The sequence below is a fragment of the Hermetia illucens genome, chromosome 1 (genome assembly GCF_905115235.1).
Source record: "Hermetia illucens chromosome 1, iHerIll2.2.curated.20191125, whole genome shotgun sequence".
In the NCBI taxonomy this organism is placed as follows: Eukaryota; Metazoa; Arthropoda; class Insecta; order Diptera; family Stratiomyidae; genus Hermetia; species Hermetia illucens.
In genome coordinates this window covers 77797431-77858378 of record NC_051849.1, presented here as the reverse complement: position 1 = coordinate 77858378, position 60948 = coordinate 77797431, and the positions used below count along the sequence as shown (strand labels likewise).

The 60948-nt window shown below is 41.7% G+C and overlaps 2 protein-coding genes across 2 annotated transcripts; both read right to left on the bottom strand.

Annotated features, from left to right (window-relative positions):
• Positions 1 to 526: 526 nt before the first annotated feature.
• On the bottom strand, positions 527 to 10622 carry LOC119646372 (cilia- and flagella-associated protein 61-like). Its single transcript, XM_038046808.1, has 10 exons — positions 10509 to 10622; positions 10238 to 10445; positions 9923 to 10179; positions 9660 to 9857; positions 5147 to 5340; positions 1843 to 2199; positions 1621 to 1790; positions 1180 to 1539; positions 873 to 1130; positions 527 to 792 (listed from the first exon to the last, which is right to left on the bottom strand). The coding sequence occupies exons 1-10, from the start codon at positions 10598 to 10600 to the stop codon at positions 625 to 627; spliced, it is 2262 nt and encodes a 753-aa protein (XP_037902736.1). The 5' UTR covers positions 10601 to 10622; the 3' UTR covers positions 527 to 624.
• A 163-nt stretch (positions 10623 to 10785) lies between these two features.
• On the bottom strand, positions 10786 to 36931 carry LOC119653529 (cilia- and flagella-associated protein 61-like). Its single transcript, XM_038058242.1, has 10 exons — positions 36810 to 36931; positions 36476 to 36748; positions 36262 to 36422; positions 27681 to 27822; positions 27466 to 27598; positions 19690 to 19829; positions 19540 to 19621; positions 19408 to 19484; positions 19180 to 19277; positions 10786 to 11057 (listed from the first exon to the last, which is right to left on the bottom strand). Exons 1-10 carry the CDS (start codon positions 36896 to 36898, stop codon positions 10786 to 10788), a joined length of 1467 nt encoding a protein of 488 aa, XP_037914170.1. The 5' UTR covers positions 36899 to 36931.
• Positions 36932 to 60948: the final 24017 nt, after the last annotated feature.

The window sequence follows — 60948 nt, the reverse complement described above, 5'->3', positions numbered from 1 at the left end:
AAAAAACGGATTTCTTTTCAGAGCCCATTCACTGAAGACATATTGTAAACCTATGTCGCTCAGTTGTTGAGTGAATTTTGGAAGCTATTGGGCTAAGATCGTTACGAAAAATACGTCAGGTTCTTGAACAGGAACACCACGTTGTCCAGATCAGCGTCCATTCGATCCACGTCTTCGCGTACGCCCTCCGCTACCGTCGCTAAATTTTCTTCAGTGCGTGCGAGATGTATTCTAAAGGGTTGAGTATCATCCAGTAATGTAAAGTGGGTTTCCAAATTGGATGGCATTGATAATAGTGGTTTTGGAAGCTCGATGATGCGCACCATAAGTACCTCTAAAGGACAAAAATCACTTTGCACTGAACACTGGTTTTCGCAATACAGTTCAATAATTTGGAGACGTTGCGGTGTTAGTCGACATATCATGATTTGCAACACGAATCGCGTGGAATCTTTTCCAAAGAAATCCTAATCTTAAATACAAGAGACCGAGATATTTTTAAAATGTATTCTAATGACCAGGGACATAAGTTACAAACATGATTTGAACAAATTTATTGTATATGTTCTTAACAAACTCAAACCACATCTTCAACACCAACAGAAAATAAACTGAAAAAATATATCAATTTTGCAAATTGCCATATTCTTTTGCAAGTATTTCCGGAGTCGCATACATAAATAGAGTTTCCTTGTATTCATTTATAAAATTTAATAGATTTCGTTGGATACGCACAGCGAATTCATCACTTTGATAATAATTTATAAGGGCCTCACGCGTTTTGCTAGAAAGCTATAATAATTGGAGTGAATGAATTGTAGGTTCCTAATTTCTTTACAGCAAATATTGTTCAAAAAATATAAAATATTTACCTCACGTTTGTGGCCCATTGTTTCTAGTTGTAAGTACTCCGTCAACCAATTCGTGTTCCCATCTAAATTATATCGGTATATGCGCTCATTTATCTCCTGAAGCTTCCCAAAACGGTCATGATGTAGGATATGACTCCAACGGCCACTGAAGAATTCAAAGAAGTCCGTGATTTCTCCATTGAGGTATTTGCACTTCATGTTGTTCAAAAGTTTCTCATGCATCCCGTACATGCGAATCATATTTTGTACCTTGAAAGGCTGGAACGCAGGATAGTGGCAAAATATATCATGATAGAGAAAATTATACCTTCCTAGATAAGCAAACTATGGTTTTCACAAATCCATGTTTATCGATATAAATCCGGCAATAGTCTCGTTCCGCCGAAAGTTGCTCCTCGACAATATTCCATTTTGAAGCGAGTCTATCATCCAGGATCGCAGATCCACCAGTAATAAGATCCATTCCATACTGATCTAGAGATCTTTCTAGGAAATTGGGCAGTTGGAAGCCTGGCCGTCGAATATGCATGTAGTAATAGTTCCCAGGAAGTATTATGGACTCAACGATCGGAAAAGAATAATGCGGCACAATCCATTTGAAGGGTGGTTCTTGTTGGTTAGCCTCGGCACCCCTTCTTGAATAGTTCTCAACAAGTCTGAGAGCAAGCTGTGTTTTGTTCAATTACAACTTATCAATACTTATTCTGGTTTGAAAGATATTATATTAAATGCAATTCAAATTGTAAACCTGCATTCCTATTTCTTTGGAATTATAGTAAATGTGGCGATAGCGATCTGCGTATAATATTCTCCTATATTTCGTCAGCGGACCTGCTGCGTAGATATTGGGATCATTAGTTCTGTTGTTGGCATCGATCACGATTCTTCCATCGAATACCAAACCAGATCGGTTGAGAGCTGGAAACGTATCTTATGGATTAATGCATTGAGATTTCTTCCTGCTATCTACCTCTAACTGTGATCCTGTTCACAACCTTACGATTGTACGAAATAAATAGGGCACAGGGCAATTTGATACATTCAAATCGTGATTCAAATGTTATGTCCTTTATCACATTTGCTTCCTTATCAATTTTCCACATAACAAACTTGAAGTTTCTGTAAACGTTAACATTAGCCTTGCTAAGTTCGCGGTACACAACGGATTCAACAAAATCATCGTCGAACGTTTGTATATTGTGTCCTTCGTGTGTTTCTAGCGGTTGAACAATCAGGTAAATGTCTTTGCCTTTTACTCCTGCATTTAAAAGATAGTTAACTCCAGCAAATGTTTTCGGTAAGCATCCATAAACGATGATCTTGTATCCTGCAAATTGAATAGGAATATAAATGTTCTTGTTCCCATTATATATTTCATTAATAAGATGCCATAGATCGTTTTGAAATGAAGTTTCATGTTAAGGTGAGGTATTTGCGGATTGAGGGAGTTCTAGGTTCGCATTCAGTTAATGTGGAACCGAACCAGTTGGGAAGAAACTTTTTTCCACGTTTGTGGTCCACGGACACTCTTTTTGAGCTAAATAAAGTCACGTTTTTGAATTTCCTGCACCACGGCACTATCGCCTAATTCTTCCAGAAAATTGGAAGAGAAAACTTCAGCCGCAAATGAGGGGTTACTACGCTACCGGTTAAATGTTGCCTGCCAGAACTTTTTCTTTCGTCTCTACCAGGAAAAGTGGAATTAAGGAAAATTTGTTAAGTGAATGGAACTGGTCTAACACCCGTGTAAGAAAAGTATCGATTCTGAAGGCATGAAGGGTCCCAGCGGGTGAAGCTTGAATAAGGATATGCTCATTGTTGCTCCTCTAGATTCAGATTCAGAGAAATTGGACATAAAGAGGACAACTTGGTAACCCATGTGCGACTTACACTGGATACAGTGGACTCCTTACTTTGTGTCGGTTTTTTTACTACACTTATGTTCAAAATATAAGGATAAGTCAAATTAATTTTGCTGTATGCCAAACCTTCTTATATTTACAGCAAGGAATGCTGGCAAAACGCAGAACTGCCCTTATATCTTTCTGGTACAAGCGTTGTATTGGATTAGTAAAATGAACAGGATGGATGAAAAAATAACAAGACCGAGAGCTTGCCTCCTGGCATCAAATTTGTTAAAAGCAACTATGCAGAGGCAGTTCTGCATCCAATTCGGTTCACTTGTGGTGTGGAACTTTAAGGAACTGCGGAGCTAAGTCAGTACAGGCTCTTCTGGAAATACACCATCCAGGAGAACAGAAGTGGGAGGCGGAGAAGTGGTGGTTCCGCAAATCTTTTCACAAAAAAGTGTTTCAACTATCTTTTGACTACTACAAAGCACCTAGCATGGATGTCATCTATCCCCCGACCCTAGAAGAGGTTGTAGCTAATTCTAAGAAATATTTTTCAAGCATGTCTTGCTCAGCTCGGAAGAAGGTTAGGGAAGTCTTCATACCGAAACCTTGAAAACATGAACATGTTTATCAACTTGGAAAGTCCTTTGAATCTGAAAGTCCGTTGGTGGACATTGAAGGAGGCTTTAGCTGAGTCTCATTCCAAAACTTTGTGATGCTGTTAGAGATCATGGTGTCAAAAATAAATAATTAAATGGATCCACGCTGAATTACATGCGATCCTAAAATCAGCAAAACCGGGTGATTGACGAGCAATTGAAGGGCGGACGCATCGCAATCTGCGCGGATAGCCAACCAGCATTGAGGTCGTTGAGAACCCTTTGATCAAGTCGAAAATCTTTCAGGAACTAATAGAGCTCTATATGATAGAGCTTCTCTGGGACCTGATTACTGTCGTGTAGAGGCAAATGAAATCTCGGATGGTTTAATAAAAGGGGTTTGATTTCCCCCGTGGTGGATCGAAATCGGTATTTAGAGTGTTAGTAGTATTAGTGAAAATCTGTTAAACAGGACACAGCGACACACAGCGTTAGACGACATCTGCTTCAACTCGCCCTGCTTAAAGTGTGATCTATCCACTGCCATTTCCGCCCTCTATTCGCTACATCTACCGGTAATTTAGCTTTTCGTAGACTTAAGCCTTGACTTGAGATTTTCTCAGGTCAGATTACACCAATGATACCGCGGAGACAGGAGATATCGAAAGCTTGCAGCTTTCGAGTTACTGTGGGGGTAAATTTCCATGCGTTGCTTCTATATAATAACAACAGAGAGAATGTTGGGGCGAAAAAAAAAAATAATTTGATGCTGGCGTTGAGGTGTCTGTGCTCACAAATTTTAAACAAAACAGCAAAGGGGCATTTAGCGTTGTTAATACGCTGGGTGACATCAAGCTCGGTATCATCGTCGGTAAAAACAACGCTACTATTATACCCAAATCGATCAACACTTTCGATGTTGTCTCCGCCAAAGCAGATAGGAAGAGTGAGGTGACGCTTCTAGCGCTTCTTGTGCCCGAAGATTTATATGAGGAAAGTTTGCGCACCTGATATTATTCTCGATGATTGCTTATTTGCTACTCTCGCACGACTAAGGTTGCATAACTTTCAAGCAGAGTTCTGACTGACATTGATCCTCGCTCTCGGGAACTGAATATATGGACTTCGAAAGTATTTAATACTTGAAAAAATTTTGTTCATCAAATTTATTATTTACTACGACATTTAATCAGTCAAGGGACCCAAAAGCGGGAGAGAGGAGGGAATAAGAGGTCAAAGCAAAGCGAAATGAAGCAAATAATGGTATTCTCCATCAATAAGTAACATTTTGGATGTCATAGACGACAGACAGGCATGCAAACAGTAGCCCCGAAATAAAAAGCAACAGCGATGGGATCGTTCAACATGCATGCTAATTCCTGCCATCCGAAAGATTGGGGAGATTGTCTAATTCATGTATTCATCGAAGAGGCTGTAGTTAACGATTGATCAAGTGTATGGCTTAATTCAGGCTCGCTATTCCTAAGATCTCAATAAAAGGGAGATTTCATACAGGCTAAGGTCCTTTGCTGATTGTCTCCTTTACTGGCTCTTGTCAGTAGACTCATATAATTTCTTAGATTAGCGTTCGGTGTCCTTTTTGGTCCCTACTCACGAAATAATATAGAAAAATTCTATCCAGTCCAACCACTGTGTCCCCTGCACTGCTTAATCTTTCTCCGTTTGTCCTTTATTGCTTTTTCTTCCGGCTCTACTCATAGTTCATCGAAGTCTAATGATATGCAAGGAATAATCCTCACCAACAAACAATTCTTGCAAAAGACATGTTCTCTTATTTAATTAGATACGTCAGTGAACTTACCAGAATTTTTGATGAGGCTTCTGATTCGGTAGTTTACCATTTTGCCATGTAATGATTTATTTATTAAAACTAGATTATATGGAGTCTTCTCACTGTACACTTCAACTGGAACATCGAATTGAACCCCACAGAACAAGAATAGCTTATCATATGGCACACGTTCTTTGCTATCTAGAATAACGTATTTGTTCTTTCTGGAATGAGATGTGAACAGAGATCAGAGTTTTAGTGTTAATAGGAAATTAAATGACAGTGGGAGTTTACTGCTCCATTCGCTTTATTCTTTTAAGCTATTTTTGGATATTTAGAACTGTTGGATTTAGTTTAAGAGCCAAATTCAAATGAACAAATATAAAAGTGTTCTGAATTAGTTTTGAATGTTACTATCGTTTTGAGTTCGGAATGTATGTATGCCTACAACACTGTGAATCTGCATAGGCATCTATTTAGTTTTATTGACAACTGGAGGTACCATGACTTTCCTCTACTGTGCAAGCTACGTAAAGCAATGATTTCAACATTCGTCCATCGCAGGAGGAGCCGACAAGTGAATCAAAGAAAGCACTGTCAAGGGTCAGCAACAAAAAGACCCGTTCAATTTCGTCCGCTGGTGGAAAAAGGACTAATTGCTGTCAAAATATCTGTACCTTAAAGCCTAAAAAGTAAGGTCTTGACGGCAACCAGAGGGGAAATGGGATCTTCATTTTAATGATGTCCACTGGGGACCATGCCAAAATTTTCAAGCTCATCATGGACCAAGGGCTGGGCCCCACAAGGACCCCTTTATCCTTTTGGACTCAGTCCATAATTATCCGTGATTTCTAGAGGGAACTGATCTTGAAGAAATTATGGAATTACGGAAATCACCTATGAGCGCCAACTTTAAAAGTTCACTATGTTGCAAATTGTGTGACCAGAAAAGATAAGACCTTCCACAGACCGCTCTTTATCAAATCTCAATCTAGGCTCTTTATAAGCTCTCCCAGGTTGAATGAAATTTATAGGGTAATCAACGAAAAGGTGAAATCAGTAAAACAAGTGCAGTGTTACAGCTGCCACAACTTCGGGTACATTGTCCAAAATTGCTCGATAATGCATAGATGCATTAAGTGCACAAAGAGCTATACGCATGAGGAATGCTCAAGACTCATAGCGGAAGTTTCGCATTTCTGCAACTGCGGCTAATCTGGGTATCCTGCAAGCTGAGGCGAGTGCCCAGCTAATATTAAAATAGAGGGGAATCTTCAGCCAAGCGAATATTCACAAGGCTTCATCAACCTAGGAGTGCCACACGCGCAACCCAATAGGAAGTTTCTCCCCAAAGCAGGGGCCCAACCGGACCCCAAGGAGCCAATCCATAACTTCCGGGAATCGGTTGAAGATTTCGCTTCTGCGCAATGACAAGCAACAATTTGCTATAATTACATTTATCCTTAACTTGTGGGGTTAAGTATTATCGTATTTAACTCTGGATGCTTGATCGCACGCCTAACATGGTACCGCCGAATGGTTAGTCGATACTGCAAAGGCAAATATTTACTACATTTTGAAAACTCACGTTAAAAACAAGCATAATGTAAAGCGTGAGAGAACCAATAGGTCTGTGAACTGGAAAAGTACAGGGAGCAACCGCACCAGGCGCGCAAGTTTTATCAACGAGTCGGCAGGGGGCTCGATGTTCATCCTGCCGAGACAAAGAGGGACATCTGATTTCCGACAGAATGGGCATATTGGAGTGGTGGGTTGAGTACTTTAATGAACTACTGAACAACCAGAACATCGGCGAGTTGGAGGTCCCGCCAACTGAGGACGACGGATAAATACTGCCACGACCAAGTATAGAAGAAACTGTCCGTGCAATTCATCAGCTTAAAAATCATAAGTCGCCAGGAGCCGATGGAATTACAGCCGAATTGGTTAAATATGGAGGCGACCAGTTACACCAAGTGGTTCATCAACTTGTGCTCAAGGTGTGGGACAGCGACGACTGGCAGAGAGGCATTATCTGTCTCATACATAAAAGGGAGATATCACACAGTGCAGCAATTATAGAGGCGTCACGTTGCTGAGTACCATCTATAAGATATTCTGCGCTATCTTGCTAGCGCGGATAGCCCTATTTGCTCAGAACATCATTGGCCCATACCAAAGAGGCTTCACTCCAGGCAAATCAGCAACAGATTAGCTTTTCTCTCTGCGGCAAGCGATGGAAAAACTGTTGGAATATGGACACAAGTTCCACCATCTTTTCATCGACTTTAAAGTCGCCTATGATAGCATAGCCAGGCTAAAACTGTACAACGAAGTTGGTAAAACTGGCTAGGCTGACCGTGACCAATGTCCGAGGCCAGATAAAAGCAGCAGGATAACTTTCAAGACCATTAGACATCATCAACGGTCTACGACAAGGGGATGCCCTATTATGCGTCCTCTTGACCCTGGCCCTCGAGAAAGCGATCCCTGATGCTGAGGTAAATGCAAGAGGTACGATCCTCTTTAAGTCCACTCAACTACTGGCCTATGCTGACGATATCGACATCATGGGAAGAACCACCCAAAACGTACAAACTGCCTTCATCCAGATCGAGCAGTGACGTGAGATTTTGAGCTGCACATCAATGAAGGCAAGACAAAGTATATGGTGGCAACGTCAGCACCCAAAACAAACCAACCAACAACATCAAACCGCACTGGTCAAACGGGAAGAATAAAGATTGGAGACTACAACTTTGAGACCGTTGATAATTTCTCCTATCGAGGGTCGAAAATCACAACCGATAACAGCTACGATGATGAAATCCGCGCAAGGCTGTTGTCAGCCAACAAAGCCTATTTCAACTTACAAAAACTGTTCCGCTCGAAACGTCCACCACAGGGCCAAAGCTCTTACTGTACAAGACAATGATCTTGCCAGTCCTCATGTATTCCTCGGAAACTTTCTTAGCAAGAAAAATTGCGAACTCTTGGCCGCGTTCGAGAGAAGAATCCTCCGAAGAATTTTTGGTCGCCTACATGAGGATGGACGATTCCGTAGCCGTAGCCATGATTGACCCGTCTGCGGTCCGAAGAGACCATTTATGGACCATGCTTATTTTTTGGTGATTACGACAGAGTATGTCTTGCCAAGGAATTTCTAGATGGACGCATGACCTTATTATTTTCCGCCTTTCCACGCTCATATGATATCGAGTCTATATCCGCCGTTGGCTGCTTTCCGTTTCCCCTACCACCTCGAATTGGGATAGATTTAGGATAGCTTTGAGTGTCGCAGTCGACGTAGTACTCATTGGTTCAGTAATACCTAGGCAACCGAGCCTAAGCTGCACCAGACGATGCATGCATAGATAAAAGTGGGTTTTATTGTGGATGTATAAATCCAATGAATCCGTTGCAGTGAAAGTTTCTATGTTTTACCTATCGCAGTTCTACAGCACAAGAACAATCTTCAGGATTTCTGACATTGTCCCTGGATAGGGCGCTTCCCCGTTAGCTTGGAGTCTAGATGTACTCCTAAATACTTGACTGTTTGTACCAGTTGCATTTTCACCTCTGCTTCCTAGTGAACATAACTAGTTCAGTCTTCCTAGCTTTCACTGTGAGTCCATTGCGGAAACACCAACTGTGGATTTTATGTAGACTTTCATTCAAGTGGTCACATACTGTGTCCGCAAATTTACCCGTAGTTATTACGGCTAGATCGTCCGCAAATGCTTGCGCGAAGATCAGCTTGTCCTCCAGGAGCCATAGCAAGGTATCCATTTCTAGGAGCCATAACAGAGAGGTTTGCCCCAACTTCAGCATGTGAAGGATCCCACTGATTAACAGCGGATCGAATCCATGCTGCCTTGCCGGGGCACAAATTGCCGCGAATGAGGTATAATTGACGGCACTTTCTATGCCCATGAATGCGCCTAAGGCGTATTCTTTTCGGGCATCGCCTTTTCAGTTTTTGCCAGGAGGTCATGGAGTGCTGTTGCCTAGCGAAACCGTCTGTGGTGACTGGATACTTTCAAAGAATTACTAGGGAGGAACTATATACAAGATATTAGCAACGTTGATACCATTTCGAGCGAAAACACGGAAATTAAATTAAAACTTGGCGCAGTTTCTCACGAGACACGGCGGTTATAGGAAATGTTTGCATCACTTCGGGTTGGATTCTCCTGAATTCGGCGCTATTCCAGGGGAATCCATTATGTTCTAATGTACGAAGGTTATGACGGAGAGATGAAGGTTGGGCGACCCTCCCACATTGTAGAGGAGATGCTGCGATCAGAGGCTAGCAGGATTTGAGTAGACGTCTTAATAGCGACGATCTGAACGTAGAATTGGAATGAGCCCAAAAGACGCGTCGAACGCGTGACCTAAAGGTGTTAGTGTACACCAGAGCCCTCCTCGTGAAGTAAAACTCCACGGTGGCCCAGCAGAAGCGAATCTCACAAAGAATTGCAACCTGAATCAGTAGCGTCTTTCTACAAATTGAAGGATAATATTGTTCCACATACACACTTACCTATCTATTCTTGACATATAGCCAGGAACAAAATTGACCCATGCCCTCATTTCTAATTGCCTCAAATAATCGGATGGAAAGAGTCGATCCGGAGAAGAAAGTTTTGCGTAATTTGAAACATAAGTCATATTTGCCTCTAAGATTCCTGCCGGGCAGATGCATGTTAGGTTTGTGAAGCGAAGATGTTGCGACTCTGATCTGGTAAGATGGGAAAACAATTTATATATACTTTGTTTCAAAGGAATTTTACATACGCAGAATACCTGTAGATCAATGTTTCTAAAAACGCTTTACTGGTCAACCCAAATCCGATAACAACCAGCCTTGCATCGATCTGCTTCCTCTTGAATGCGCATAGTCTAAGGTTTGTATAATAAATTGCTGACGTTCCTGTTTCAGCAAACGCTTTCGGGTCTGGTTCAATGTCATCAAATGTCTCGATATCTGGTAAGACAAGGATTCGTCGAGGTTTTATTGGGAACATCGTTGGCAGAAGGGAATTGTAGAAATCTACATATTTCTGTAAAGAGGCTTATTATATTGTTTTGAGCAGAAATAGGCTGTTTCTTGCAAGTTACGCTTTCACTCCTGATACTGTAATGGACGGATGTGTAGCTTGTAATACGGAATATTTCTTTAAAAATGAACGTTGCACACGATACAAATAAAGGGCTTATGTAAGAATAAATTATCTGGCCATAACTAGCTGGTGAGGAGGCTATATCGAAATTTTCATAAGCATCTAAGCTATAGTTTCTCCGCATATGGTCGACAGTTGTTGCAGGCCTACAGGGAAGATGGTCATTAGAAGGGAATAAGCTTCGGCACAGTTACCAGCACTGTACTCACTTTAGAATGATTATCCCCACAATTGTACCTTCACTCCGCACCATCAAAATATCATATACACATATCGGATTCGAAAGAAAGTCAGTACACATATCTAGAATTTGGCTGGCTGGAGCGATTTGACTTTCTCCCCCGTAACATATCAAATTATAAATGTCAGCTAAGCTACTTTTGTTTATATATGAAACGGACAGAACGCCAGATAAATTATTTTTATGAATTAAGTAAAGATTATCTGGAAAAGAGCACTCTGATCGCGGAATAACTTTCTGAAATTTTATAAGCTATTATTTGGAGGTAAATTAAGTGTGTTTTCTACCGTGAAATAATTCAAGAATGACGGCAAATATGCTGTAGTTGGGATCGTCAGGAGACAGTAGTCACGATCTCGGTATGTATCGAATGCAGCTTTTAGTAAGTCGATAGCACTTCGCTCATCTACTTCCGCTGATATTCCAAATAATTCAATAGCCATAACATTTGGATCTGTTTGCGGAAGCTTTACTTGTCTCGTGAATTCTTGGTAGTATGCGTCTCGATCTGCAAGGGCTGAAAAATGGTAAAAAATTCCATGAGATTAGAAATTTAGCTAGCTTTTTTGAATTATTAATATGAGGGAGAAACAGTGTGAAAACTCCGGGATTTTGTTAGAATCATTATAATTGAATGATTTCTAGAATGTGCGCAGATTTCTCGACTACAATGTAAGGGCCCCAAGAATGCTTGCTAACTTAAACGAAAATTTCGGCTAGATAAGCTGGAAATAGTGAGCTTAAAGTAAGTAAGATGATAGGACTCTTGACAGTAATCCTCTCTGTTTTTCGGCAATATGTTCCTTTACTCTCGAAAACAAGTGGTATTTAAGGCAAGTCCGGTATCAGGCTATTGGTGGCCACTAAAGCAAGGCGCGCTCCCTTGACCGGGGAGTCGGTTTCTGACTGCCAGACAATGACGTGCCAGGTTTAGGAGAATCACAATTGTGTAGTGCACTGAAAATTTAGGATTTATTGGAAAATGATGCTTTCTATGACGAGCTACATACAGCTTAAAAGACGCTTCGTACAGGAGATTTTTTTTTGTTTTTTGGGTAGGAAAGTGAAGTGCATGTGCGTACAAAGTGTCGGACTTCTGCCTCAAACAGAGTACCGACTAAAACAGCCCCCTGTTGCGTCTAGGACACCGTTAGAACCCGAAACCCGTTAGATACGTTACCTCAGTCCAGGCCTATTCAGTGTAGGAGCACAAATTTGTGGTCGAGGGAACTTCAGTTACCCTGACATCTCTCCTATCCATCTCAATCTTTTTTGTCTTAGAAATGCCTTGAGTGTAGCGTGTCACTCTATTCCACGCCTTTTCGCTCTGCAGCTTGCTCTCAATTATGCTACTCAGAGATGCTCGACAACCTTCCATCGAATGGCGATGGCGGTGACACTCCCACCTTCTGCAGACATTATCCACCAGATCCTTGCAATAAATGCAGTTGGACGACAGTGATTTCCCGATTGGGAGCAGGTAAGACTGAAAATACTCGTGTCTGATGTCTTACTGCCGTCAACCTCACCGTGCTTTCGATTGAACCAGGAAAGCGTGTCTTTGATGAGATACGCGGGTAATCTAAACTTCGATTCTCTTTCCCACTATTGCTACAATGCCCAGAAACGGCGGGGACCTCTTTTCACAAGCGAAGGCTTCTGTATTTCCCTCGCATTTTTTGAGGTCGTCAGCAGCATCGACAGGCATTGGAATAACTCCTGCTATCACTCTGAGACGGTACGATGGGCGCATGCAACATGTTAGGCTAGGCCTTAATAGTACATCTCCTTACTGAGGGAGTCAGCATATATTTCGAAACCGTAAAGAACAATGGATTGAACCGCACTCATCAGCAAACGATAAGATCAGGTTTACCACACAGAATTTAAGGCATTTCTTACGTCTAGGGTCACAAGGAGCACTACTCGCCGATAGTGGCGACTGTGTGCCAGTTTTACCGCTTGGACCGCGTCATCAGCGTGTTTCCTACCTATTGATTCCGTGGCACAGTTCTTTTTTTTCTCTCTCATTTTGAGGATTTAAGGGATACCTGATCTTGGGCTCTTGCGCGCTAAGCAATTACTCGAAGTTTGAGGCAGCTCTTTCGTTGTCTTCAAATTTCAACCGTCCACTAGTATACATGGTTGAGTTTCCTTTTGGCTGCCAATGCGTTGCAAGCTGCGGTGAGTGGACTAGCGATTCAGTTGGAATTGGGAGGAGCCGTTTGTTACTTCAAAGGAAGTGTACTGATGATCATTCGCGTGAAATCTTCCAGTAGCCTCCATCATTCAATGCTGATACTAAGGATTCCGTCGCAAAGGTTATAAAAAGTATGGTGCCGTTGGTATTATGTCGTCGGAATAGCGGAGTGTTACCGATATTTAGGACAATAAGTCCTGTCCTGGGCTCTCTCTCGAAAATCTTGTTGAGGCATATCCCATTCGAGGGCTCTGACGTTAAAGGCTTCTCCAGCTAGAAATTGTGCTTCCGTGGTTTCGAAACCCGTTTTCCAACGTGCCTACCCTATTTCGAAAAGGGGATACAAATTCGTTTGAAGTGAGATAAACGCTGAAAATAGTCACTTCCGCACAACCAACCTTAAAACAAGTCCGGAAAGGTTTTGTTTTACACAAAACCTTCAAAAACTATCTCTATCCATGAGCTCGCACTTACAAATTAACCGTATCTTCCATCCAGATAGTAGCAGTACCAGATATATCGGCATACCACAATGGTGCACTCTAGGGTCTAGGTCAGAAACTACTGCTTTCGTAACGTACTTTCCTGTCAGTCTTCGACTCAAGTTCGATAAGTTTATCGCTGGTTCGAGACCGCCGACTTAAACTCTACTTCAGCGTCTTCCGGTTTTCAGTTGCTACGGACTTCACGGGGAACTTCCTCGAGAGATATCCTCTCGTTCGTCATGATGAAAATGGCCTCTCATCGTGGTTTGTTGCCTTTCTGTTTCTTTGGCTTACAAGTTGTCGTCTCGACTTTGCTACTTTTCAATTTACGTTGTGTTGTTGTCGAATTTTCCCCTTTTTTTGACGATGCTTGGTCCGTTTGTTTACCTTCTCGTGGTGCACTGAAGGCACCCGGTTTTGAACAACTAGGGGCTGCACTAGTGATGCGCTTTTTTGGTGGTATATATGATAATAAAGAGGTACCTCATCTCCATTATGTCGTTTTCGACAACCATAGAGATGCGTCTGTCCTTTTTGGCCACCAGAACTCATAACTCCGCCGACCTCACTTCCCTTTTCCTTACTAGTCGCCTTCTTTTGATTGTGATTGTTGCTGCTGTAAGCTGTAAGGCTGCTATCTTCGCTAGAAACTGCAGAGGCATTAAATGATCCCCGTGATTGTCTATGCGGGCAGTGAAGTTTGCGTAGGTTGACACAGTTTGTCATCAGAGCCGAGATCAGACGCTAATCTGGAGTTCATTCTAACCGGGTCTGCTTTGCCATCTTAATGGTGTCACAGTTTTGATGGCCATTTTCATGATACGTCACTTTGGTCACTTGATTGGGGGTTCTCCGGGATCATCAACTTGTCAACTTGTTTCGGAAATAGTAAGGATCGTTGGCATCCAGCAACTTTGCCCTTTCTGTCTGAGCCCATTTGGCCCAAGGAGACATTGTGATTGCGATAAATGATTTGATTGCTAACGCGGGCTCTAACAACACTTTGCGCGGAGATATGATGGGGAGGCATGATCTTGCTTGATCGTGTCGAATATGGCGAAAGGCTTATAGGTTTTGGTTTCTTCAACTATCACCGAATCGTAGACCTTTGCCAAATGGTTTCGGACTTGGACAAACACGCAAGTAGAATCAGATTGAAAATAGAAACCAACAAAACCAAGTTTCTCAGCTTGACAGGCTTCCGCAATTTCCTGTCAGTATGAATAGCCTTGGTGCAATAACGCTCAAAAGGCGGAAATGTCAGTGGATAGGTCGTCGAGAAATGGGGACAACTCCATTGCTGGCTAAGTCATGCAATGGAACGAACTATCTTCGAATGGCCTACGAGTGGGTCGCTTAAGAGCTACGTGGCGCATAAGAGTGGATTGAGAGTGCCAAGTTTCACGAAAATTCGTGAGTGAAATTGAAATATATTCCCAGGAATCGGTAGCAAGGATTTAGGGCATACTTATTTTTGAATCTTGCTGGAAAACCTCCCTTAAATCCAAACTGGGATTTTAAAATTTTGTTGAAATGTAAATCGATATATAGGACATGATATTGGAAAGTTTACAGGGAATCGTATTGTTATTAACATAGGTGTAGTAAGTAAAATGTGTCTATTTCACTAGAATTTGATATACCGTGGAAAACATAGAAATTCAGTTACCACATTGAAATGAATTGTATGATATTAATCTTTTCACCCCTGTTTTGCTGGCATCCCTAAATGGAAGTAATCAGAAGAAAAATGGAAGCTGAAGAATTTACTATGTGGGTTGATTTCTGCGAAAGGTGAGTAAAGAAATTGGAAGAGATTAGGAGATGCTTTCCAAAAGTACCAGGATAGCCCAGCGAAAAACAAATAAATGCTCGAGTGAACGGACTGTGGTTTGAGTGAGTGCGTGTTTTAACGTCGGTTCGAAAACTCCGAACAGTATGGTGGAGATTTGTGCTGAGATAAGCCTCTTGAATCCTAGCATAAATCTCCACCACACTGTTCGGAGTTTTCGAACCTGTTATGTCAGAAACAAAGGTTTTTGACACAAACAGCTTAAAGATGGCTAGATCAGGCGTGTGGCGATTTGCGTGAAACAGGTTAATGTTTGAAAACCAAATTTTTTAGGTAGAGTAATTATTGGTGACAAGCATCAGAGTTCCAAGGAGTACATCGACGAGTCTCCAAAGCCGAAAAAGGCTCGGATGATCGGGTTACGTGTCAAAAGTGTGCTCATTATCTGACGCGAAAGGAGTGGTTCAAAAGAAATTCTAAGGGGAAGTGCTCCGTTGATTGAAGAATCCCGTTCGCCGAACCCTTTAAGAAATCACCGATGATTGGATCTTCCATGACGCGGTTTTGGGTAAAAGCAAGATTGCAACGCTGTCGCCCCCTTCTTACAGCTGTGACGTGACTCTCCTCAAACTTTTTTTGAAAAAAGGGACATGAGAGACAACGCTACGAAAGAGTAATGGAGGTTCAGACCGCTTCGACATGAGCCTTGAAGCGCATTTCGGTTACCGAGTTTCAGAGGGCCTATGGAGTTTGGAAAACCCGCGGGTATTGGTTTATTGATGCACAGGGGTGCTACCTTGTAACAAAACTATCAGTAATCAACAATTTCTTCTTCTGAGATCACTCCCGACACTTTTAGAATGCATCCTGTACACGTGTTCTCTGCAGCTTTTATGATTTATTATAGTTGAAATAATATCTGTCTTATTTTAAAAATAAAATCGTGAGAGTCTACATTCCCATTGGTTTATCATATTATGTAGGCGCGTTACCATTAGGAGAGTAATAGGAGGTGTTCTGCGGCTTCTGCACTACTTGCTGTAGAATATGCTAGTAAAGAGTTTTTTCAGGAGTTTGCCAATTGATTTGTGGCACTTCTGCATTATTTGCTATCCAATACAGAAACCATTCTAAAGTGTTAAAAGTTAAAACAAAAATTTGAATAATGTGTGAAGCAGACGATTCGCGTGGTCCTCGAAGGAATACGTTAAATTTCTCCTTATGGCACTGTTATGGGTATACCAGTGTTTCTGTTCATCGGTCGCTTCCGAGCCCATGAGGAGGAGCTCCAAAAAGTGGAGTACATCATTCACCATTTTGAGAATGACAGAACAAGGGTAGTATTATAATTATCGAACCACTCTAAAATAGTTTGTAATGATTGTCTTCTGCCTCGAGATCTCGAAGACCAATAGCGGAAACAGAGCCCGGCTTTAGAGTCAGGTTGTAGAACTTCCCCCAAATCTGTGGAGGTATTGAAATATTTAATTCCACATAACACCTTGACTTTTACTATATTTTATAAACATAATTTCATATTTGGTATAATATTGACTTCTGAAGATATAAGATGGGCAACTTATTAACAACCAGAAAGATCAACCTGAGGAATTATCAAACACTTGCAAAGCTAGACTACTAGCCCGACATATCGCAGTTTAAGGAATAATGTCCCGTTAAAATCCTCAATCTGTTTGCTTTTTCTCCGAGTCATGAACCGTGGCCAAACCAAGGTTCTTACTATGGCAAAGCATTGAATGCGTTAATCAATTTGTATACCTATGGAGCGTTGCTTTCGCCGACAGTAGCACTGAACTTGATGACGTTCGATGCATTAATCGCGCTAGATGCGCCTTCGCTGCTTTACTGGAAATCTCAGCTCCAGAATTAAGTTGAGGCTGTTCCGTTTTAATTTTTATTCTGTACTACTATATGGGAGAAATACATGAATACTGACATTCATTGCTGCTTGCAAGCTTCAAGTCTCCTTCGCGTCTGCGCCGACAGGTCACACGTTAAGAAAGGGGGAACTCTATTGTACGGTGACTCTTTAGCTTTACGAATTGCGGGGTGTGGTTAGTTAACAAAGAATAATAAAGGCGAAGACTTTAAGAGACCAAGGATTGTTTCCGGACTGAAGCACATTCAAGAAGAAGAAGGCGATGAAATTCCACCTTATCGCCAGAATCAAGTGAATCTTACGTACAGGGTGCGGCAGCATAACTTCCTTTTTTCAAAACTCAATAAAAACTATTGTATGCATCGGAAAATATTTATTTATTTTTTATAATGTAGGTACATGTCTAAAGTTTTTATTTACATTGTTTTGAAGATCAAATCTGTTAGGTGACGTCCCGAATTCTCCGTACATTGCGTAAACCGATTTCTGGCGTTTATCATGACTCTTGTTAGCATAGCAGGTGTTATGTTGGCAATTTCTTCTTGGATGTTGGTCTTCAAATCTTGTAGGGTTCTTGGACGGTTCACTTAAACACGGGATTTCAAAAAACCCCATAGAAAAAAATCACAAGGGGACCGATCGGGAGAGCGTGCCTGCCATTCCAAATCGTCTCTAATTGAGATAAGGCGCTCTGGAAAGTGTTCCCTCAAAACAGCCATCGATGCTCTTGAAGTGTGTGCTGTTGTACCGTCTTGTTGGAACCAAGTGTCCCCCAAATGCAAATTTTCTAGCCGTGGGAAAAAAAAATTCTGTAGCATGTTTACATACCGGTCCGAATTGACTGTCACTGTAACCTCATTTTCCTCAAAAAACCAGGGACCAATAATTCCAGCTGAGGAAATTGCACACCACACTGTGACTTTGGGTGAATGCAAAGGCTTTTGATGCAATTCTCGAGGGTTGGTGTCAGCCCAGTAGCGCATGTTTTGTTTGCTAACCGACCTAGACAAATGAAAATGGGCTTCATCGCTAAAAAAACAATAGAACCTCGGGAACGACATCAAGAAGAAGCTCACACGCGTTCATCCGAGAATTGAAGTCACGTTCTGAAAGTTTCTGCACTATCGCCATCTTATAGGGATGAAAATGAAGATCATCACGAAGAATTCTTCTCACAGAACGATCGGATAGTCCAAGGGCAGATGCGTGTTTGCGCGCAGAACGCCGTGGCGATCGCAACATTGACGCTCTCACTGCTTCAATGTTCTCAGGTGATCTAACGCGCCGAGGGACTCCAGTTCTTCCTTTTGTCACACTTGCAGTTTGTCAGAATGTAGGGACCCATGTAACAATTGATTTGCGGTCTGGGACGGGAGCCAACGGGGCTAAATTAAAGCGATTCCGAAATGCACGCTGTGTTGCAATAACCGAACATCCGCTTGAAAAGTAAACCTCAACGGCAAAGGCACGCTCCTCACTATTCCAACGCATGATGGCGACTGAACCGTGTCGGGACGAAACTTTACAGTATCCCCTCTTGAACGAGACCACTAGCGCTCCGCTATGACATCAACTAACTGAGTGGTTCGCATTTTAAAAAAGGAAGTTATGCTGCCGTACCCTGTATAACATGAGCAATCTGATATTCCTTTGTTGTGAAAAGGGTAGGACAGGGGTATAGGAATTTATTGGCTATGTTTTTGGAAATATGGTGGCTTGTATAATAGTATCAAAGAAAGAAGATTTAGGTTGTACACATAGGATATATGTTACAAGAAATTTACTCATTTATATACGGTCACAGTGGAGAGAGAAAGTCATCAAAAATTCTGTCTAGAAGCAACCGTTGTGAAAAGCATCACTAGTAGCGACAAGGCAACGAACCAGCACTAAGCAGGTACAGTGTTAATAGTTATACAATATTTTGTGAAATTCCTACATTAAATAGGGTACAAAGTACTGTCAATCTTTACTAATAGGTAAATAAATGCACACTTTATAAATTTTTCTATGTTGTCCCTGAATTCTTTAATGTAGGTCTGAACGATTCATTACAACATTTTAATAGTTAAAACGGATTCAATAGACAACTAATATCTAGTAGCTTTGTACTGATGAAGGGAGTAAGTTGCTCCCGACATATTATATATATACATACACTATAAAATAAGATGGTAGTTTGGAGTAAGCTACTGGTCTATCAGTTTTAAACTAATATCTTATTAGAGAACTAAGATAAAAGTGTCTTTTTACATTACTTACTTTTTAGCACGTCTTGCCACTCTGCCATTACTTCGATGTCTAAAGTGCAGGCAGCCTCTTCTGATTCGGGGATACTCTTCTTCAAATTTGTATTGGACCTTGGAATGTTGATAAACATTTACAAGATCAATAAAGACAATTTTTAGTGTATCTTCTAAATGAATATATACATACGTGTACATGTGTTCATATAAAACTATATAGAAAGCCTGCGCTTTTGCTACTTACCTTTCATCTTTGGTGATTTCAGTCTCAATTTGTGATCCTTGTGTTGTCTGCGAAGGAACTGTGTATTGGGTGTCAACCTAGAGACAAAAATGGAATAAATTCATCAAATTTATTTTGTCATTTTAAACGGACCGTGAATGTCATTTCGTCATCTTCATCATCAGCATTATTCATTCCCGCAAAAAAAACTTGTGATTCTCGGGCTACGATTTCTCTGGAAGGAATATGTCGATTTTTAGTTGACAGCCATCTGAACATACTTTGGATTAGATAATAAAGTACCTGACTTCCATTTCATCGAATGCCATATTAAAACGGTACTTGCGTAAGGCGTGGAATGGTATTAGTTGGAAGTTCTGATTAAGCTTTTCCAAATCAACGTTTGTGTTCAGACACATCATTCCAACAGTTTGATTGTTTATCTGAAATAAAGCGGGTAACGTGAGTGAATGAAAAAAAAACAAATTTAAATTCATGCATTGCAGGAGGTAATGTGGTCAACATTGCGTTCGCCCGTGATTACTACCCTGATTTGACTCAGATGCTCATTCTACCAGTTCTGCAGTGACAGCCTGGCGCTCTAACCACTAATCTAACAAGTGAGCTTATATAAACGGGAGGCACAAAGCCTTATTAAAGTCAATTTCTATTTGTCCGTCTGTCTTTTGGTTTGGCTAGGGGATATCCATCAGGGAACGCATCAGGAATCCTGGACGCACCAACCGGACTCTTATCGACTAGAATTCCCGCTGTGGTATTAGTTCGCGGGGCTGTTCAGTTCTTAACTGTTCAATCTACATGAGCTGCTACCACTTTGTGTGGTGTTGATTGCAGTATTGAGTAACTTCTCTTCTACGCTTCTGCTTTTTTTTAGTCGCTGGTGCATCCGTTTCACTATTGCAACTACCGCGTCGCGTGCTGTATTTCATTGTACCATGTATTACATTTTACCAGGTTTTCTACCGTCAAACGGGTATATGGCTCTATTTCCAGGCTTCCTGGAAACTGCTGCCATTATATCGTGTATCTTTCGATCTATCGTCCGAATCGTCAAGTATATTCCGCAGTCGGAAGTTGTCGAATATTACACTGAATATATACTCTTAATTTGTAGTTTGTGCCGTGATGATCGCTTCGATAATACGATTCCACCTGGTAGATATCGAGAGTCACCAGTGTGTAGTATTTTCCTTCGCCAAAGGCTTTCCTGGCTAGTTCGAAAGCCACTTCGATAGCATCAACCACTGATCGGCCCTTCTGGAAGCCTTAGTAGCCGTCAATTATTGGCTATAGACGGTTATACATTATCCACTCCTTTCTTCATGATTGATACAAATTTTTGTAATTTTCACTTTGCAGGGAAATATCCTTCTTTTAGGCAGTCTGCAAATATCTGTGTGAACATGCGTGGTGCCGTTCTAATTACTAGTTTCATTGCCTTATTGGGAATTCGATCAATACCGGGAGCTGTGTTATCCGGGACCATTTTTAATGTGCCCAGAACATCGTCTACGGTTACTGGAGGGATGTCTTCGGTATTCGTTAGTATCGTTAGGAAGGTAGTTCCCGGGTGTTGGGAAAACAATGCCGGAACTATCTGCTACAGTAATGTAGGGGGCATAATAGGAAGGTACCTTTTACTTTTTATTGTCTATTTAACCGACTTGTACGCATATACCCATGGATGAGAATCTGCCCCATCACAGAGTCGCTTGAGGCAATACTTTTCACTTCTCGTGATGCCCCACTGTGAACTGTGTGGGCTTGTTTATTATCAAGGTATCTCTTGCGCCATGGGAGTAACATATGGTGTTGGAACAGATGCGTCGCTCCTTCCATGGCCGTTTCAGTAAACTTGGCGTTCAACCGGAATATCTTCAGAAATGTATCCTCATTAAGCGCTGTTTTTATGTTATCGACATTAGCAAGGGTGATGTTTAGACAGAAGAAAACTTCAAGTAGAATTCTTCCCGTCTAGCATATTGCAATATCTGGTATTGTCATACTTGGAACAGAATAATAGCCGTAAGTGTAGAGGCATCAATCTCAATCTTCAGAAAGATGTGTTCACATTGTAGCCCGCAGTCTTGAAGGAGATTTTTGCATTGTTCGCCGACAATAGCAACATCGCTTTCCTTTTCAAACACTTTCTGTGCTAGCAAGTCTTGAGCAGTGATTTAAATTCAGCTGAATGGCTCTCATTTATGTAGGGTGCTACCAAAGATCGCGATTACCACCAAATCGCGATATTTGGTTTCTATACATAGATAGTGAGAGTTCTTAGCGCAGTGCTTCGCCAAATGATTTAATAAGGAATTGTAGACATCTCGGTTTTGCCCCGAGGTCCACCAATTCGATATCCTCTAAAAGCTGTCTGCCGTTCTGGCCTAGATCACTGTTCCATCTCAGGCAGGGTGTGCCTCGTCTTCTTTTTCTACCAAAGATATTCCCTTTATAGACTTTCCGGGCTAGATCATCCTCACCCATACGGATTAAGTGACCCGCTCACCGCAACCTATTGAGTCGGATTGTATCCACAACCTGACAATTATCGTATCGCTCATTGATTTCGTCGTTATCTAGGTTATGGAATCGTTCATCTTCATGTGGTGGGCTAAAAGTTTTTCGGAGGATTCTTCTCTCGAGCGCAGCCAGGAATTCGCCATTTTTCTTGCTAACAACCCAGGTCTGCGTGGAATACATAAGGACTGGCAAGGTCATTGTCTTGTACAGTAAGAGCTTTGACCTTATGGTGAGACGTTTCAAGCCAACAACCGTGCGGGGTTTTCATCGCCGTAGCTGTTATCGGTTCTGATTTCAGACTCTTGATAACAGAAATTATCAACGGTCTCAAAGTTGTTGTCTCCTATTTTTATCCTTTTCGTTTGAAAGGTGCGATTTGATGTTGTTGGTTGCAATACAGCAGTTTGCACGTTTCGGGTTCTTTTTTCCATGATGTCGATATCGTCATCATAGGCCAGTAGTTGCGTGGATTTAAAGAGGATAGTGCCCCAAGCATTTACCTCAGCAACACGGATCACTTTTTTCAGGGCCGCGTTACTACTTGTCTCAAGAGTGATCCTGCTGCTTTTATCTGGCCTCGCACATTGGTCAGGGTTAGCCTGGTCAATCTTATCAATTTCATCGGGATACTGAATTCTTTCATGGCCGGTCTTTTTTTTCTTTTGTACTTTTGATATAAGGTTGAGTTGTTAATGGGTTCTCTGAGGCGCTTTTGTGTTTCGTGTTTTGGCTATAAAACAACCTCCCGAAGACGTGTGTTGGCCAGGACCCTTCTATGGAGCAGCGAAAATGGAGATGATTTTCTCTCTTCGCCGTCGTTTTTCTGGCATTGTTAGGCTGCCCTTTCCAAAATCCACATGAATCTTGTTATAAGAAGACATTATGGGCCGCGCATGATTTTTGACGGCATGGTGCATATTTTTCCGGACACATTTCATTAGCTGCATAATTCGGGAACCCAGCTTGGAAAACTCATCCATGTTGGTTGAATTCGCGATGCTGGTTACGTCGTCGCGTGTAGGCCGGGTTATTTCCTTTTGACGGCGTCGGTTTATCCTGTTGATTGATTCGTCTCATTATCTATGCTGGAAATGAAGTTCTTCCTTTGGTTTAATCCTCTAATTCGTAGTTTGTAGTCACAGGTGTAGTAAAAAAAATGGCACTGGGGAAAGAAGAAAATGAAGGTTTTCTAATGAGGTTTTCCTTTGCATAAAATACGTAAATGATTTTATTTCTACAATTTTTTTACTCGCGCTGTTTTCAAAATTTCGTCGCTGTGATTGATTAACAATAAATTATTACTATGCGTTCGCAGATTGCACCCTGCTCGCACATCTGTCTGTCAATCTGTTCGTCTCTCACATGAGGTTTACTCCTAAAGGACTGAATCTATCGTCACGAAATTTGGTGCGAATATATGGCCTATGAACCGTATTATATGCAACGTGTAGCAGCATCTTGAGTTGGGTTTAAGGGCGGGCTCCCAATATATACCAAAGGGGGCGTACTTTTTTTTTAACAGAATATGGTCATGAGTGGTATCAAATGAAAAGACTCAATTAGTACTTTTCGAAAATGGTCCTTTGATATTGAGAGATTGAATCGCGATGCAGATGTAAATACCAGAGGTAGCATCCTCTTCAACTCCACGCAACTGCGGGGCTACGCTGATGATATTGACTGAGTCTACCTTCATTCAGATCATGCAGGCAGCGCGAGATCTTGGGCTGCACATTAATGAAGGTAAGACGAAGTACATGCTAGCAACGTCAAAGTACAAGGAAGCGACAATATCAAATGGCACTGGTCAAACGAAAACAATATAGATAGAAGACTACAACTTTGAGACCTGACCTGACGGTTGCTGGCTGCCAACAGAGCTTATTTCAGCTTACGAAAACTGTTTCGCTCGAAACGTCTCACCATAAGGTCAAAGCTCTTACTGTGCAAGACAAGGATCTTGCCAGTCTTCATGTATTCCTTGGAGACTTGGGTGCTTAGCAAGAAGAATTGCAAACTCTTGGCCGCGTTCGAGAGAAGAATCCTTCGAAGAATTTTTGGCCCCCAACATGAGGATGGACGATTCCGTGGCCTACATAACGACGAAATCTATGAGCAATCTATGACTATCTGGTTGTAGATAAAATCCGGCTTAACAGGTTGTGATGGACGGGTCACCTAACCCGTATGGATGAGGATGATTCAGCCCGGAAAGTCTATAATGGCAATATCTATGGTAGAAAAAGAAGACGAGGCAGACCTTGCCTGAGATGGAACCAGACAGCTTTTCGGGATATCGAATTGGTAGATCTCGGCGCAAAATCGGGATGTCTAGAGTACCTTACCAAGGCAGGCCTAGACCGGATACCGGTTGTTGTGACGTTGTTGATGCTGATGAGAAGCTGTAAGTATGTGAGCACGACACAAATGAGGAGAATGGTTTTTTGTTTTTTACCTAGACCTTTAGACGCAATACGTTGTTGTGTTAATACGAACATGAAACAGAGGGCGGTAGTTGATGTGGCTACAGGGAAGCCAGCACATATTACGGTTATATGCCATTCTCAGCGCGGCCCTTTCCTAGTTATAAAGAAGACAGTATCAGTAGTTCCATCTTAATAAGGTTTTGGTTTCCACAAAATCTACAGATCCACTGTGTGCTAGGGGAAAAATGTTCCACCAAGCGATGAAAGTTGGATACTTTTATATGAATAAATCATTAAATCAATCAAGAATTGTATAAGGAAAATGGATAAATTAATACGCGCGTTTCAAAATGGGTTTTTAACAAGTCTAATTAATGCTGCGTGATGTATCTAATCTATTTTTGAAAATTGTTTATGAAATTATTGAAAAATATGCAATAAATCATTATTAATATCCGAGTATCATGGCGGTGATAACGACTATTAGAAATCATACAAAAGATCCGAATTTACCATGTCCACTAAAACAAGTAAAAACAATGGCTTTACCATATTCTGGAACTAACATAATGTTCTGGGTTACTAAATGTGCTTTTAATGGACAAAATTCTCGTGCCCCTAGGAACTTCCTCTTCTGCTGTCATCTTGGGAATTTTCACCGCATCTTAAAGAATGTATGCCGAATGGAAGATCTACTTGTGTATATATTGGGTTGGGGAAAAAGAAATGCCCCATTTTATCAATAGATGGCGACACTAAAACATATGTTGTGTTGTACTTATCGCATCGGGTCTACTATACGGCGATTTGAAGACGACAATCTGCGCTACAAGTGTCTCTTAGACAGTGTTGTGATCGTACGTTTCAGTCTCAAGTTACAGCGCGTCAAAGATGGAGTCCACCAAGCAAGAAATTCGTCATATTTTACGTTTTTACTACCTGAGAGTTAAAAATGCAAACGAAGGTGACGAAAAAATTTGTGAAGTTTATGGGCCCGATACTGTAACGATTCGCACAGCACAGCGTTGGTTCGATCGATTTCGTTCTGGTGCAGTGGATGTCTAAAGTACACCCCGTACGGGTAGGCCAATCGTCGTAGAAACCGATAAAATAGTCGAAATTATCCAGTGAGCACTCGCTCGATTGGCCAGGAACTGGGTAAGGACCATAAAACCGTTTGGAACCATTTGCAGAAGATTGGATTCCAAAAAAAGCTGGATGTTCGGCTGCCACACGAGTTGACGCAAAAAAGAGTCTTGGACCGAATCAACGCCTGGGATGTACTGCTGAAACGGAACGAATTCGCCACATTTTGGAAGCGGATGGTGACTGGTGATGAAAAGTGGATCACGCACGACAACCTTAAGCGAAAAAGATCGTGGTCAAAGCGCGGCTAGTCAACCCAAAACATCGCCAAGCTCGGATTGAGGGCCAGGAAAGTTTTGCTGTGTGTTTGGTGGGATTGGAAGGGAATCATCCACTATGAACTGCTCAACTATGCCTCAATTCGGTTCTCTTATGTGAGCAACTCGACCGTTTGAAGCAGGCGATTGAACAGAAGCGGCCAGAATTGGTCAATAGGAATGGTGTTGTGTTCCACCAGGACAACGCTCGGCCTCACACATCTTTGGCGACCCGCCAGAAGCCACGGAACCTCGGATGGGATGTCCTATCGCACCTATCGTATAATTCGAACCTGGCACCAAGTGATTACCATCTCTTCCGGTCCATGCAAAACGCTCTTGGTGCTACTAAGTTGGCCTCAAAAGAGGCTTGCGAAAACTGGCGGTCTGAGTTTTGTTGCCAATAAGGAGGACGGATTTTCTAATGGGAATAATGAAGTTACCTTCTAAATGGCAACATGTTTGCGAAACGGCGCATATTTGACTTAAATCAGATAATTCTAAGTTAAAACAAGTCGGGAAACCGGAAGCTAGACGCTTCAGGTATGAAAGGTTTTGTCTATTTCTTTTATAAAGAGATTTGGGTGTGCATTTGTCCCATTAGCATGTAGCTCGTAAAATATGCATTATTATGTGAAAATAACCACTTTCAAGTGATATCGACATTCATAGTCTCGAATTTGCAGAGAAGCGACAGCTTTGACCTAGTATTACTTTGTTAGTAATAGTGCGATTTTTACCAAATTTGGCAGGATCATGCTCTATACTATAGCCTATATTGTTGCAAAATTTTGTGATTCTAGGATGAACTTAAGGGGGGCTTTCCTGTCAATTACTAAACATTATAGTAATGTACTATTATTAACTTTATTTGAACAGGTATCGGTATGGAGGGTATTTCGGAGCCTAGGCACCATATAGTGACAGGCCCCTGATTTTTTTCAGATTTTTGGGTTTGGTAGTTTCTGAGAATGGGTTCGTTAAAAAAGTGACCACTTTCAACCCCCCGCACCCCCCACCTTTTCAATAAATGTCAAAACTAAGAATGGTTTCGAAAAGTACTAATCATGACCTTTAATTTGATACCCCACATGACTATATTTGATGAAAAACAAATTTACACCCTCCCTTTGCATGTATGGGGACCCTCCCTTAAATTCGTCCTAAAAGGATGTAACTCACTGTATGCGTGAGCGTTCACAGTTCCCACCTTTTTACCAAATTTGGTGCCAATCGCTACAACCGTCTCCGAGAAAAATGCGTGTGACGGACAGACAGACAGACAGACAAACAGACAGACAGACGGACAGACAGACAGACAGTAAACCGATTTTAATAAGGTTTTGTTTTACAAACAAAACCTTAAAAAGCGTCAAATTACGATCACAAATACGACATTTCTTTTTCCCCAACCCAATATATAAATTGTCTTAATATAGGCAGAAGGGAATATTGCAATGAGCATGTGGCAGCCTGAGTTCATGGAATTACCGCCTCTCTGTTTTTAGAACATAACTTAAGATTGAAGACGCGAACACTTCATCTTTATATCAAATTGTGGTGCTATTTGCAAACATATATAGTAACTTCATCATGTGCACCCAAATCTTATCCAAGATATTCACGGAAGATCCATGGGCTTAATGTCATGGTGCCGTTACTGATCACAAATAAATCATATTAAAATTGAATATTTCAATGCTAACCTCAGCAACAATAATGCTCCGGTTCGGTTCATGTTTTGTGACAATTTCAGCAATATAAAAGTCTCCATAGTAGTTTCGAAGTTTTGGTGCGGTGGCATCCAGAATTTCCACTAAATCATCATTATCCTCTGGCCTATGGATAGAATAATTGAAAAGTGAAATCATATCATATTGTTCAATTTTATGCTGTCGATTATGTGATTTACGATACACACAATGCACGGCGGATTTTCATTTTTGCTACTAAACTGCTTCGAAAGCAGATATGCAAGGACTGAGTTTTCATTGGTATAAAGCTCCCGAATGGAAGTGCTCGGCTGAATAACATTTTAATGAAGGAGTTCTTGACAAACGATACTGAAACAGAATCAATTTTGTTTTATTATTAATGATGAAATTGTAGAGTGGAATGACAGAATGTTCGTGCTGAATTGCATAGTTGAGTGAAGCGGTAAGCGTTGTTATGGATTAATGTACAACGATATAAATAATCTTATTTTACTTGGAAATAAAATGGTTTTGTTATCTAATATATGGAAGGGGGCATCAGCTGCGGCGAATAACCAATGGTGTTGTATTCCACCAATAATTCTGAAGACAACTACGTATTTTTATAAAGACCGATATATTTTTTTTTAACAAAATTCTGCAAAGGTTGTTTAAAACTGAAAAAATACCCAATTGTCACCTCTGTTACCCCTGTCTCTCTTCTATTACTTAGATATGTTTCCTTTTCTGGGTATCTCTCATTATGAGAGTCAATCGATAGCAGCCTGATCAGAAGATCAGCCATTTATCACGAAATGATTACTTGAAAAATGGCGATTTTAAATGCTACTACCCCAAAAAATCAGAACGGTTGCTTGGACCAGCAAGCCAGCAACGGAACGGAAGAATCCGGTATATCGGGCAATGCAGCAACCTTCAAGAATGCGGGCACTCCTAAAAACTTACCTCGAATCGCGTTGAGCTGAAGACAGCACAAGGAAGCTTGGGGAAACCAACAGGTTTGTGGGCTCGAGAAGTACAGGGAGTAACCGTACCAAGCGCGGAAGTTTCACTAATAAAGCAGCATAATTAAACCCTATACACCTTGATGCTCAACCTGCTAAGACAAAGAGGGAAATCTGATTGCGGACCGGATGGGCATATTGGAGTAATATATTGAGAGAATGAAGAAGAAGAAAGAAAACGAACATATCGGCGAGTTGGAGTTCTTTCACCACCAAGCATTGAAGAAACACCTCGTGCAACTTATTGGCGTAAGAATCATAATCCCAGAAGCCGATGGAATTGCAGCCGAACTCGTTAAATATGGATTCGACCAGGTACACCACCTGGGTCATTAACTTATGCATACAATTTGGGGCAACTCATCAATACCTGATAACTGTCAGTGAGTCATGATCTATCATAGGACAGATGATGACATGAAAAGGGGGATATCACTCAGTGCAACAATTGTAGAAGTATGACGCTGCTGAGTACCATCCATGAAATATTTTTCGCTGGTTTGCTAGGGCGGAGAGCCTGATACGCTCAGAATATCATCGTCCAATACCAAAGAGGTTGAACTACAGGCAAATCAGCGATGGAAAAACTGTTCGAATATGACAATCAGCACAGCATTGTCAGGGTAAAACTGTACACGGCTATGACAGGATTTAGTATTTCCGCAAAATTGATAAGAGTGATTAAGCTAACCATGACCAGCACATGTAAAAACAGCAGGATCACTCTCGAAACCATTCAATGGTCTGTGTCCACCAAGTTCTTCGTCTGTAATAGCATCAGGCCAGCCTACTCTGATGTTTGTGAAGCCTTATATCCCTGGAGTGATAGTGGAGATCACTTTCCATGTGCAACTCCCATATAGCAACACAGAAAGAACACTAGCACAGAACAGTCTCAAATTGATCTTGGTGGGGAGATAACTGCAGTTCCAGATTTTCAGCAAGGCAGTGAAAGTGGATCCAGCGCTGTTAATACGTCTAGGAACATCTAGTTCAGTACCATCGTCGGCAAAAACTATGTTTCCCGGATATACAAATTGATCGGCTCCGTCGATAGCTTGCCAAATAATACGGATAAGGAGGGCGCGATGACTCGGCTGATTGAGGACCTTGGTTTTGTTCCTCCAGTCCAACTCTACTGCCTCTCTTTCCAAACCCAGAGTCATTTGGCAAAGATCCGTGACCCGCTGATAGAAAAAACAGATGTTATCAGCATAGTTGAGGTGTTTGAGGAAGGATGTCGTAGTCCATTGAATTCCTCTACATCCTCCGGATAAGGCAGCGTGAATAATAAGCAAAATCACCGATAATAAGCAAAAATAACATCGGTGACAAGATGCATTCTTGGCGGACTCCGCTTTTGACCTCAAAATCTTCCGTCATTGTTCCTCGCTTCAGCACATGACATTTTGCGTCATCATATATTGCTCCGATAATAGCTATTAGTTTTTTCCAGAATGCCCCCTTACCCTAGAGCACTCCAAATAAACTCCCTGTTGATTCTGTCGAAAGTTTTCCTGAAATCGATGAAGAGCAGGTGCAGCGAAGATGTAACTTCCCCACACTGTTCTAAAATGATATGTAGGGTGTTGATGTGGTTAAGGCAGGTCGATCAAGCTTTCGAAATTTTCTTTAATGCGTTCCAGGATTATTTAGTTATTATCCTTACAACGGCCGACGGCGCGCAGACAACCTTCCAATTTTTCCACGGAAAACGGGTGCTTATTCGACTCCTTTGATTCTCCAGATATCCGTACGAGGGAAATCGGAGATCCACAGAAACTGCAGGCGCAGCGATAAATGAACCCCAGGGGTTCTACTCCTTTTGAGTGTATTGATGGCCGATGGCTTGGAGGAACAGTCCGTATCTGCATGTTATTGTGACTACCCGCTTCATCTGCAAGAGGAGGAACCTCACTAACATTTAACTACGTATCACAGGTTAAATGTGCTTTCCATCTCTTCAGTCGCCCGTCATCGCTGATGAGTGGTCGACTGTTAATGGTGCAGTATACACTTCTGAACTCAGCGCAACAGCAAATTTCTTTTTGTGACGCGATCCCCTATTATGTATCCTTTTCTATCCTGGTCGAAAAAAGTGGGCCGTCTACCCAACTATGGGACCACGCTGACAATTTTTACATAAAGGGAATAATAAACCAAAATGTGCCTTCTTCCAGACTGAGCAGCGAGCAGGCGGAGCGGATTAATGAAGACAAGACGAATTACATGGTGCTAACATCAACACTATAGACGAAAGAAATAATAGCATCACGTCGCGCTAGTAAACTGAGAGCAATAAAGATAGAAGAATACAACTTTGAAGCCATTGATAATTTGTCCAATCTACAAGATCAGGGGGCGGTGGGTTGGGTTGTAGGCAGCCAGTAGAGATTATTTCAGTTAAAAAAATCGTTCCACCTGAAATATCTCACCATAACATCAAAGCTCTTACTGTCAAAAGAATGATCTTCGTAGTTCTGATGTATTTTTTGGCGACTTGGGATTTTAGCTGAAAAATTGTGAATCATTGGCCGCGCTCTAGAAAAGATTTAATTTTATTTTATTACACAATCTCGGCAGATGCCGGATTTTACCTAATACTAGCACTAAGTGCCAAGCATTTAGGCTCGGACGATCCTACCTACTTAAAAACTAAAGGGGCACTGGTGGTGGTGGCCGGTGGTAGGTCAGTGGGAGAATCCGTCGAGTACTCCCCGCAACATCGAGCACGTACGCAGAATGGTGTACTTCTGCATGGTTTGAACCAGACTGTGCGAAAGTCTCAGGACATCAAGGGAAGCCATCAGGGATTTAGGTACAATACCTGTAGCTGACAATATTATGGGAACTACAACCACCCGCTCGAGATGCCAAATTTCTTTGATTTCACGAGCCAATGGCTCATAGTTCACCTTCCTCTCCACGTATTTTCGTTCAATGTTGCTATTATGGGGGATAGCAACATCAATAATATACGCGGAGCGACCCGTCTTGTCAACTAACAGTACGTCAGGCTTGTTGTGTGCGGTATGGCGATCAGTCAGAACTTGCCGGTCCCAATACATGCTGTAAGCAGAACTATCAAGTACTGCTTGCAGCTCATATCGGTAAACCGGACATGTTCCCGTGATCAGCCCATGCTTATATGCAAGGTATTGATGGATAACCTTGCATACAGCATTATGCCTGGTGATGTATTGCACCGGTGCCATAACAGTACAGCCAGAAATGAGATGGTCCAACGTCTCTAACGCAGAACCACATATTCTGCACTGATCGTTCTCCACCCGTTCTTTCATGATGAGCTTTTTATAAGCTCGGGTGGCGACCACGCCATCCTGAATGGCACACATGAACCCCTCCGTCTCAGCAAAGAGCTCCCCAGCACACAGTCATCTGTTCGACAGATGCAAATCCACAAATGGCTGCCAAAGACAATTCACGTGTTTACCGTGCATTGCCTTCGACTTCCATTCAACGATCCGCGCTTGGTCTGACTTCACCCCACTCAGAGGATTGGAAGATCGATCCTTCAAGTTAAGTGGAGTCAGTCCACAGTCTGCCTTGCAGACAGCCGCATGCAAGGGACTCGCCTGTTCTTTGCTGCAAAAATAAGCGCGCAGCGAGTCGACTTGATGATGTTGTGCCGCCACGTCAACCACACCCCTACCTCCGATGTCACGAGGCAGGTTCATCCGCTCCACGGCAGACTTTGGGTGATGCATTCGGAATTTGGACATAGTTGTCCGTATCCGCTCCTGGACGTTTTCCAGGTCGGTCTTCGTCCACGGCAATATTCCGAATGCATAAGCCAGTGAAGGGATAGCGAATACATTCAACGCACTCATTTTATTCTTCCCCGAGAGATGCGATTTCAGCACCAGCTTTACACGTCGCAGGAATTCGAACAGCAGAGCTTCCTTCAGATCACCAACTCGAGCATGAGTTCCTTGCAGAATTCCTAGGTACTTGTAGAAGTCTGTCTCGGTCATAGCTTCGATGAGGAAGTCACCAATGCTATGTCCGGCATGCGGCTCGTGATGACCTTTGCGGATGGCTTGGATTCGACACTTGTCTAATCAAAACTCCATCCGAATATCACGGCTGAAAATGTCTATTATTCGCAACAGACTTCTAAGATGGTTGTCAGTACCAGCATACAGCTTGATGTCAGCTAGGTACATCAAGTGGGTCAGTTCGCACTTAGCACGTAGGCCATACAATTATTATTTTAGTTTTGGATAATATACAAATGAAGTCGACCAGTATGGTCTCGTGGCGAGTTTGAATATGCCACGGAGAACACCGGTGGTGGCATCTGTCAGTCGAATTGACATTAACCCTGCTGCGCCACATCGAATCATCCGATGAAATTTGGAGCCCCTATATGAGGAGGTTGTCGTACGGAAGGTCGCGGTTCAAATCTCACTGGTGGCAGTGGAATTTGTATCGTGATTTGACGTCGGATACCAGTCGACTCAGCTGTGAATGAGTACCTGAGTCAAATCAGGGTAATAATCTCGGGCGAGCGCAATGCTGACCACATTGCCTCCTAGTGTACCGTTACGGTCTTGAATGAAGTGCTCTAACACACTTGAAGGCCCTGATCCAACATGGATTGTTGCGCCAACGATTATTATTATTATTATATGAGGATGGATGATTGCGTATACAGTGGCTAAATTTATCAACGATACATCTAGGTCTGGATAAAATTCTGCTGAATGGGCTTTATGGGTGAGAATGATCTAATCAGGAAAGTCTATAATAGGAATAGGACGTGGGAGACTCTGTACCAGATGGAGTGATCACGTAGACCACCAGCTTTTAGGGATATCGAATTGGTGGATCCAGGCGCAAAGCCGGGATGTATGGAGTTTCGGAGCTCTTACGTTGACTGGATTTTAGCCTCTTTCTATTACTGCCAGCCAAGCAGTATTAAAAAGAGGACAGAGAATTTCAGGTGAGCATTCATTACTTCGTGGAACGTAACGAATGTTTCCAATGAGGATGTTTACCCTGTTGGTATAGTTGTCTAATGTTGGAGGATGAATATTATTTAGGAATATGTTTCAGTATGGATGAAAGGGTGCTTTGAAGACAGTTATCTTATTACCCGAGGCCAAAGCGGTAAGAGGGTTCTTTGGTGGAACCGAAAACCGTGAAAACTCAGAAGTAGGATGGAAGATGGTATCTACCCAACGATGATAAAGGAGGGTATAGAGCACTTAAGGCGACTTCCAAGAAATATTTTTTGAAGATGTCTTGCTCTGGGTTACATGTCTACTCTTGGCGGCAGGTTAAGTTAGTTTTCTTACTCACGCATTGGAAAGATGATGATTCAAATCCAAAAAACTTCAGACAAATCAGCTTAACATCATATTCGTTGAAACGTCTAGAGAGACTCGCTGAGCATCACATTTGCGAGGAGGCGCTAAGATCGCTCCCTCTAAATGAAAATTAAGATGTTTACCAAAGTGGAACACCCTGTGAGCCTGCGCTTTACTGTTCGGTTTCAAAAATAAAGGAGGCAACTTTGAAAGGCGAGTGCGCGGTGGAGGTGTTTGCGGACAATGAAGGGGCCTTTGACCGTGTGTCTTTCCGAAAAGTATGTGACGCCGCCATGGTTCCACGAAACTTTAGTTAAGTGGATCTATGCTCTCTGATGAAGTGGGTGTAGATCGATATTTAAAAACAGAAGCAACGAAAGGCTATCGCCAAGGAGGTTAGGAGTTATCGCCATTTTTGTGGAGTATGCTGATCTTTTTCACTGCTATGTGAACTGCAAAATTTGCCAATATATGCTCAAGCTTATGCAAATCATGTGTGCTTGCTGCTGATGGGGATCTCGGAACGGTGTCTAGAAATATACAACGTGCCATCGATTTGATTGACAGTTGATACTTTAGGCATGGCTTTTTAATAAATCAGTGAGTAAAACAGAAAGGGGGAAACTGACTGGCTTTGACCTTTTGAGGCTCCGATGAAGTGAAATATTTGGGAGTTAATTTAGATATGAAGTTCCTCTGGAACAAGCATGCAGAGGTAAAAATGAAAGAGCTCTCACAGCTTGTGGGCTGTGCAGGTGGATATATGTTGCTATGATTAGGTCGATGTATCTGTAGTGAGAAGTGTTAAGATAAATCAAAAGTGTTTACATTTGGGTCTGGTTTCACTGCAAACAACTGTGCGTTACGGTATTGCCGGTAGTATTAACACAGTATCCTAGACTGAATCGTTTAGATCTTTTAGGAAACAACGGACGTGATGGGCACAGAGCATTGAAAGAATTATTAAGAGAAGTGAATCTAGTTTTCGCGACGGCCCACCTAGAAGAATGCGTGGTAGGATACACTGTGGTCTTCTACGCGTATGGCTCAGAAGGTGAACAAGGTTCTAAAGCAGGTCTACCTTCTGAATAAAAACAAGAAGTATACTTTTCCATTGGGACAATATGCAACAGTCTTTCAGGCTGACCTGTAGCAATAGTCAAGCTTCATTGATAGTGTTGTGAATTGAATTGAAGTTTGTTTCTCCACTCAATACAGTGGAACTACTCTGCGTACCCCGTCATTGTGGTGTGAAGGAAAATAAAATGTGAAATGACTTAGCAGAAGAGCATTCAATTTCCCCCATTCCCGGATTGGAACCAGCAATTGGAGTGTCAGTAGTATTGGCTAATGCTGCTTTCAAAAAATGGGAACAAGTTTCCCATTATGGTAGGTGGCGGAGCTTTCTGGCTTCTAAACACACCAAGCTTTTCCTGTCAGAAGCAAACAGCTCAGAGGCATTGCCTCTACTCCACCTCTCACCCACACACAGAAGGTTGGAAGCATGTTCTTGAAGTGGCTTAAAATTTGCTCCTCGCTATAATTCGGCATTTTGCTCTCAAATTGTTAGACATGCTGATCAAATGTCAAGCATCTTTCCATGGCTTTCATTCGCCATAAGATCCACAGAAGGCTTTGGTGCTTAGATCGGTTCCTTCCGATGAAGATAACATATGTTACCTAAGGCAATGCACACCTTAAGCTCTATTCATACTATCCAGCACCTAACTTATGAGACACAAAACTGCCTTAACACTACTATGAGAGTATTTATACTTATTAGCAGTAGACGTTGCGTATCCAGCACGAGGCCTGTCTAGTACAATGCAGATGAAAGTATTCAACCTATCCAACAGGTAGTGTATCCAGCGCAGAATGTGTCAGATGCAAAACAATTCTTCCATAGATTTACTATGGGAGTATTCTTACTAACCAGCAGCAGGCGTTTCATATCCGGACAGTCGCAGAGGTCAGAATTCTTGCAAAGAATGTTTCTGTACTGAAATGCGTCCCAGTGGGGAAATTGAAAATTTATTCTAATGGAACGATGAAGCATAGCCATGCGCATGGTTTTTTTTAGTAATTGTTTCGTTGGAGTTCAATTATATACCTCTCAAGAATTCAAGCATAATTTTCGCAAATATAAGGTGGTTCCATGTATAGAGTGCAAGGCGATTTGTAATTTCGCGAAAAAAGTGGTGTTGCGCCAAATTTTTGCTGAGAATCGCACCGTTACTAACGAGCTTATAATCAGTTAAAATGGACTCTTTTGTGCAAATTTACTCCAATCTAAGACTACCATAAATGCCAGTATCACAATAAAGTGAATAGTCTGAAATACTAAATTCTTAAATATTACGAGGCGAATGTAATAACTTTTAACTGTGTTTGAAATAGAATAAAAATTAAACAATCTTCTTTATCCAGGTTATTATATGAGTACCACTTACTTCCGGCATCATTGGCGGGTGCTACCAAACAAACATATTCCAATTTTACGCAATTCAAGAACAAATCTTCAAGATAAGCGTGGAGGCAATCTGAACGCAAAGTGTTTTTCCAAACAATATAATGCACGAATAAGGTATTCTGGTACTGCAATTCGGTAAGTCTGGAGAAAGAACGTGAAGAAATGCATTGTGCGTTTCTCTAATTTGCAGTTACTTGTAATGATGTTTCATCCAATCGGTCCATACTTCCGGTGAAAGTGCACTTATGTTAGGATAGTTATTTAGACAAAGAAAGCCGACGATTTGCCTGGAGACATCTTCAATAACGACTGAATGCGGACACAATTCAATTAGGCTTGCTAAATATACGTCGCCAAAGAATTCACGCACTTCATCATCTACCAAATTTTTAATGAAAGGTAGATCTTCAATGGTTGCTTCACGCCATTGGTGAGCTGCATTGATGTCATTGCCTTCGATTTTGGACCTGAAATTTAAGAAAAGGTATTTAAATTAGCCTAAATTCCATGGAATGTGAAAATGATTACGGTGCATGCATCGAATGTGTAGACTTGGAAACAAGTCTATCTCGCGATGGTCCTAGATAACTCAATTGTCCAAAATTTTCGTCTAACATGTTAGTTGTTATTCGATGATATAAAATAAATTGAAATAAATTTGGCATTTGCTTGACAATAGGGGTTTTTAAGGGCCTGCTTTCAGTTAAGGATACGGGGTTTGAAAATATGATTAACTATTTTTCTAGCAGACATCATCATCCTGGCTATATGATAATAGATGTCACGTTTACTAGAACTAAGAACTTCACACCGTCAATATTTTAGAAAGTGTGCGTCATCTTGTTTTCACTTCAAATAATAGCTTCGAAACAGAAAATGAAAGATTGTGGGACTGGGATGAAACCCATCTTACTGTTTGTACCATCGACATGTGCTGTCACGACTCCGTGCTAGCCAGGTTCGTCAATGTAGGGGAAGGAGGCGGGGGGCCTTTGAACCCTTCGATCCCTTATGTGTCATTACACCAAAACGTGCTCTTTCCGATGCGTGGGTCCGAACTGGATCCTGAAAAGAAAAAGAAATCACAAATACGGGGATTTGCGTGCACCTATTGAAGTAACCAACGCCCGAGCTAAACCTGAAACTAAAAAAATAAACAAGTCGGAAACCGGAAGTTGGACGCTTCAGGTATGAAAGGTTTTATGTATTTCTTTTATAATGACTGTTGAGTGTGCATTTGTCCTATTAGTACCTAAGACGCAATATTATTATGGGAGAATATCCACTTTCAGGCGATATTGACATTCAAAGTCTTGAATTTGTAAAGAAGTGACAACTTTGATTTATTATATCTTTGTTAGTACTAGTGCGATTTCCACCAAACTTGGTAGGATCATGCTCTATGTTATACCCACCTAAGGGGGGTCATGGAGCCAATTACTAAAAATTATAGAAATATACTATTATTAAATTTATTTGAACAGATATCGGTATGGAGGGTATTTCGGAGCCTAGGCACCATATAGTGGTAGCCTCTTGATCTTTTTCAGATTTTTCGGTTGGGTATTTTCAGATTTTTTCGGCTGGGCCTTTCCACAACTTTCCAATAAATATCCAAATTAGGACCGACCTCGGAAAGAACATTCCCTTTTTTCATGTATGGGGGCCCCTCTCAAATTCGACGTAAAAGGATGTAACACACTGGAGGTGAGGCGGAGGCATCAGCAACACCACGTTTTTTCCGAAGCACTCTCTTTATTCGTCCAGCTCAACTCTCCGCTGACGTTCGTTACGAATTCCAACAAGCGTGTATAAGATTCTCGGAAATCGATGCATGGACCAAGTATTCCCAGGCTCTGTGGATCCGAGAATTCTATCTCAGATCCATGATGAGATTGCAAGACCAGGAGATTTGCTGTTATTGGTTTGAGTGACCCAATAGATCCACCATGGAAAATTTCTCTAGGACGTCAGCGTGACTTATTCAGGCAGAATATTGCTAGGCTGATTCAAATCAGGTGGGTGAAAAATAAAGTGCAAAGGGTTTACAGGAACCATGCCATCCCCAGTGAAACACCCGTTGTTGAAATTCTAGATACGGCCCGAGGAATTTCCACCCTTCCTCACTATAAGAATTACCTACCTTGTCCCTAAATTGACACGGTGCAGGACCCCGCGGATACAAGACTGATTAATTGTTAACCATTCCTCTACAAATTCATAACGTCCATTATTAGTGGAAAGGTCAATGAGCTCCTCGAGACCAACAACATTCTGTCCGAGAGGTAGAAGGGCTGCTGAGTCGGGTATTTAGTTGCTATATTGACCATGCCAAGGTTTTCGATAGCATCCCACATACCTGACCAATCGATGTCCTACGTCATCTCGTTTCCGGCTGCACTGTAATGCCACCAGTGCAGTACAGGCACAATGTTGTATAAAAGGTGATTCACCGAAACCTTGCATACAAGTATGAGCTGATCACGGAAACATGTCCGGCTTATCGATATGAGCCCCAAGCAGTGATTGATACTTCTGCTTACAACATATATTGGACCCGGCGAGGTCTAACTGATCGCCACAGACCGCACAACAAGTCTGACATACTGTTAGTTGACAAGACAAGTTGACGTTGCTATCCCCCATAATAGCAACATTGAATGGAAATACGTGGAGAAGAAGGTGAACTAGGAGCCACTGGCTCAGGAAATCAAAGAAATTTTGCGTCTCAAGAAAGTGGTTGCAGTTCCCATAATATTGCCAGCTACAGGTATTGTACCTAAATCTCTCTCAGCTTCCCTTGATATCCTGGGATTCTCACACAGTCTGGTTCGAACCGTGCAGAAATATACCATTCTGCATATGTGTTCAATGTTGCGGGGAGTTCACGACGGATTCTCTCACTGACCTACCAATGGCCACCACCTCCAGCGCCCCTTTATCTTTTAAATATGCAGGATCGTCGAAGCCTTAATGTTTGGCGCTTTGTGCTAGTATTACGCAAAGTCGGGCTTCCGCCGAGATTGCGATAACTCGGAAAAGAAAATAAGTTGAAAGCTCCAAAAAATGACAATTAAAAATAGGACAAAGTAGACAAACATTTTTGGTAATAGGAAATCAAGGCTCCTTTTTCCCTTGAGAGCTCTGAAAACCTTAGTAGAATGGAGTCAGTCGGTCTGTCGGTCGGCATGTCTATCGTCTGTCTCTTACACCCGATTTATTCGGAAACGGCTGGACCGACTGTCACGAAAATTGGTGAGAGCGTGTGATCTGTTGTTCCCTTTACACACAGCAAGTGGCGCCATTTTGTGTTAAATTTAAGGGAGCTTTCCATACATGTGAATGGCGGGTGCACAATTTTTTTCATAACATGTGGCCATGCGGGGTATCAAATGAAAGGGCTCAATTAGTACTTTTCAAAATTGGTTTATTATTTGATACTAGGTGAAACATAGGGGAGTGAGGGGTCCAAATATGATCCCCAAAAGTGTAACAGGTCTCGTTCTCAGAACCAACCGAAAAATCTGAAAAAAATCACAGTGGTGCTTCTTTGCGAAATCTAGGCCTCAAAATATATCCCGTTCCGATATCTACACAAATCAAGTTAATAATAGTATATTTCCACATTTTAGAAATTTACCCGGCACCCTTCCTTATGTTCATCTCAGAGGTACAAAATTTGACATGCGTGTAATGAAGAACTATTATTAACAAAGTTATAGGGGGTAAAACTTTACCATTTTTGGTGAATTTCGTGCACTCTACAACCTGATGACGTCATCATCACATATCAATTCGTCAATACCACAACGAAGTAAGTTCGTATGAATTGGGTGGAAAAGAATTATTTTGTTTTAGTTCTTTAATCATTTGCATATGAATATCAATTATTCCAACGAGACATGTGTGTATGTAGGTATATAGTATATGCGGGCTAATGAACTTTGCGGGTAGAGCCTAATTCAGATAGATATAAGAAGCAAATCGGAAATATGGGTACGATCAATTTATATACGTGCATATATGTGTACAGTATTCGGAAATAGGCAGTTTGTTTGTTTAGGGTGAGTGTAGTAGGGTCGATACACTATCAAACAAATTGCGCAAAGCAGGCTGTTGCGTAATAATTTGCTAATGTATGGGCGCGTTTGGCGCGTTACGCAAATATTTGACCCGTTGCGCAAATGTTTGACGGATTTTCACCATGTTTGAAATCTTTTGCGCAACGGAGACGTTTCAGCAACGCCATGTGTTGTGTATGGGCATATTGTGCTTCGTTCGGCAATATTTTTCAGCCGATCGCTGCAATATAATTTTCATTAAGGTAGAATTTCAACCCCATCCTCAGAGGGGGTAGCAAGGAGAAAAAGGAACTCGATGCGCACATTGTTTGACAGTGTATGGGTCCTATAATATCTATGGTTGTAATATGAACGTGTTGGATTTGTTGCTATATACGGATAGAAATGCGTTGAAATTTCTTAGATAAGATGAACACAAAACCTTTATACCCAAAGCACGAGCTTCCGGTATTCCGATTTGTTTTCAATTAAATTGTGTTTCAGTGTCATTATCATCACACTTAATACTGCACGTGGTCAAAGGTATATCTCCCAGGGCGAAACGTGGATTGAGGGAGCATAAAACCTGGGAAATGCCTGCTGGACCAACACCAACAGCTCTACTACCAAACTCTATCTCCACCTCCACGTGGTGGTCCTCCAGGTTGGGAGTTGGGTAGGGCTGATAACCCTACACGGAAAAAAAACTTGTTACGAAGCCACAACACGAACCTCGCACTGAACTGATAACACAACGACGAACTCGGCAACGACAACGGAATAACGATTTCCTCATTTTCTCTTCTCTCTGCGTGCAAAAATGAAGCTACCAAGTAGCTTGTCGTTGGACAGGGGCCGGTTTCCTGGAGAAGAGTTACTGCACCATATATTATAGTGGCCATCCAGTAAACCAGGTGTTTGGAGTAGGTTTTTTAGTTAGCTGAAAAATGAAAGCTGCTGTTATCGGCTTTGCAAACATAAGCGAACCGCTATGCCCTCTGCACTTGTGAGGCAAATTTAGAAATATATGCCTCATTAACGTTCACGCCCCTACGAGGCAGTAGAGCGAACCCTTGAAGCCTGTCCCAGGCATGATATCAAAATTATACTTGGGGATTTTAACAGCCAAGTAGGGACCGAGCTCGTATTTAAGCGATACGTTGGCTTCCTAAGCTTACTATTGCTCAGGCACGGAAGTTTTACCAACAAGTCAGCAGGAAGAATCCCTACACACCTCGATACTCAGTCTGCGAGACAAAGAAGGAAATCTTATTTCCGACTGAATGGCCATATTGGAGTGATGGCTTGAGTATTTTGGTGAACTGCTAGACAACCAGAACATCATGGAGGCAATCAATTACACCAAGCGGTTCATCAACCTATGTTCAAGGTATCGGGCAGCGAATCAATGCATGACGACTGCTATCATCTGTCCCATACATAAAATGAGAGATATCACACACTGCATCAATTATAGAGGTATCACGTCGCTGAGTACCATCTATAAGATATTCTCTGCTATCTTGCTAGGCCGGATAGCTCCATAGGTGTAGCACATCATTGACCCATACCAAAGAGGCTTCACTCCAGGCAAATCGGCAACAGATCATATTTGCTCTTTGTGGCAAACGATGGACAAACTATTGGAAAATGGACTGGCTGCTTGTGACAGCGTAGCCAGGGTAAAACTGTACACGGCCATGAGAGAATTCGGTATCCCAACGAAATTTATAAGACTGACTAGGGTGACCCTGACCAATGCATGAGGCCAGATAAAAGCGACATGTGTCCTCTTTAATCTGGCCCTAGAAAAAGTGATCCGTGATGCTGAAGTAAATACGAGGGGTACGATCCTCTTTAAGTCCACCCAACTACTGGCATATGCTGACGATATCGACATCATGGGAACAACAACCCGAGACGTTGGGCTGCACTTCAATGAACGCTAGACAAAATACATAGTGGCAGGGTCAGCACCAAAAAGCAACCAACCAACAAAATCAAACCGCACTGGTCAAACGGGAAGAAAAAAGATAGGAGACTACAACTTTGAGACCGTTGAAAATTTCTCCTACCTAGGGTCGAAAATCACAAACGGTAACAGCTACGAGAATGAAATCTGCACACGATTGTTGGCAGACAACAGAGCCTATTTTAGCTTACAAAGAGCGCTCGAAACGTCTCACCATAGCGTCAAAGCTCTTACTGTACGAGACAATGATCTTGCTAGTCCTCCTGTTCGAGGGAAGAATCCTCCGAAGGATTTTTGGCCCATGTATGAGGATGGACGATTCTGTAGCTGATATAACGACGAAATCTATGGGCGATGCCACGACCGCCAGATTGTGGATAACATCCGGCTCAATAGGTTGCGGCGGGCGGGCTACTTAATCCGTATGGATGAGGAAGATCCAGCCCGGAGTATCTATGATTTATGAAAAACAAGTTGAGGCAGATCCTGCCTGAGATGGAACAATGGCGTAAGTTAGGATGCCAGGCAGCTTTTAGCGATATCGAATTGGTGGGCCTCTGCGCAAAATCGGGATGACTGGAATTCCTTAGTAAGGCAGCCGTAGACCGGATACCGGTTGTTGCGCCGTTGATGATAACGATAATACTGTGCAAGTAATAAGCCCACAATAGTGAAACAAGCATGTAGATGATAACATCCATGACGATTGAAATTCGAGCATAGCACAACGAGAGTGAGGGTGAGGTATATCCCCGCCTATTCATTTTGGCTTCTTTATTTTTTAATCTTAATCCGGTCTTTCCTTTCCCCTCATTCACCCTAGCTTATTTATTTCACAAATAAACACTATTTCTATGTTGGAATACAACATATTTGTTCGTATTGCAAATTTAATGCAATTAACACCCTAAGAATGATTATTGATACGTGGACGTTTACTCACACCGTAAACGTAAAATTAAAAATCGGTAGGTACTTAACATAGTCCCCAATATGAAGGCCATGCATAACAAAAGTTTTCGCTTTCTTTGACACGAAATTACCATACCACAGTCCTTTCCGCTGAGTTAATTTCACAATCGAATTTATACATCCTGTTCGTCCGAGAAATCCAAAGTGTACAGTGGATATAAATATACATATAATAAAATTTATATTCGCCAACCCCACATCAAGGTTGCTCTAAACGACAACCTTTCTTCATAACTTAGGGAGGAGGCGCAACGTTCACGAGCGTATAAATACTAACATTAAGATTGCTTACTTATATATATGTATGTGCGTTAGCGTTAGCTTGCTACAAACACCTAAGAAAGTAAAACAAAGAAGATGGTTTTCCCATTCTTTAGTCCTTAACAGATTGCCGGGTTATATCTTATTTCCATATCATGGTTCGTGCATTTTTTCATCCTTTGATGCGATGTTCAACATTTTTTTATGTAGCATACAAACATGGGATGCACGGCTAAGTCCACGTTAGATTTTGAGGATGAAAATTTGTTTCTGGGAGAGTTCATACCAAGTTTCGTTGCACATGAACTTCCCTCACATCCCTAAGCTGTATATGACGAACATGTGTTCACATTCTCATAAGGAAGCAGTAAGGCAAACAACTTTTCCATCGCAGGACTAAAAACTTTTCCTTATTTTTCATAATATTTTCCTGGGTTTTATTGCCTTTGCGAACATGTCACTTGTTAAAATATATTTTATGGAATTTTATTAACGCTTCAGGACATAGAAAGAACTTTGTATCACAGCAAGGATAGAACATTATTTATATGGAAATATGTGGCTCTTGTGTAGTAGACGGTCGAAGGAATGAGTATAACCTAAATTTGAATGTAACGGAGAATAGAGAATATATTCGCGTAGACAATGTGACACTTAAAGATTTCATCACTAACTGAACTTTTTTCATGGTTTTGTGCAAAACGGGATCCTAAAAAAACCGGCTTACTTTTTATCTGTGATTTATTTTTTTGGTTTTGTTTTTTTTTTATCGGAGTTCGAAGTATATATAAGTCCATTGTGTGGAATTTCCACGAAACCAGTCATCTGAGACTGCATCGTAGTTTGAACAGTCAAGTGAAATGTTGCATTTAAGGGGTATCCTTGGTATCTTCGTATGATTCGTCGTAAGCATATTGCAGATGGTGAATCTAATTGAGCTTTGCGTCTATCATCGCTCTTAAGTTGTTCGATGGCCTGCTTGAAGGTAATGAATTGATTTCCAATTCTTAAGTGAACATTATTTCTCTGACTACACTTTGTAATAAGACCGTTTTTTGTCCATAACGTGGGTTGACTGGATCGGGGTACTTGCAGCCGCGATCTTTGCAATATCTATCGTCAAAGCGACATAAATGTAATATAATGTAATTACATATATGTAATATGCCTTGACTCGCCCCGCCGTTCATATAACTTCACGTTTTAAGCTCTATTCATTCGATCCAATAGCATCGTTTGAATAGGTTCTGAGAACGGGACCTATTACACTTTGTGGGGCACACATTTTGCGTCCTCACTTCTCTATGATTCACCCAATATCATTTTCGATAAGTTTTCATCGAGCCCTTTCATTTGATACCCCACTTGATCATATTCTTTGGAAAAAAAGTTACACCCCTCATTTTGCATATATGGAGGGCACTTCTCCCGCCTCAGGTTTCGTTTTACACAGAACCTTAGAAGCATATCTGGATTTCGAACTAAAGTAATCTTCCTCCTCAATCCAAATGTTTTCGACGAAGTCGATTTCTAACTTGGTAACGTATCTGATGCGTGGAGTGTTAAAGACGATGGCCACGGCCACGATTTTCACCTGATGGTGATCTACAGACTTCAAACGCAACCCATTAGCAGTAATGATATTTCCACGTTGACGGCCTTTAATCCCTTCGAGGTTTCTAAAAGCGGAGGACTAAGGTACTGTTTAAACATTTTTTTGCCTTTTCCATCCATAAATTTCTATAATACTAGCGCAGCAACCTATTTTCAACACTAATAGAGCCTCAGGCTTATTCTGTAGTATACTGAAATCAGTAAAACTTATCAGTCCTATACCACAGTCATTTTCAATTGCTAAACCAGCCCCGTCTAAGCACGGTGATATCGCAGAACTTTGACTGGCTGCCGCGAACTCTTCTCCCATTCGCATTTCCGGCTACAGGCAGGTGGACGTGAGTCTCGGACTGCACCGAACGTTTTCGTGGCGATTCGTTCTGGCGGTCATTAATGCCCCCAATCCTGTGTCACTATGGGGTGTTGGTGGACCTGCAGGACAAAGTATTAATAGACCCCGCAACCATTTTAAAGTCGTCAGGAAAAATTTACAACTGCATAAACGACACATTTTCCATTGTTTTCGAACACATTGCCGATCATCGCATTCACTCACTCCTTCGAAAATATCGCAACATCACTACTGTAGTTTCTCCCAGCTGGTTAAGCACGCTGTGCAGCATCACATCAACCCTACCGACTCCCCCATCTTCTCAAAGGTGCGTCCCCTATCACCACTGAATCTAGGCGTTGCAAGGAAAGAGTTTGAGGATCTCATGAAACAAGGTATTTTCCCACCTTCTAATAGCTGTTGGTCATCTCCACTTCATTTGGTCCCTAAACCAAACGACGAATGGAGGCCTTGCGTAGATTACAGGCTTCTGAATGCTCAGACAATTCCCGAGCGGTACCCTATTCCACTTATTCATGATTTCGTGCAGTCAATGACAAACTGCCGCATTTTCACAACCTTGGATCTTGGCAAGACGTATCATCAAACTCCTGTTGCTCCCGAAGATATATCGAAAAAGTCTATTTGCACACTTTTCGGACTCTTCGAATTGACCAGGAAACTTTTGGCTTGTGCAACGTGGCGCGGAAGTTTCAGAGATTTATCTACTCTGTCCTACGAAACTTACAATTCCGTTTTGTATACATGGATGATGTTTCGCTTCTTCTTCCGAACCTGAGCATATCGAGTCCATTAGTCAATGCCTCTGTGTCGGTAGCCATGACATTAAGCGCTCTTTCCACTCCATCCTGCCGGAAAACCTGAATGGGTCCTATTGCGATTTGCCTCATGTCCTGCGAATAGTTGGGATCGTTCTCGACTTTCTGTATCATGCTAATCAGGTTCCCGATGCTGCTCGGTACGCGGTTGTATGCGTACAAATAGTTGTAGTTCCTGTAACATTCCACGAGAGAGCTGGGTACCCGAAACTGAGCATTTTGTTGTCCCCTTATTGTCGGCACAGAAAGTACCGACAGCACTAGCAGAACTACTGCATAAGATAGTTTTGCCATACTTTGAATGTAACAAAATTCGAAAATGATAAAACCGTGTCTAACTGTGTGGCTAGAAACTTGTGAGTGTTCCGTGCCACGGTTGGAGACAGAAGAGACTGGCTTATTTCCATGCGGTCTTTTCTGTCCCAACCAACGGCACTTTCTCACCGCTAATCCTCCACTCCCGTGGTGCTCCCGAATGCTGCGGATCCTGCCGCGCCACACCTCCTTGAGGCCGGGTTCATTCTAAATGTAGAAAAATGCAGATTTCTAAAGAAGCAGGTGAAATTTCTAGGTCACATGATTACGGAACCTGACCTAGACAAGGTTGACGCGATAAAAAATTTTCACCTGCCAAACACGATGAAGGATCTGCTAAGGTTCTTGGGCATGTTAAACTTGTATTGTCGTTTCTTGTCCAAAGCCGCTCACACTACTACACACTACTACACTACACTACTACGGCTAGATGTACCCGACGAACACAGTTCGTCGATGCTTCAGACACAGCGGTCGGTGGTGCTCTTCACTAACGGGTGAATCAAATCTGGCAACCGTTTAGCTTCTTTTTAAAACAGCTCAACCTAGCTCAACGCAACTATAGCACCTACAATTGTGAGTTACTCGCCGCGTACCTCTCCATCAAATACTTCTGCTTCTCCCTTGAAGGCAGGCGTTCACGATGTTCATGGACCACGAGCCTCTTACTTTCGCGTTTAAACAAAACTCGGCAAATCGTCCCTTTGTTAACTTCGGCATCTTACAGTTTACTTCTGTTTACTTCAGACATCCAACTCGTTTTTAGAAAAGACAACTTTGTTGCAGACGCTCTGTCGCGAATCTCGGAGGTCATAGTCTCCGCTGCGGCTGATTATACCGCGATCGCCGAGGCGCAGAAAGACGACGCAGAGCTTCAGAGCCTAAAGGCAAACTTCAAATACAAGTTGGAGGAGTTTCCTATCTTCGACTAAAACTCCTACTTACTATGCGAGACCTCAGATAAGAGGATCTAGCCAATTCAGACTATATTACATAGCAAGGCATCAGGACGACGATCCGATTAGTCAATGAAAAATATTTTTGGCCGTCCATGAACAAGGACGTAAACGCTTCAGCCAGACAGTGCGTCGTGTGCCAGAAGTGCAAAATCAACGAGCACTTAAGAGAGGAAGTAGGTGTATTCCCTCGGTTGACCAAGCGCTTCCACGTAATCGATTTCGACTTCATTGGCCTTTTGCGAGACTCGCAGAGATGCAAGTATTGCCTCACAATCATCGACAGGTTTACTTGGTGGCCTGTGGCAATACCTCTGACTGACATTACGGCATAATCATGTGCCGAGGTCGTCTGTCGAGAATGGATTCCGCTCTTTTGTGCACCAGTCATAATCATCACAGACCAGGGAAGTTCACGCCAGCCCTGCGGAAATGGTGTACGGGGAGAATCTGCGACTCTGTGCTGGACATAACACTGACAAACAGGGTTAAGCGACTCCGGCATGCTGCGTCTGTTCAGAGACATGTTTTCGAAGCGGCGAGCGACGCCACTTTCCCGACACAGGACGTCGGAGGTCGACATCCCCAGAGATCTCAAGACCTGTTTACAGGTTCCCATTAGGGTGGACGTTCCCAGGAGACCGCTTCGCCCAGACGGCCCTGTAAAATACTGTAAACTTATCCACATTAGCATTGCCTACTATGTAATATTTTCTCTAAAAATACTGTAAAACTTATCCATATCATCATTGCCTACTATGTAATATTTTCTCTAAAATATTGTAAATTCATATGTACCGGCCTACTAAGTATAGGTAAAAATTGTATAAAATAGGAAATATGAATTAAAAATATATAGTTCGTTGGAACTATCGAACACAAGCCTAAGGTGTTTTATTCTGTGGAGTCCAGGCAATTTGCTGCTCCCAAAATTTACACTGCTTGACTAGATCATTGTCGAGTTCAGGCAATTGCTGCTCCCATAGCTGGTTAGTCTGGAGTTTTGGCATTTAGCTGCTCCGACTAACCATAAACTAATTTACAAAGAAAGAAGAGTAAGGGATTGCCAAGTGGACTGGCAACAACCACATAAGGTGGCACATCACAGCCCTTTTAAAGCCCTGGAGCGAAGGCAGCACTGCTTCAAATTCGATGTTCGCGGCGGGCCCAAATGGGTATCCTTGTCGAGGCTGAAGGCCTTCGCTGAACTAAAGAATGCTCGACAAAAGAGCCTGCGAAGTGTTAGGTTCGCCCGGTAACCCCATTGGCGGGATCACATCCCGGGTCCTTCCGCTGAATCCGCGCGGTTTCAAATGGAGGTGGAGTGATGTAGCGACACATCTTAGGTATAAACCACGATTGCATTGCTGTGAAGAATTCGCCTCCGATGACGCCCTGTACTGCCGCGCCGCGGCTGGTAGCTTGGTACGAGGCGGCGCGCAAGCCTCCGCTCTTCTCGATTGAACCGCCGGCGCGTGCGGACTTAATTTTTAAGTAAAGAAAAATTTGTTTTCTTTTGGTTCTCTACATTTATTTTGGGCAATAAACATAGCCTCGGGCTTGTGAGTTGGCTAAAGGAGACTTCTGACAACTACTTTGGTGGGAACGATTCCGTGGGCCAATATTTCTTTTTGGAAGGGAGCACCAAGTTGGGAATCTCTGAATCCCATAAGAAGCCTCTGGATCCTGTATGCAGCAGTAAGCGGTCAAAGTAATTATCACTTTGGAAAATAATAATAATAATCGTTGGCGCAACAATCCAATTGGATCAGGGCCTTGAAGTGTGTTAAAGCACTTCATTCAAGACCGTAACGGTCTACTACAGGATTTCAGCACGGGGTTGATAAGAAATTTATTGGTCCTACGTTGTTCAAGGAATAACCATTTTGCAGAAGGTAAGTAAGCCAGTAAGACACCGATGGTCTGGTTTATACTATGTGTCAGTTGACCAAATTACCAGAGCACCTTCAGGTCTCCGATCTGCTAATGACAAGTGAAGTCTTTACTATTGGAGATTTCAGCTTGGAAATAAAAAAGGTCCGGATAGCTGAGTGGTTAGAGCACAAGGCTGTCATACAGAAGGTCGCGGTTCAAACCTCACTGCTGGCATTGGAATTTGTATCGTGACTTCACGTCGGATACCAGTTGACTCAGCTGTGTAACTGAGTGAAATCAGGGTCATCATCTCGGCCGAACCCAATGCTGATCACATTGCCTTCTATAGGGTACGGTAATCCTGTTGTGTACTGTTACGGTCTTATTATTAGTAAAAAAGGGTGTTCCGGCGGGGATTGAAAATGTAGGCCTTAGTCCGACTCGTCCTATCTAATGCTGCTGCTTCTGCTCCCGTCGATTTTTGGGCAGCAGCATGTTTCGTTATGACGGGGGGTGGTGATTGTTTCGTTGTGAGTGATAAAGTAATACTGGTTTCCAAACTGCTGTAAAGTGAGGTGTACTGCCTCTGCCATTGTGTCTTTGAAGTTGGATCCAATGATAAAGAGTTGCATTTCCTTAAACCGTTTCATTTGCTGCCTATGTGAATGTCTGAAGTAGTCATCATAGAGTCCAGCAAAACAACTCTTGCATATTACATGGAGTGACATTCTTCGCAGTCTTAGTGCCAAGGGATTACGGGGCCCCGAAGTACGTGACTCACCTCTATCAAATATCTAAAAATATATCAGGTAAGAATCTAGCCTGTCGTGGATTTCCGTTCCTTCAACAACACCATCCATATTGCAAGATTTTCGGTTCCACACGCCCAGCAGAGTCGTTTACCTTAAATTCCTTCATAGAATTCATTCAATGCGGGATCAACGAATGCGCTTAGGCGCTGATGAGTTCTTTTTTAAGGTTTTGTGTAAAACAAAACCTTATTAAAATCGATTCAATGTCTGTCTGTCACACGCATTTTTCTCCAAAACGGCTCAACCGAATTTCGTTCGGTGGACAGATGGGAACTATGAAATCACACGCATACAGTGAGTGGCATAAATTTAGGTGGAGTTTAAAGGGGGCTCCCCATTCAGAAATTTTTTTCACCGGATATAGTTGTGTAGGGTATCAAATGAAAGGTCTCTTTGTATTTTCCGAAACTGATATTAGTTTTGGCATAAATTGCAAAGTGCGTGAGTAATGAGTCAAAATGTACGCACTTGAAGTGAGACAGGACTCATTTTCGGAAACTACCCAACCTAAAAATCCGGAAAAAATCGGAGTGGTGCGCCTAGATGAAATCTAGGCCTCAAAATATGTCCCATTCCGATATCGGTTCAAATAAACTTACTAATAGTATATTACTACTTTTTAGAAATTTACTGAAAAACCCCCCTTAAATTCATCCTAGGACTTCCGAATTTTGTACCAGCATAGGGGGATATTTCGTATATATGTGCTAACTTTCATGGAAATCAGGCAATTAATGCCAAAGTTATAGCAGTTCAAACTTAGCAATTTCGCGCGAGTTTACTGCTTCCAAAGCCATGCAAATCAGATGCTGACGTCATAATTACCCGGAAAAATTGACATTCGCGTGGAATATTAAAGTCATATTTATGAAGAATCTATTTATCTGCAGCCCTTTTTAAGGCTTTGTGTAAAACACTTATGTGAAATCTAATCTTCGAGAGATGTCCTATTCCGCTATCTGCTCAAAAAATTTACTAATAGTATATTATCAACTTTTAGAAATTGACTAAAAAACTCCCCTTAAGTTACTGCTAAGTATACTAAATTTTGCGCCGACATAGAGGACAGCCTCGTGCATACACATGCCAAGTTTCATGAAAATCCAACTATTATTGTTATAGTTATAGCAGTTCAAACTTATCAATTTCGTGCTAATTAACAGCATCCTAAGCCATACAAATAAAATGCTGACGTCATAATTAACGAGAATAATTGAAATTCGAGTGAAATATTAAAATTCCATTCAAGAAGAAACTAATTCTCCCTAGCCCTTTTTAAGGTTTTGTGTAAACACAAAACCTTTTTAAAATCGGTTTACTGTCTGTCTGTCTGTCGGTCTGTCTGTCTGTCTGTCCGTCACACGCATTTTTCTCGGAGACGGTTATAGCGATTGACACCAAATTTGGTAGAAAGGTGGGAACTGTGAACTCTCACGCATATAGTGAGTTACATCCCTTTACGACGAATTTAAGGGGGGGGGGTTCCCCCCCATCGATTTTTTTTTCATCAAATATAGTCATGTGGGGTATCAAATTAAAGGTCTCGGTTAGTACTCCGTCCGGTCTTAGTTTTGAATTTCGTTGAAAAGGTGGGGAGTGCGGGGGGTTGAAAGTGGTCATTTTTTTAACGAACCCATTCTTAGGAACTGCCAAACCGAAAAATCAGGGGATTGCTACTATATGGTGCCTAGGCTCCAAAATACCGTCCGTACCGATACCTGTTCAAATAAAGTTAATAATAGTATATTACTATAAATTTTAGTAATTGACAGGAAAACCCCCCTTAAGTTCACCTCAGAATCACAAAATTTTGCAGCAATGTAGGCTACAGTATAGAGCATGATCTTACCAAATTTGGTGAAAATCGCACTATTACTAACAAAGTTATACTAGGTCAAAACTGTCGCTCCTCTGCAAATTCAAGACTATGAATGTCAATATCACTTGAAAGTGGATATTATCATATCACATAATATATGCATATTTTACGTGCTATATGCTAATGGATGTTCTGACCAATACTGGTTGTTGAATTCTCGTTAGCGTGAACTACGTGACCACACCATCGAAAACGCCTCTCTTGCAGTTTTTCCACGGTCGGTGCAAACCCATATCGATCGCGGATATTCTCATTTCAGACGTGATCAAAACGTGTCACGCCACCAGTGCAATGCAACATTTTCGTCCCCATTACTGCAAGATGCCGTTCATTGTCTTTTATAGTCAACACTCAAACTATAGAGAGCGACCGGCGGACGACATTGCAGTAAATTTTACATTTAGGACGTGCGCTGATACGTCGATCACAAAGAACACCAGTTGCGGAATGTCACTTCATCCAGGTGGCGTTAATGCTTGAAACATTTCATTACGCAGTTCTCCATTGACTGGTAGCATTGACTGGAGATATTTAAATCGCTCAGTTCTTTCAATGGCAGTAATCTGCCCCTCCAGATATTTAAATCGCTGAGTTCTGGCAATGGTGGTAACCTGCCCAGAACTGAGCAAATTAAATATCTCGGGTCAATGCTATAAGCCAATGGAGAACTACGTTATGCTCCTCACATAGGGAAACACAAAACCTTTTATACCTGAAGCGTCAAGCTTCTGGTTTCCCGACTTGTTTGTGGTTGAAAATAGTTAGTCCGAATGATCATTTTTAGCATACCCAATATAATAAGTTATTAAACAGGTTGCGCGTGGCAGACAACGACAGGCAATGAACCAATTTTAATAAAAGTTAAGTTCACATAAAATCTTTCAATTGAATCAAATGATTACCAAAAATGTTGATAGAAAATAAATAAACTGAATCTGTTTTTGTTAAAAAAACATTCACGGTCCGTCAACTGTCGATTTGGCAGAGCAGATAAGAGACTGGTCTCCATGTTTTAAACAAAAAATTCGATTAATAAAAGAGACAGTAAAAACGTTACCATTTTTTGCATTCTATTCTAGTACTGTATATTATTATTCTCATTGCTAAATTCATTTTAATTCAACGCAATTTTTCGCCCAAAGATTTTCAGTTTTGAAACATAAATTGCATTTCTCTAACCTTGCACTACATTACATATTTTACCTTGTACTAAGCATTGTTGGTCAAATTACTGAACCAAATCATTTGTCAAGTTTACTGAATTTTTATTGAGCAATGGGTAATTCTAATAAACAGGGTGGTTTTCATTTAGTTCTTATAAAAATGTTCACTCTTAGAGAATACACGAAGGATCCCAAAAGTTTATTCCTATTAAGTTGCTGACAATTAGTGGGCGAATATAACAAGTCATTGAATCTTGCACACTAACGCTCTTATTTTTAACCGTTTCAATGCCTGTGTCTCTGTCACAGGCACCTTTCTCAGAAACGGCAAAACCCATTTAAGCCAATTTTGGTGAGATGGTGGGAACTGTGAACGCCCACACATTCAGTAAGTTACATCTTTTTACGTTGAGCAGGGGGTCCTCATGAGTATCAAACAAAATGTCTTGATTAGCACTTTTCGATCTCAGTTGTTGGAAAGACGGAGAGTGTTAGGGTCAAAAGTGATGATTTCTTTAACGGAACCATTCTCAGAAACTACCCCATCGAAAAATCTGAAAAATATCATGAAGCTGTTTCTAGACGGTGTCCAGGCTTCAAAATATTTTCCATGTGGATGTCTACACAAATTAAATTATTACTATGATTCTGTAAATTTACTAGAAACCCCCCTTAAGTTTATCCTAGAGTTATAAAAAATTGCAGTAATATAGACTATGGTATGAACCACGATATGCGATCAAAATCGTATTACTGGTAAAGTTACAGTAGTTCGATGTTGTTTACACTGAAAAACAATTTACTGCAACTCAAAATGCTAAATATCAATCTCATATAGATATAGTTTGACATGCTAAATAATGCTAATAAATGGGATAGTTTTTCACTCAAAAATTCTTACATAAGAAGCAAACAAAACCTTTCGTGCCTGAAGCACTGAGCTCCTGGTTGGCGAATTGTTTTGTAATACAACTCTAATATTAGCAGGCAGTTTTAAGGTTTTGTACAAAAAAAAACTTATTAACGTCGATTCAATATCTGTCTGTTTGTTACACCCAATTTAGTCGGAAACGGCTCAACCTTACACGAAACTGAGAGAAACTGAAAATATTTTTGCTCACTATGCAAAACCTTAATATTTTCAAGAATTTTTAGAAAGAAATAACAGGAAGTTTAATTGTTCTTTTTGGAAAGAAATAATAGGAAGCTTAACTGTTCTCCGTACGTGAATACTTGTGCCTCATTGATTATATATATAGTGAATTTCAGAATCATCGTTTCAATTTCATACTGGCATTCTGTGATGGCTTCGGATGCAGCAAACTCTCTTGAAAAGATAAATTTGCATGAAACTCCAACCTTTGTAATTTTCTTATATATTTAACTGAAAAAGATGAAAATTAAGTTTTCATCTGGTCAGCCATCTAAGAGCGATTACCCTATTTGCTCAACCAATCTTCAATGGATTGATCGTTTTAATGTGTGTGTGGTGGGGGAGAAGCTACAGCTTCTGAACACTCAGGCCGTGTTGGCCCATTGTACTCGCCACCCCTGTCTAACGGAATACTCCGGATTCGTTAACGTATTGCAGGATTTCCGTTGGAGGCAGCATTTTGGATGTGATGCTACCCGTCGCAACTGGAGAACATCGGTACCAAAGATCTGATGCCTGATGCGTCCATAGGCAGGGCATTCACATACGAAATGCTCGTATCATCTTGAGTAATTCCTATTCTGAACATATGCCCAGCTAGTAAATTATCACCTGTCAGAAGGCCCACAATACACCTCCAAGTTCTCCTGCTTTTCGACAGGATAAACTTTGCGGTACGCATGTTCGGTTCTGGCAGGAAAAGTTTGGTGTGTCCAGCAGCATTTAGGCTCTGTCACCTGTCATTGTGGGAAGCTTGTTTCCAGTTTTTGAAAACAGACTTAGCCAATGTCACTGATACTCCACTGACCTCCACTGACTGACCCGAGATTTAATTCCCCTCTACGCCACAGTGACCAGGTACCCAGAGTAGTTCCACCCTATTGAATCCAGAGATAGAGTTCAAACTATTTCTGCATTCCTAAACGATTTTCGAGGTGGTCAAAGGAATACTCAACGCTCTCAATGCAGCTTGGCTATCACTGCAGATTGCGATGCGTCTGCCCTTCAGCCGCTCGCCAATCACCCAGTTTGCGAGCCCATAGGATCACATAAACTCCGGCTTGAAAAACCATCGCATATTGTCCCAAAGGAAAAGCCCACTTCTCGTTTTTATTCAAGAGGTATACCCCGCCTCCAGAACCCCCTTCTGTTTTTGAGCCATCGGTGTAGAAGACTTCCGCATATCCCGCCACGCATTGCTCTGGGACTTCCAAGTTCTTTCTACGCTTCAGGGCAACTTGATATCTTCTACCAAATAGATGTATGGGGACACGAGAATCAGAAGAGATTGTAAGAACTGGGTTCAGCCCTACCAGTAACTCTTCCAATGCTTTGTGCCCCCGACATCCGTTGTTTCCCCATAGAACTAATCGAATTAGTCTATAAGCTGCTCTCATTGCAGTGCTTTGAATAAATATATCCAGGGGCTGCAAATTGAGTAGTGCATTCAGGCCTGTGTCGGTTGTGGTGCTCATGGCACCAGTGGTACCCAGACACACAGTTCTTTGCAGTGCGGCTAGTTTACGGTGAAAATCTTTTTGTCTCACATTAACTCACCACACTCCGGATGTATATACGAGCATCGGCCTAATGATAGCAACGTATATCCACATTACCACATGAGGCCTGAGTACCCATGTCGAGGCAAAAGTCCATCTGCACAGCCCATAAGCTGTGAGAGCTCGTTTCATGTTTACCTCTACATGTTTGTTCCAAAGAAGTTTTTATCAGATATTTCACTCCTTCAGAGAGTTAAAGGGTAGTACCCCTCATCTCAGGAAGGCAAAGTCCATCCAGTTTTCTCCTTTTTGTAAATGATACCATTGTGGTTTTATTTGAATTAACTGAAAGACCATGTCTGAGGAACCAGCTGTCTATCAAATCAACGGCACGTTGTATATTCCTGCACACTGCTCCAAGATCCCGATCAACAGCAAGCACAGCCATGTCATTAGCATAAGCTTGAGCATTTATTAGCAAATTTTGCAGTTCGTATAGTAGTGAGACGATCAGCATACTGCACAGAAGTGGCGAAAACACACCTCCTTGGGGGCAGCCTTTCGTTGCTTCTGCAGTCAGATAACGATCGACACCCACCCCAGCACGCAGCAATCGCTGCGATAGCATAGCATGGATCCACTTAAATAAAGCATCATCAACACCATGCTCTCTGGCGGCATCACAAAGTTTTTGAAAAGGCCCCCAAAAGCCCCTTCTATTTTTGAAACCTAAGAATGAAGAACAGACTCACAGGATTATCCACGCTGGTAAGTATGTTGGTTTTCGTTAAGTGGGTGCGACCTAAGTACGTTCCCACGACAGTGACGCTGCACCAGTCTCCCCAAACCTTTCAGCAAGAATGAAGTCAAGTTGATCTGTCTGAAGCTCGTTGGATTAGAATAGTCATCTTTCCCAGGTTTCGGTATGAAGACTACCTTAACCTTTTGCCAAAAGGAAGGCACGTAGACCAGAGCAAGACATCCTCGAAAAATATTTCTAAGAGGTCGCTCCAAGTGCTCCATACCCTTCTTTCGCATTATCGGATAGATGCCATCCATGCCAGGTGCTTTGAAATATTCAAAGGACAGTATGGTAGCTTTTCATGAGTAACAACCGCTTTCGCAGTGTTCCAGTTCCCCTTGCAGCACTTGCGTGTTGAAGGGGTTGCAAGAACCTTCAACTCTCCCCCTGCCACTTCTCTCACCCGTTCTCGCGTGTGGTGTACTTCCAGGAGGGTTTGTACTGAATCCAATCTGGAGCTCGTGAAAGTACCGTCGCGTTTTTTAAGAGAGTCCAACTTGGCCGAATCATCCCTTTTGAGGACTCTGCACAGCCTTGAAGTCTCTCTTTCGACTTCCAGTTCCACACAGTACGCTCTAAAGGAGTCTCGTTCCGAACACCTAACGAGCCTCTTATATTCGAGCTGTGAGTTTCTAATATTTAACCAGTCTTCGTTCTTACAACTTTTGTAAGCACGGTTCAGAAGTCACCTGGTTGATTACCTGAGTTTTACTGCTTTGGCCTCGGGAAATAGGACAAGCTTCTTCATAGCACTCTAAAAGTGTGCAATTCAGAATTTTCAATTCATCTTCCAGCATCAAAGGAGTCCTTAGTTGCCTAGGAAACTCCACTTTATTGCCAAAAAGTTAATTGAACTTTGTCCAATCCGTTTTCCTAGGGTTCCGTCTTTGTACTGCAGACTTTTCGCCGGCAATTGTCAGATTGAATTCTAGGTATCGGTGATTTGACAGTGAGACCTCGTCTAGCACTCGCCAGTGTGCAATCAACTCTAACAACTTTGAAGTGCAGATTATTAGGTCAATTACTTCATTTCTTCTTGGCCCCACGGTCATTAGACCAGCTGAAGTGATAAATTCAAACAGCTTCTCTCCTCTATGATTGCATTTACTAATGCTCCAACAAATATGCTGAGCGTTCGCATCACAGCCTATTAAAAGTTCAAAGCCACTTGATTTTGCTTACACTACCAGACCCCTTAGTTCTTGCGTCGGCGGAGGGCACAAAGAATCATAGGGTAAGTAGGCAGACGCGACTATAACGTTTCTCCTCTTACCATTAACCTGGTATTGTAAGTTGACCGCAACAAGGTCCTGGGAACAGAATTGTCTCAGCATGGTTGCTTCCCACAATTTTGACATCAGAACGTAGGGCCTCGATCTCCAGGATCTTTCATCCAAGAAGATACTGGTCCCCTTGACTGATCGAATACCACAGCTTCTGTTAAAACGAACAAATGGCTCTTGAACCAGAAATATATAATGACAGTCCTGCAACTTTACCAGCTTTGTCGCCAGTAGATAGGAAGAAGCTTTGGTATACTGCAGGTTGATTTGATTAACTCTTAGGTTTGTAGCCATAAGTGCAGTCTAATATGAAAACCGCCGCTAACTGAAATGTCTGCTGCGTTTAGTGTGGATCTCATCGGGGTTACCAGCTTGCCCTCACCTTCCACCGAAAGTTTCACATTCTTGCGTCCGATTTCTCTGGATATTGCCACACTTCATGATGTAGCAACGTCCATGTTCTCATTCCCAAGAAACTTCGCCTTCTTTTGCAGTACCTTCCGTTGTCGTCGGCTAGAAGCCCTTCCAGGTTCATGGAGTCACATACCGGCGTTAGATCAGTTGCGTCCTCATTACCAGCTTCCCTTTCTTCCGTTTTTCTGAGTACAGGCGGAGGAGAAAGTTCTAACTGGGAAGCCAGTAGTTCTTTCTCATTTGCGGCTGAAGTTTCCTTCTGCCGAGTTTTCCTCCACCGTATTTTAGAAGAATTAGGTAACAGTGTCACAGACCGACCGGCCGTAGTTAGATTTCCAGTTCCTCTCATTAAGGGAGTTGTTGTACTATCCTGTTTGGCAGACCGCGCCGTAGACACCGGGTGTAGGTTTTCACTGAAGTGGAGAGCCTGTCTTCCACTGATTTCTCCGTGGGGGAACATGATTTAAGTGAGGCCTCCAAAATCTGTGCCTCGGCCTCGACCTGATTTCTCAGAGTCGCGAGTGGATTCGAAGTCTGTGACTTCTTACCACTTGGAGAGTTACAATCCTTTGTTTCCATCTTCATGTGTTTTTGGACATTCTTAGTGTAATAGTAAACTACCACAAGCTCCCCCACCACGACAAGGTGGTGTCCGAGGGGGAGTCGTTTTAATGTAATAATTGGTAATATAATGAAGGTTATGCAATGTAACGTTACGTCAGGTATGAAGTGTACTATGATCTTATGATGTTTCGGCGTGCAGTGAATTTATGTGAACCTTCCTGCTAATAGTTGGATCTTCTTCACGTTGTGGAAAATTGTCCATTCCTGAGCCTAAGGGGGTTTTCCTATAAATTTCAAAAACGGTAGTATCATTAAATTCATTTGAGCAGATATTGGAGTAAGATGTATCTTGAGTCCACATTTTATAGATAGGCGTCATTAAAATTGTCTTCTAGAAATCTTAGTTGGAGAGGAAAGCAAGAAGAAACCCTGTTTCATTTTATGGTCCACACATTTTGAGTTATAACTTTCCTATTCTGTTAGTGATATTCAAAATTATGTTAGTTTCAGGGCAGTAAAAATTAGATTACATTAGCCCACAGATTGTCACTAAATTTCATGATAATATATAGCTATATATATAAGCGTTAATAGCTATATATAAGCGTAAATAGCATGTAGTGGATAGACAGGAATTGATTCAAATCAGGTCTTCTTTTACAAAAAGTCTTAGAAGGGGAATAAACGGCACTGGCCGATTGTTTGTAGACAGAAAATTCCACCTTAAAAGGATAGATCACAGTGGCCTTCCACATTTATCTAACCAAACTCATCTTCAACAATTGTTTCAGGTATAGAATTAAAAAATGCATACGTATTTCTTATGTAAGAATGAATGTGGACACGAATTTTTCATTTGTACGTAGCTTCTAGTAAAAATATAATTAGTACCTATGTGTGCCGGACTATTTACTTTCATATGGTATTATGATTAGTAGGAGGAGGTTGGGTAAATTTACGACAAAGTGACAACTACCACCTACTGTAACTTTGTTAAGAATAATAGAATTTTCAACAAACTCCCAAATGTTGTGCGCTATGTAATGGCTATATTACGAAAAAAAATTTATAATTCCTAAATGAACTCAAAAGGGTTTCCTGCCAATTTATAAAATATATTAATATACTATTACCAAATAGACGTCATTATCATTTTTTTATTTAAAATATTTATTTATTGGCAATAGACTAGAAAGTATCGGCTTCACGGCAGGCCGACGTTGGTAAGGCTAAAATGTACCTTGTCAATTTGATCATCTCAATTATGGAAACACATAAAGCAATGCCATTTCACCAGAAGTAGATACCATTTGAAATGCTTTCTTAATAAACAGTTTCGTTTATTTCTTGCAAATACCCCATGCTACCCGCAAAAAGAAGTTGCTGACGTTTTTGATAATAACCAAGAATCATCTTCATGCCATTGAAGATGGGAATAACTGAAATGGTAAGAAAAAACCACTTGCAAAAGTGTATCAACAATTATTCCTGAAACTTGTTGCCTTTTCACAAATTTCGGTTGCTTACGGCTCATGTTACAAAAAATATATACAAAGTCTCTCTTTGTAGTCTTTATATGTTATTAATGGAGTAGACATTAAAATTTTCGCAGTGAAAATAAATGAATTTTGTAATTGTCCTACTTATCCATAAACATTTATATGGTTATCATAAACCGCTATGAAGGGCACATCGCGCCACCCACATTTACACATCATCGCTTTTCTTTCCTGGCAATATGTTTTCTACCCCCCACCATTTCCATACACCTCAGTCGCCTCTATTTAAAATGGGTTCCATTGTATGGCATAATTCACAATGTAGTTTTGGGCCTTTCTGAATGTGTGATTTATCCACTGTCACTTTCGCCTTCTCGTTAACACATCTACGGGTATCTGGCCT

Coding starts and splice junctions, on each gene's coding strand:
- LOC119646372 (XM_038046808.1), bottom strand. CDS start 10,600: ATGTGTACTGACTTTCTTTCGAATCCGATATGTGTATATGATATTTTG. Junction 10,446..10,508: donor GTGGGGATAATCATTCTAAA/GTGAGTACAGTG, acceptor TCTTCCCTGTAG/GCCTGCAACAACTGTCGACC. Junction 5,341..9,659: donor TATATGTCAAGAATAGATAG/GTAAGTGTGTAT, acceptor ATCTCATTCCAG/AAAGAACAAATACGTTATTC.
- LOC119653529 (XM_038058242.1), bottom strand. CDS start 36,898: ATGTTAGACGAAAATTTTGGACAATTGAGTTATCTAGGACCATCGCGA. Junction 36,423..36,475: donor TGGATGAAACATCATTACAA/GTAACTGCAAAT, acceptor TTCTTTCTCCAG/ACTTACCGAATTGCAGTACC. Junction 19,830..27,465: donor GGAGCATTATTGTTGCTGAG/GTTAGCATTGAA, acceptor GCTTTATTTCAG/ATAAACAATCAAACTGTTGG.